The sequence below is a fragment of the Medicago truncatula genome, chromosome 5 (genome assembly GCF_003473485.1).
Source record: "Medicago truncatula cultivar Jemalong A17 chromosome 5, MtrunA17r5.0-ANR, whole genome shotgun sequence".
Classification (NCBI taxonomy): Eukaryota; Viridiplantae; Streptophyta; class Magnoliopsida; order Fabales; family Fabaceae; genus Medicago; species Medicago truncatula.
In genome coordinates, this window is record NC_053046.1 from 31953554 (window position 1) to 32018468 (window position 64915).

The 64915-nt window shown below is 33.0% G+C and overlaps 6 protein-coding genes across 15 annotated transcripts; 5 read left to right on the forward strand and 1 right to left on the reverse strand.

Moving 5' to 3' along the window:
• Nucleotides 1–1472: 1472 nt before the first annotated feature.
• LOC112422148 (uncharacterized) lies at nucleotides 1473–3956 on the reverse strand. The gene has a single exon (XM_039834725.1). It carries the CDS (start codon nucleotides 3954–3956, stop codon nucleotides 1473–1475), a length of 2484 nt encoding a protein of 827 aa, XP_039690659.1.
• A 10685-nt stretch (nucleotides 3957–14641) lies between these two features.
• LOC11409470 (putative disease resistance protein RGA3) lies at nucleotides 14642–20997 on the forward strand. 6 transcript variants are annotated; one of them, XM_024785106.2, is made up of 11 exons: nucleotides 14642–17789; nucleotides 17894–17989; nucleotides 18087–18217; nucleotides 18319–18407; nucleotides 18712–18802; nucleotides 18876–19013; nucleotides 19107–19237; nucleotides 19382–19448; nucleotides 19570–19652; nucleotides 19738–19936; nucleotides 20254–20997. In XM_024785106.2, the coding sequence occupies exon 1, from the start codon at nucleotides 14803–14805 to the stop codon at nucleotides 17623–17625; it is 2823 nt and encodes a 940-aa protein (XP_024640874.1). In that variant the 5' UTR covers nucleotides 14642–14802; the 3' UTR covers nucleotides 17626–17789; nucleotides 17894–17989; nucleotides 18087–18217; nucleotides 18319–18407; nucleotides 18712–18802; nucleotides 18876–19013; nucleotides 19107–19237; nucleotides 19382–19448; nucleotides 19570–19652; nucleotides 19738–19936; nucleotides 20254–20997. The 6 variants fall into 6 exon arrangements, with proteins under 6 accessions (XP_024640874.1, XP_003615774.1, XP_039690211.1 ...); XM_003615726.4 differs by having other exon boundaries at nucleotides 17921–17989; XM_039834277.1 differs by having other exon boundaries at nucleotides 17921–17989; nucleotides 19570–19641.
• Nucleotides 20998–30701: 9704 nt separating this feature from the next.
• Nucleotides 30702–32624, forward strand: LOC112422149 (protein FAR1-RELATED SEQUENCE 11-like). Its single transcript, XM_024784942.1, has 4 exons — nucleotides 30702–31643; nucleotides 31828–32028; nucleotides 32288–32530; nucleotides 32592–32624. Exons 1-4 carry the CDS (start codon nucleotides 30702–30704, stop codon nucleotides 32622–32624), a joined length of 1419 nt encoding a protein of 472 aa, XP_024640710.1.
• A 2145-nt stretch (nucleotides 32625–34769) lies between these two features.
• Nucleotides 34770–35774, forward strand: LOC112422150 (uncharacterized). Its single transcript, XM_024784943.1, has one exon. The coding sequence runs from the start codon at nucleotides 34770–34772 to the stop codon at nucleotides 35772–35774; it is 1005 nt and encodes a 334-aa protein (XP_024640711.1).
• Nucleotides 35775–44978: 9204 nt separating this feature from the next.
• On the forward strand, nucleotides 44979–46708 carry LOC112421726 (serine/threonine-protein phosphatase 7 long form homolog). Its single transcript, XM_039834726.1, has 3 exons — nucleotides 44979–45408; nucleotides 45757–46455; nucleotides 46598–46708. The coding sequence occupies exons 1-3, from the start codon at nucleotides 45004–45006 to the stop codon at nucleotides 46706–46708; spliced, it is 1215 nt and encodes a 404-aa protein (XP_039690660.1). The 5' UTR covers nucleotides 44979–45003.
• A 4123-nt stretch (nucleotides 46709–50831) lies between these two features.
• On the forward strand, nucleotides 50832–56983 carry LOC11407107 (putative disease resistance protein RGA3). 5 transcript variants are annotated; one of them, XM_039834456.1, is made up of 9 exons: nucleotides 50832–53639; nucleotides 53738–53798; nucleotides 53894–54077; nucleotides 54497–54579; nucleotides 55061–55198; nucleotides 55292–55422; nucleotides 55567–55633; nucleotides 55782–56083; nucleotides 56399–56983. In XM_039834456.1, the coding sequence occupies exon 1, from the start codon at nucleotides 50950–50952 to the stop codon at nucleotides 53578–53580; it is 2631 nt and encodes an 876-aa protein (XP_039690390.1). In that variant the 5' UTR covers nucleotides 50832–50949; the 3' UTR covers nucleotides 53581–53639; nucleotides 53738–53798; nucleotides 53894–54077; nucleotides 54497–54579; nucleotides 55061–55198; nucleotides 55292–55422; nucleotides 55567–55633; nucleotides 55782–56083; nucleotides 56399–56983. The 5 variants fall into 5 exon arrangements, with proteins under 5 accessions (XP_039690390.1, XP_024639910.1, XP_039690389.1 ...); XM_024784142.2 differs by having other exon boundaries at nucleotides 55914–56083; nucleotides 56399–56738; XM_039834455.1 differs by having other exon boundaries at nucleotides 55567–56083.
• The last annotated feature ends 7932 nt before the right edge of the window (nucleotides 56984–64915 follow it).

A 64915-nucleotide genomic window follows, 5' to 3' on the forward strand; every position in this document is an offset into this window, starting at 1 on the left:
ACTAAATGAGCTGAATTTAAGTTGAAAATTAAGTTTGTTAATTATATGAGTCGAACATGAACTATATATAGTTCGACTCGTTTGGTTCATGAACTGACTCGATTATATATATATATAGGACATATCTAATGAGAATAGCTTTGTTATGTGAGAATAATGAGAACGCATATGGATCCTTAGATTAAAAATAAATGGTTATGATTAAAAGTCCTCTTTTAAACAACACATGTTCTTTCTACAGTGTATCATGTTTCTATGTTCAACCCATCTTCAATCCAAACAACACCATTCCAGTATTGCTTTCATCTATGCCACCCGCCGGTGACACGACAACTCCGGCAATTTTTCGATTGATGGAGGAACAATTTCCGAAAGGTTTCTGTAACTTAAATTGATTGTTCTGAGATTGCAAAGCTGACTAATCCCTGTCGGAATCTCGTCGGAGATGAAATTCCAGCTGATGCCGAAAAACTTACTGACGTGAAACATTTAGATCGACGAGAGTTGAGAGCTTACCGACGACGGTGTCTATTTTTCCGGTGAGGCCAGGATAACCGGATCTAGATTCGCCGAGATTTAGATCAACGACTTAATGGACGGAAAATTAAACTCTGACAAGGTTGCAGGGATGGTCGGTGATGGCCACAAAGTCACATCACCCAAAGACGATGAAGGAACCAAAACGTTTTAGAAAATTGGGAATGAAGAGGAAAAAATTGAATTAATTTGGTTTTTCATCTCTCGTATTAATTTGGATCTAGATTCAATTTTATCATTTTTCATCCTGTATGTGTTTTTCATAAGATTGATTTTGAACCAATTATGAGAGAGAAGGGATACGACGGATTGGGCGTGAGGAAGAATGCAGGATGGAAGGTGTGTTGTTGAGAAATTTTTTTTTTTCTGCCCTTATTTTTGCCAAAAAACACAAAACTACCCTACTTTTTCGAAAAATTGCAAAAATACCCTACTTTTTCTGATACCCCTGGCACCACACAACCCCAAGTTGCGGGGTACCCTCAAAGTTGACGAAATTTTTGTCCTTATTATACCCCACAACTCCAAGTTGCGGGGTACTTTCCCTATTTTTTTTTTTTAATTTTAAACTACCAAGCAAGATGGACTTGCGAGGTAGTTTATAATTTTTTTTTTTTAAAAATTAAATACCCCACAACTTGGGGTTGCAAGGTATTTTTCTATTTTTTTTTTAATTTTATAATTAATTAAAATATATTATTTCATCTACTATAAATACTTTCTTTCATCTTTCAATTTATCACACCATTTCATTTTTTGATAATTAGTTGCATTATTTTGGTCAGGATATTAATAATGTTAATTTAGGCATTAATAATAAAGTAATTATAATAATAATCATTATCTACGAAAAATAATAATAATAATAATAATCATAATATATATAAAATAAAAAACTTACGAAATAAAATAAATATGCAATAAAGACTAGATTTCTACTGATGTCTAATATTAGTGCAATCTTTGCGGGAATGATCAGGCATCCTACAAACGCCGCATCTTCTCTCAGTTTCCACATCGTCCATCTCGGTCCTAATGCGAGTAATTGGTGGACGACCTTTCTTTGCCCTACGCATCGACTTGTTGGGAACCACCTTCAGTCCTTCATAATCAGGCCAATATGACTGGTGGTGAACCACGTCGAAGTGGATGTTGTATACGGCGTACACACACTCATTCGTGAATTTGTTATCGACAAAAGTCTTGTAGTCGTGAGAAAAGCTAGAACATGCGGCAATTACATGTGAGCATGGTAGGTGTAACGCTCTGAACCGTCCACAGTCACACCATTTATTTTGCAGGTCCACCTTGTATTCTCCCTTTGGTAATCCTTCTTTATGGTCGATGGTTTCACAGACAGAAAAGGTATATCGATCCCGGTCAAACTGAGTGACATGATGACTGTTGGATTTAATAACCTCATTCCTGAGATATTTCATGATGTTTTCTGAGAATGGCTCACCAGAATTTACCCTTGCCGCTGCTTCATGTCCTCTTTTAGCAAACAAGGCCGCCAACCTGTAATAGGATGCTTTCACAATTGCTGTGATCGGGAGTCCTCGAATTCCCTTATACACGTTGTTTTGTGACTCTACCAAGTTACTTGTCATGTGGCCCCATCGTCGACCATCATCATGTGATTGAGTCCACTTTTCTTTGGGAATGTTGTCGACCCATGCTAAAGCCTTCCGGTCCGCGACAGCGATTTCAGAGCGGTAGTATTCGAATGTTGGGATGTTCATGGCGTAACCTGCATTGTTTTGAAAAAATTTAGATGTGTCTTCTTTAAACAAATAATATGTCGAAATTACAAGGATAGAGATATAATTTTTACCCATGCCTTCAACTTTCTTCTTAAGTTCTCCATCCTTGAACGATCGCATAAAGTTTTGTGCAATGTGTCGGACACAAAACACATGGCTTGTCGGAGCATCATGCCATCCATTCTGTGGATCATCATATGCGCTCTTTATCGACACATGTCTATCAGAAATGAGACATATGTTCGCCTGTGGGGTGACATGCTGCCTTAGATTTTTCAAAAAGAAACTCCATGCCTCCTTGGTCTCCCCTTCCACGATTGCGAAAGCAATGGGAAATATCTTGTTGTTCCCATCTTGCGCAACAGCTAACAACAATGTTCCTTTGTATTTACCATACAACCAAGTTGCGTCAATCTGGACAATTGGTTTGCAGAATTCGAAGCCCAAGATGCACGGACGAAAGGCCCAAAAGAGACGCTTGAAGACGATCTCATTGACCACTTCTGTTGATGGGTCTGTTTGAAAATCAATAATTGTTCCTGGCAAATCTTTTTCCATGACCATCAACCACTGTGGTAGTTCTTTATAAGAATCCTCCCAGTTACCATAAATTGATTCAATCGCCTTATTTTTTGCTCTCCATGCCTTTCTATAAGAAATTGTATAATTAAACTTCTCTCGGATGTGTGCAATTATAACTTTCACCGTAATTGAAGCATCCATATGTAGTAGTGATTTAACACTTTCACATATGACATTGTAACTAAGTTTGCAATGATCTTGCGTCAATTCTGTTGAGACACATGTATGAGGATCCTTCATTTTTCCAATCTCCCATCTATCAGATTTTTTCCTCCACGAGGCCCGCAATTTGAAACCACAAGTAGTATCTTTACATTTGATGACATACCTTTCATGATCCGATTGCTTCACAAAATAATCCCATGAATTTTTTATGTGATAATATCTAATTGCGAGAATGCAATCATTCTTGTTATGAAATTGCATCCCCGGAGAAATACCTTCATCGACTGGAAGAGTCATTGACTGATAAAGCTCAGTTGAGTGGTCATCAATGACGTTGCGCATAGACCTTGGTGGGTTGTAAGAAGCTCTGATCGGTGAAATTGGTAGTTGTGGCACAATGTCTTCTTCGTCTTCTTCGTTCTCATCACCGCTTTGTGCAGCAAGGAGTTCTTCATCATCATCGTCATCATCATCTTGAACTTCATCATTTGAGTGGTCCTGGATTTGGGAGGTGAATATATTTATTTCATCGTTTAAAGTTTGAGATTGTGTTTGAGAGGGATCAACTTGAGTTAATCTTTGTGATGGTTCGTACTGATTTTGTGACCATTGTGAATGAAAAGATTTTGATGATGATGGATTGTAGTGCGGTTGTGATGATGATGGATTGTAGAATTGACTAGAACTTGATGGGTAATTTAACTCAAGATTAGATGTTGGATTCTTCATCTCAAACGTAACATAAAGCTCTATGTAGGACAAAGAACTGTGACTCTTATGTACGTCAAACATAAACTCGACATCGTCGTTATCGGTTAGTCTTAACGCCTGGTAGTGAATTGTGCTAGCTCCATGAAGAGGGTGCACCACTAAGCACTCGTACACGACAACACATACAACCAAGTCCATTTATTGAGGATTATCTACGTCAAGCTGGATTTTATGAGGTTACGCAAATAGGGCATTATAAAATTGACAGACATATCGTAACCGCTCTTGTAGAAAGATGGCGATCCGAGACACATACTTTTCATTTTCGAACAGGTGAATGTACAATCACGCTGGAAGATGTATATATGTTACTTGGCATACCTTTTGGAGGACAAATTGTTACGGGTCCTCCACATCTTTCATGGGATATTTGTTTTCAACTCTTGGGAATAGCTGCTCCAGAACGCAAAACTGATGGTTTTACTCTCTCATTGGCGTGGTTAAAGGAAAATATGGTCGATCCAAACTTCAATCAACAATCACCTCCAGAAGTCAAAATACAACACACTAGGAGGTACATACTATACCTCATTGGGGGTTTCTTGTTTCCAAATACAACTGGATTATATGTGCACAACTCTTGGTTGTATTTGTTAATGGATTTTAATGAAACAAGAAAATATAGTTGGGGATCGGCAGTTTTATCTTACCTTTATCGTGGCTTGTGTGAGGCATCCCACCCAAACATAAAAGTTATAGCTGGATGTCATTTTCTCTTACAAGTTTGGGGATATTGTCGATTGACTCATATCGCTCCGAGAAATTCAAAACCACTCCAGTGGCCGTTAGGATTAAAGTAAGCATGGTCAACACCCTTTTTTTTTATTTTTTATTAATTCCCGCACATATTCTCGCCTATTACTATTTTTATTTTTTTAGTAAATCTAATTTTTTTAATTTAATTTGTTAGATGGACAGGAGTAGGTTCAAGGTACTACGACAATCCAAGCCATGACACTATATCTTACAGAAAACAGTTTGATGACATACTACAGCATGATGTAATATATCCTTCATTTTTGAATTATTCCTTCATATATATATGTATAACAAAATTATTAACAATACACTATATATTCTCTTTTGTCCCAGTTTAAGTGGAGACCATACAAGAGAGTTCCACACGATTTGCCTGCTGACTATTGGGATTGTACTGCGACAACTTACCTTATATGTTTTGATAAGGTTGAATGGCATCCAACTGATAGGGTCAAGCTTCAATTTGGTTTGTCACAAGAAATACCAGGGGCCCCAATAAACATGCAGCAATTCCATAAGTTGGACAAACGGTACAAGGCGTGGTATGAATCAAGAGGTTTTCGCTTTCCACAAGAGAGCGAACATTGGGACAATCGACGCCTTTATACATTACCACAAATGCGGCCAAAATCTCTCACCCCAACTCATTCGTATATTGATTGGTTGACAACCACTTGCAATCCACGTCTGAGGATTTCAATTGACAGAATGCCAATAAATTCAGATCCAGAAGAGGAAGAAGAGCCGGAGATAGAACCAGAGCATGAAGCTGAAATTCACAACAACCAACCACCAATTCATGATGATTTTTGGGATGAAGACTTTCTTAACCGACTAGATGATCCTCAATCCCAACCACCTACAACACAAAACACTCAAGGTTCTATAATGTATGATTTTCTTGACACCCCACAACAAAATATCATCCAACCACCACCATATACCACCCCAAGAAATGCATATAACCGTAATTATCAGTCAACTTACCAACTGAATTCAATGTCAAATTTTGGTTACAATGACCCAAACCAAGCTGGACCATCCACCGGTAACTACTTCTCCTATAATGACCCAAGCCAAGCTGGACCGTCCAACACCAATTACCCCCCCCCCCCCTACAACGACCCCCAATACTCAATGTACACCAACCAAAACTACAACCAACCAACACCAACAAACCTACTATCTCACTTCTCTCCGGATGCGATGAACTCCAATGAACAATTTCTGGATATGGGTTGGCCAACAAGGGAACACGATGTGTCGTTGTCGTTGGGTTATGGCAGTCAGACACAATCAACTGCAGATAATAATGACGAAACCCAACATGACGCTCAAGTAAATCGTCAAAGAAATCGTCGTAGACGAGGGTGTGGGACAGGAGGGCATTTGTAATAATTGTATATTTGTTATTAGTTTATAAAAATTAAGTTTTTTCTATTTTTTTTGTTATTGGCGCGGAACCCCAAGTTGAGTACCTTGCAACCCCAAGTTGTGGGGTATTTAATTTTTTAAAAAAAAAATTATAAACTACCTCGCAAGTCCATCTTGCTTGGTAGTTTAAAATTAAAAAAAAAAAATAGGGAAAGTACCCCGCAACTTGGAGTTGTGGGGTATAATAAGGACAAAAATTTCGTCAACTTTGAGGGTACCCCGCAACTTGGGGTTGTGTGGTGCCAGGGGTATCAGAAAAAGTAGGGTATTTTTGCAATTTTTCGAAAAAGTATGGTAGTTTTGTGTTTTTTGAAAAAAAGAAGGGCAGAAAAAAAAAATTCGTGTTGTTGAATGGGTTCTTGAAAAATGATAGAATAAGGAGTGGAACAGGTGTTATTTTAAATGTCTTTTTTAATCTCAATCATCCATTTTTGATCTAATGGTTAATAAACATTCTCACCATTCTCATATAAAATATTCATTCTCATATGATATGTCCTATATATATATAGAGAGAGAGAGAGAGAGAGAGATTTGTTAGAACACACCCATTAGTTTTTATGTGGGAGTGTTTTAGCAAGTTATGACTAAAAAGTTAATAAATACACCATAAGATGTATGTTGCTATAACACACCTTCTAAAAAAAAAGTGAGTGTGTTCTAGCAAATTCTATAGGCATTTGCTAGAATACACACATATTTTTTAGAATGAGTATTTTAGCAAGTGAAAAATTAAAAAGTGATTAAATACACTTTAACGTGTAGCTTTGCTAAAACACTCCTACATAAAAACTAGTGGGTGTGTTCCAGCAAACCCTATATATATATATATATATATATATATATATATATATATATATATATATATGGGGTTTGCTACAATAGACCCACCTTTTTTCATGAAGGTATATTTTAGCAAGGTGCACCTTTTACTTTAGACATAATAACCCATATATTTTAGCAAGGTATATTTCATGAAGGTATATTTAATAAAATAAAAAATAATCTGAAAATTTTAATAAAAATGAAAAAGAATCCGGTAAAATGAAAAAAATTTGGAAAAATTAATAAAAAGTTCTAGAAAATTTTAAAAAATAATAAAAAATCTGGAAAAATTTAAAAATATGAGAAAAAATTTATATTTCTGGAAAATTCAGGAACTTCTTATATTTCGAAATTCATGAATATAATAAGAAAATACATTTTATTTTTTTAAAAAAAAAGTTCAGATTTTTCTTTCGAAATTAAAAAGTTTGTTTTTTTTTATTTTTTATACAAAAAATAAAAATATTGAAAAATATTTCAATAATTAAAAACACATAACATTAGATCATGAAGAATAGAATTAAGGGCTTCTTATTCAATAGTATAACATGACTTATATACTGATGTTAATCAAAATCCATTGTATCTTGTTATTCATCTAGATTATATTTTCGAATAAAATAAAATTCTAGCAATAAATTTTCATAATTAAAATAACTATATAATATTATATTGTCGATTTTTTTTATAATTTTAATTTAATTCAGAATGTTTTTATATTTTTTGAAAAATTTGATATATATAAATTTTTTCCATAATTTTTTATTTTTTTTAACTTTTTCCAGATTTTTTTTTATTTTCGTGATTTTTTTTCTTAAATTTTCTATATTTTTTCATAATTGTTTTTTCATTATTTTTTATTTTTAATAATTTTTCCAGAATTTATTTTTTATTTTTATTTTAAAAAAGAAATACAAATGCCACGTGTACCATTTAAAAAAAATAAAAAATAATAATAATGCAGTCATCACGCCACATAATCAGATATGCACAGTAAGCATGCCACATCATCTCGCCACGTCAGCAATTATGCACAGTCACATAGATCAGGGGCTAAAATCAAAGAATCTTATTTTACATGGTTGGAAACTTTTTTTTTACTGGAAGGTAAACCGGAACTCGCCTAAATTACAGGGATAAATACATATTAACCCTTAATGTTTTTTACTTTATTTTTTCTTCTCTCTCTCATTCTATCTCTTTCGGTTCCCTTTGTTCTTCCTCTTTTTTTTCTATTCCCTCATTGGTAATTCTTAGACAGTCACGAATCAAGCACATGAAATTGAAGAAGAACCTTAAGCTCTCAATGTTGCTCAATAGCTTCTTTGTTAAAGGCACAAACGTTTGTTTTGCTTCAAAGAATTTGGTAAAATGAAGTAGTTTCTTGATCTCTTCATTCATTCTTCAACAACAATCACCATTATAACACTTAGATCCCTGGATTCAAAATACTACGAGTTTGATTCAAAAAATTATGAATGGAAAGACCATCTTATTTTCCCTTGTTTTTATACATACCAGTTTGATTCAAAAAATTGAATCAAGGACCGGTAATGTTTTGAAATTATTGTTGTGGATTCAACTGAGTTTCAAGGATAAAATTATGTTGAAGGTGGCGATGGTGATTGGAATGTCCATGAAAGAAGAATGGTAGAAGAATAGAAAAAGGGAAACCCGACATAAGAGAATGAAAGAGAGAAATGAAGAAAACTAAGGAAATAAAAAACATTAACACTGTGTTTCGTAGAGGAGAAAAAGGAGAGAGAGAAGTTGAAGAGAGAGAAATAGGAGAGAAGTCCTTCACTTCTGTTGTTTGGTTGTGGTGAGAAACAGAGAAGGGAGAGTTAAAACCTGTGGGACCCACTGCTTTTTGAATCTTCTCATGGATGAGGAGAAACAGGCGAGAGAGTTGCAATTTTTGCAATTTTCCAATTATGCCCTTCCATTGCATGAAGAAAAGACAAAATCTTAAGTATATAATTGAATGGTTGTGTTCGTATGTGAAGTTTATTGCACTTTTAATTAATTTCATAGTAAAAAATCCTCAAAGTAAATTAACTTAGCAACTAAAATAATATGAACCACACTTCACTATAAAAAAATTAACTTATTAACCACACTTCCGTACTATAACTTAATGAAAATTATTCATTTTTTAATTAATTCAAATAAAGATTTTAGTTAACGTTGTTAAAAAAAATGTATTGCAGGTAATATAAATTATTTTTTTCACTTATTCAAAAAAAAAAAAAAATTCACAAAAATGAACATAAATTATGTTTTTCTACTCCAAATAATTCAAATAAAGATTTTAGTTAACGTTGATAAAAAAAAGTATTGCAGGTAATATAAATTTATTTTTTCACAAAAGGAAACATAAATTATGTTTTTCTACTCCAAACAATTATTTAGTTTCTTTTTATTTTGTTTAAGGGTATTATTGTCCTTTAAAAGCAATTACATTATTCTTTCTCTTCTATCTCTCTTATCTTTCTCTTCTACCAAACATTACATCAAATTTACTCAATCTCTCACCTTTTTCTCTCTTCTCAAACTCTCTCTTAGGGTGTGTTTGGTTGTCAGAAGAAAGTGTAAAGAGAGAAAGAGGTGAGAGAGAGTTAGAAAAGAGAGAAGTTGATGAGAAATAGAGTAGATTTGAGATATTGTTTGGTATAAGAGAGAAAGAAGAGAAATAGAAGAGAAAGAAGTGTGTTCATTTTTTAAAAGACTTAAATACCCCTATACTAAAAAAGTTAATATATGATATTGTTATATTTGAATTTAATTTCATATAAACATTAATGTACTTTTTTATATTAATTTAATTAAGAATAATTAAACCACATTTTTACAGAGAAATTGAGTAAATTATTTACTTAATTAATTATTCAAGATATTTGAATTTAATCGATTAAATTAATTCTTTTTTACGTAGTCATTTAGATTAAATTAATTCATTAGTTAACTAATCAGTAAATTCCAATAGTTTAATCCTGTTTTACAAGAGAGATCAAATAAGGAGAAGCATATAGTTGCTTAGTTTCCTTCGCAACTTTTGTTCTCGACCTGCTACAACAATAAAAGAAAAATACTAGAAAACAAAATGATAAATAATACTAGTAGCCACTAGGGGTTCAGAACCGAACCGATCCAAAAAAAAAACCGTCAACCGATCCAAAAAACCGAAAACCGCAAAAAACCGATTTTTTTTGGATGTGTTTGGGCCATAAAAATTAAAACCGACCGGTTCGGTTCGGTTTTCGGTTTATAACTTAAGAACCGGACCGAACCAAACCGAACCACACTTATTATACTGTTACTAGACTATTCTATTACTTAGGCCGGTTTTGTCAGCTGAAACCCTTCAGATCGCTCTCATCAGTTACCAAAGCAAACTAGCCAACTATCAAAGTACCAAGTACCAAGAGCGTGTTTAATTCTTTCTTACTCCCAATGATGACTTTTGCTATTAAACTGAAGGAATCAAATGGTTCATTCACTAATCTACCAACACTCCAAACACTAATCTCCTCTCTTCTCTCCCTTTGCAATGCGTCGCTCAGGTAACATTTTTGTGCATACTCACTACTACTCTGATAGTCTTTTCCTTCTCTTCAATAGCTGAATCAGATGGATTAGAAAGAATGGGTTTTTTTTGGTCCTATTTGTGAAATCCATGATCAAAGGGCGCTATTGATAATGTAATTTGGGTTTCTTATAATTTTGAATGCTACTGGTAGCTTATATTTTTTGCATTATAAGGAAGGGATGCGTCCCTGTAGAGTTTGGTAGCTAGCTTTTCTTAAATAAAATTAGCTTGTGAAAATCCATCCGGAAGAATATATTAGAAAGGATGGGTTCTAATTAAATAAAATTAGATTAGAAATTTATCTTAGAAAAATTAGCTTGGGTTTCTTTAAGTATTTTACTTAAATAAAATTTATCAATTTGTCAAAATCCATGATCAATAGTTGAATGAAATAGATTAGAAAGATCAAGTTCTTTGATTCACTTGCTTCTTTGTGTATAAAAAATGTTGATTGATTTTTTTTTTTATCACTTACTTCTTTAGTATAATTTCTTCTTGTATAAAAAATGTTTGGAACAACAATTGTTGATTTGTTTTTTTCCACGTAAGAATGTATGTTTGTTTAAGGAAAAAAATAAAATTCAAAACAATCAAAATTTATGTTTGAAATCTTCTTTGTTATAGAATTATTTGTTAATTCGTATGTGTATACTTTGCAGGCTGAAAACACTCAAACTAATAAGAGTAGAATAGCTGAAAATGTTGAATCTATTGCTGAACATGAACTACTTGCAACACTACCATGGATAGCATTTGTTTATATTGTTTCAGGCTACAAAAGTTTCTTTATAATTGCATGCTACAAAAGTTTGCGGCAACTTATATGTATCCGGTATACTTATCCTACAAATTATAGAATTAGGAAAGAATTTTCTACAACATAATATATTAAATATAAAAGAGATACTATAAGTCATAACTTTATAGGTGTAGAATAAGGAAAAAGCTTCTCTCAAAATAATTTTTAATAAGAATATTACTATCACTTTTTTACAATTTGGATAACCGAAAACCGATCCAAATTAAATCGCGATAATTTGGATCGGATCGGTTCGGATTTTTTTTCTACCACCAATTGAACCGAGCCGAACCGCATATGTTTTATTTTTTGGATCGGTTCACTTTTTGCCTCATAACCGAGCCGAACCGCACCGCAAACACCCCCAGTAGCCACTGTATATATCACTGAAACAAGGGAGAAATGTGGAAAATAGAAAAAAGTTTGTGTCCATTTCTCCGCACATATGGAGAGAAGTGAAATAGGCATGGGTCCCACAATATTTTGTCTCTCTTCTCAACCAAACACAAGAGATTGCCCATCTCTCTCCAACTTCTCTCTCCCTTCTTTCTCTCTTTTGTATTTCTCTCCTACCAAACACATCGTTACTTATTTCTCTAGATCTTCACAATTTCTCTTCGTAACCAAACACACCCTAATGATTTCAGTCAAACAAAATAAAATCATTTATGACTAAACTAAAATTACACGTATGTCGCTTTGTCAAAAAGCAAAAATATGGATATTAATGTCTAAAATAAAAGGTACACCTTGTTAAAATAGACCTTCATAAAAAAATATGAGTCTATTATAGCAAACCTCATTTATATATATTATAGTTACTCTCATTTTTATTTAGAAGATATAAAAATTATATTCAAATAATTCACTAATAACAACAACCGTCGACCCTATCAATTGTATCTTCGAACGACATTTTGCAGTAACTAGTCTGCACAAAATAATCTCATAACAATAATGTGGCATGCGGAAATAAAGTATAGTTTTTTATTTGACAAAAGAAATAAAATATTGTTGAGAAATAACAATTTATCAGTTTTTATAATGAATGAAAATGTGTAAAAGTTTTTATTTTTAAAAGAAAAGGATTTTTGTTTAGAAAAAAAAAAGGCTTAATTGATCCTCTCGTCTCTTAACTTAATTCTTTTTTTTGAATTGGTCCTGTAACTCTTAAAAGTCTCAAATTGGTCCTTTATATGTGTTTCCGTCGGTCAATTTAATCCTATTTCGTCAATTTTAATCTTCTAAAAAGGGAGACCGTTGGATAAAGGAGGTTTGTGAGATTTAACCATGTATCACCAACACCTAATTTATTTCACTTTTCATCATCTTCTTCCCTCATCTTCATCTTCATACAAGCTTCATCAATCTTCATAAAAAAAAACCTATTTTTTTCTTTAAAAAATTAAACCATTTAATTTCAACAAATACTACATAATCAAACCCTTAAATCTAGAATTAACATCACCACCATATTAATATAAACCTAGAAGATCAACAACAAATAACCCAGAAAACAAAACAAAACTCATCATTTTAACTCCTCACCTCATCATTAACAAAATAAAATCCATTTCTTAAAACCCATTTGAAATTTGAAACCCGTCATCACTTCAAAACTCATCAGCAACAGTAAATATCTCTATAACGACAGATTCAATGAAAGGAAAAGAGAATCTTAAAACCCAATGCTTGATTAAATAAATGTCCCAACCCATTTCTCACAAACCCATTAAGCATCAAAATTCTCATACTTGCAATTGATTGCTTTCCAAATATGATTCCAACGGAGATTTGATTTTGTGTATGTGGTTGTGATTCTGAAAAGGACCGTGAGATGGAGATTTGATTTTGGTGCAGGTTCAAGAACACATGCATGTTCTAGCGTTTCTGTTGAAATGGTGTTGGTGTTGAGATTCTGGTGATGGTGTTATTGTGGTAATTCTGATTTAGGAGAAGAGAAGAGAAGAATAGGAGGAGGAAGGAAGAATATTAATATTTATGGGTAATTTTGATTTTGTGGGTAGTTCAGATTTGCTGGGTTTATTTTTGGTTTAATTGCTCAATATTTATGAAGTTAATGAAGAGGAAGATGAAGAAAAAGTATGAAAACCTTTATCTTGATAAGATCCACAGTTTACTCAACCCTTTGCGGAGAACAAGTATGAAAATTTGACAAATTCTATTATTAGAAAATTTGATTAAATTGAATGTTATACTAACCCTTGAATTATTCAAACAAATCAGCACCTAATAACAATATGATACATTGAGCTGGAAATTAATGGAATTCAATGCGGCTATAACATATGGGGTGCACCATGTGCGAAGGTGATTATGATGATAATGTTGGATTTGGGTATGAGAACAGTGTGATCTTGGGAAGCAATGATAATGCTAGAATCGGGTATGATATTTGAAGTTGGTAGGATGGATTTTTGAAAGAAAAAAAGAAATGTATTTTTTTACGAAGATGATGAAGATTGTTGAATGTTGGATGAAGATGAAGATGAAGATGAGGGAAGAAGAGGAAGGAAAGTGAAATAAATTAGGTGTTGGTGATACATGGTTAGATCTTACAGACCTCCTTTATTCAACGGTCTCCTTTTTTAGGAGATTAAAATTGACAAAATAGGACTAAATTGATCGACAAAAATACATATAAAGGATCAACTTGAGACTTTTAAGAGTTATGAGACCAATTTAAAAAAAAAATTAATTTAAGGGCTGAAGGATCAATTAAGGCAAAAAAAAAAAAAACAGTTGTCAAAAACACAAGTACGTTACTATTATAAATTTCTTTCTATACACAAGAATGGTGTTCTTTCTGTTAAGCAGTGAATTTCTGCATATTATATTTTATCGAAAAATTGGTAAAATAGATAAACTTGTTCAAGATGTTCAATACATTGAATTAAAGTGGATGCATAAGACAAATATCAGTAAATGACACACACCGGAACTAATTACTCCAAAGATCATTATTCTGTCGGCCACGTTTTAAAGGTTAAAGTGGATCAATCATACTATTCCTAACAATTATACAATAATGGACTAGATTCATAAACATTGATGTACTTTTCATTTGTGTTCAACTCGGAAAACAAAGAGACAAATAATATACCAATAAAAGGAGTGATATTTGTACAATTCTTGTGACAATTACATTTCTCTTCTTTTTATTGAACAAAAATAAAGGAGAGAAAAAAAGAAAAGAGAGAATAAAAACACATGTAAATATGAGAAAAAATGATTATTTTAAAAGTTGTTTAAATGGAGATGTACACTTTCTCTATCAATTTGATCCCGATAACAAATTTGTGATTGAAAATGTGTGTCCTAGAAACACCCAATCAATAATGGAACCTTGCAAGCAAGTTGCATAAACTTGTGGTTGAAAATGTGCGTCCCACGTGAACGTTTGCTCACAATTATTGACCACCCTACTTTGCTGACTTTCTACTTTCATTGCATTTATTCTCAAAGGTCTCCTTCATAATAGTTCAGCATTCATTATATCTAAACAAATTTCTAATCTTCTTATCTTTTCAACTCTTTCTTTCTTTTCACAAAAAAAAATGGCTGACGCTTTGCTTGGAGTTGTGTTTGAAAATTTGACGTCTCTCCTTCAAAATGAATTTTCAACCATTTCTGGAATCAAGTCAAAGGTTCAAAAGCTATCAAACAACTTAGTTCACATCAAGGCTGTTCTTGAAGATGCTGAGAAGAAACAATTCAAAGAACTCTCTATTAAGCTATGGTTACAAGACCTCAAAGATGCTGTTTATGTGCTCGATGATATCCTTGATGAGTATTCAATCAAGTCTGGTCAACTTAGAGGATCATCCTCTCTCAAACCAAAGAACATCATGTTTCGCAGTGAGATCGGCAACAGGTTAAAAGAGATTACAAGGAGGTTAGATGATATTGCTGAAAGTAAGAACAAGTTTTCTCTACAGATGGGTGGAACTCTTAGGGAAATCCCAGATCAAGTAGCTGAAGGGCGCCAAACCGGCTCAATTATTGCTGAATCAAAAGTGTTTGGACGAGAAGTTGATCAAGAAAAGATTGTCGAGTTTCTTCTCACCCATGCGAAGGACTCTGACTTCATTTCTGTCTATCCCATTTTTGGTTTAGGTGGTATTGGAAAAACAACTCTTGTTCAATTGATCTTCAATGATGTTAGGGTGAGTGGCCATTTTGATAAAAAAGTTTGGGTTTGTGTTTCTGAGACTTTCTCGGTCAAGAGGATTTTGTGTTCTATTTTCGAATCTATCACATTAGAGAAGTGTCCTGACTTTGAGTATGCTGTAATGGAAGGAAAGGTGCAAGGATTGTTGCAAGGGAAAAGATATTTGCTGGTTTTGGATGATGTGTGGAATCAAAATGAACAATTGGAATCTGGGTTAACACAAGATAGATGGAATCGTTTGAAATCTGTTTTGTCGTGTGGATCTAAAGGTAGTTCCATTTTAGTGTCCACTCGTGATGAGGATGTTGCATCAATCATGGGGACATGGGAAAGTCACCGTTTGTCTAGTCTCTCTGATAGTGATTGTTGGTTGTTGTTCAAACAACATGCATTTAAACGTAACAAAGAAGAGGATACAAAGCTTGTGGAAATTGGAAAGGAGATAGTAAAGAAATGTAATGGATTGCCTCTTGCAGCAAAAGCATTGGGGGGTTTGATGAGCTCAAGGAATGAAGAGAAGGAATGGCTTGATATTAAAGACAGTGAGCTTTGGGCTTTACCACAAAAAAATTCTATTTTGCCTAATGGATTTATTTCATCTATGGGTAATTTGGACGTTGATGATGTTGGAAACACGGTTTGGAAGGAATTGTACCAAAAATCATTCTTTCAAGATAGAAAGATGGATGAATATTCTGGAGACATTTCTTTTAAGATGCATGATCTTGTCCATGATCTCGCTCAATTAGTAATGGGGCCAGAATGTATGTATTTGGAGAAAAAAAACATGACCAGTTTGTCAAAAAGCACACACCACATTGGTTTTGACCTCAAAGACTTGTTATCCTTTGATAAGAATGCTTTCAAAAAAGTTGAATCCTTGAGAACATTGTTTCAGTTGAGTTATTATTCCAAAAAAAAACATGATTTCTTCCCAACATACCTTTCTCTTCGGGTTTTATGCACATCCTTTATCCGGATGCCATCACTAGGGAGTTTAATTCATTTAAGGTATTTGGAACTTCGTTCTCTTGACATAAATATGTTGCCTGACTCAATTTACAACCTAAAAAAGCTGGAAATCTTGAAAATAAAACACTGTGATAAACTTAGCTGGCTTCCAAAACGCTTGGCTTGTTTACAAAATCTTAGACATATAGTCATTGAATATTGTGAATCTTTGTCTCGTATGTTTCCTAACATTAGAAAATTAACTTGTTTAAGAACATTAAGTGTGTACATTGTTAGTTTAGAGAAAGGGAATAGCTTGACAGAGTTACGTGATCTAAACCTCAGTGGAAAACTGAGTATCAAAGGATTAAACAATGTTGCTAGTTTATCTGAAGCTGAAGCGGCTAAATTGATGGATAAAAAAGACCTTCATGAATTATGCTTGTCATGGGGATACAAGGAGGAATCTACGGTTAGTGCTGAGCAAGTACTTGAAGTGCTTAAACCTCACTCAAATCTCAAATGCTTGACAATAAATTACTATGAAAGATTATCGTTACCAAGTTGGATAATTATTCTTAGTAATTTAATTTCTCTTGAACTTGAGGAATGCAACAAAATTGTGCGGCTTCCGTTACGTGGTAAACTACCATCTCTAAAAAGACTGAGATTATCTCGTATGAATAATCTGAAATACTTGGATGATGATGAATCTGAGGATGGTATGAAGGTGAGGGTTTTCCCATCTCTGGAGAAACTCTTATTAGATTCTCTACCAAACATAGAGGGGTTATTGAAAGTGGAAAGAGGGGAGATGTTTCCTTGTCTTTCTAGGTTGGATATCTGGAATTGCCCTAAACTGCTTGGACTGCCATGTCTTCCATCTCTTAAAGAACTCGAGATATGGGGATGTAACAATGAGTTACTGAGGTCAATCTCTACCTTCCGTGGTCTTACTCAGCTTTCCCTATATAACGGTTTCGGAATAACATCCTTCCCAGAGGGGATGTTCAAAAACCTTACTTCTCTTCAATCTCTGTCTGTAAATGGTTTCCCAAAACTGAAGGAGTTACCAAATGAACCCTTTAACCCAGCTTTGACGCATCTGTGTATCACTTATTGTAATGAGTTGGAGTCCTTACCAGAGCAAAATTGGGAAGGTCTTCAATCCCTTCGAACTCTAAAGATTCGTAATTGTGAAGGATTGCGATGCTTGCCGGAGGGTATTCGACACCTCACATCTCTTGAATATTTATAAATGTCCAACATTTGTGAGAAGGGTGCAAAGAGGGAATGGGGGAGGATTGGGACAAGATAGCTCATATTCCAAAAATACAGTTTAAGTTTGAATGGGAGGATTAAGAAGCAGAGACGTTTACCCTTTATCTGCCTTAATCACCATCGCAAAAATATATTTTACTGGTAGGATCTCAATTTCCCCTTCTTATGTTTGGATTTCAACTGCTCAAAAATCTTTATTTTTATTTTTATTTTTGATAAAAAAATCTTTATTTTTATTCTCGTAGTTAACTTCTTTGGAACCCATTCCACAGAAACAGTTCCTGAGTACGTACATGAAAGATATTTTACTGCTCAACCTACGGACAATTGTTCTAATTCTGGTAATTTTCTTCATCATACTTTTATTTTTTTAATTTTATTTTTTGATTTTTTTTTTATAATTTTGCTGATTTTGTGGAGATTGAATTGAATGGTTAGGATTTCCTTTGATACACAAGGGTGGGGTCGACAAATAAAGGGAGGGATTAACAGGAACAAACGTACCTAATGATGAAGATGACATGGTTCGGGTCGGAGCTCAGTGCACAGTAGAAAGTCTGATCATCAAGGTTTTCTCCATTTTTATTCTTAAGTTTTTGTTGGTCTTTTTTATTTATTTGTTTTAGACTGTTTATTTGAATGATATATTGTTTGGCTTCCTCTATGATAGCTTGTAAAATAGCAGCAATGGTTCCTGATAGAGTTCTCTCCTTGGCTTTGCTAAATGCAACAGGTGGAGATTTTCAATGTTTGCCAGAGGTATATGTCCCTTTTATAATTCTTTGAACAATTTGATTTATTTTTACGGCACTGTGATTAGAGCATTGACGACGCTATTTTTGTAAGACGTTAACTACATCAATGATTGCTAGCCACACTTTTTAATTACAAACTTAGTTCAGGACGACTGGACTTGCATACATAATAAGTATAATTTGTTGGTACTGATTTTAGGTGATCCTTTAGGACAAATTTAGTTGAGAATTTATCTTTCTATGGCTTTGAGTCAGAATTTTGTTAAGAATTTCGTAGTACTAAAATCGTCTTGGTACGTTATTTGCAGATTTTTAAAGAATATTGACGGTTGTCGATGCATGCACTAAACTCTGACCAACCTGTGAAGTATTTCTCAAGACAGTTATCTGGAAGAAGATGTATGCTAGTTTTATCTCTTCCCTGCATCTTCTTATCCCCAAATTACTTTCTAATTTAAATTTCTATATGCAGGAATCACTTGCTTTCTCTGTTTTTGTATGGAATATGTCTACGAGTAAAATTATTGTGAGAATTGGGCCATATCTTTAGAATTGACGCTGAGCTTGTTAATGCAACAAATCAAAATTCTTGGTTCAAGCTATTAGCCAGGTGTGTATACAGCTCTTCATTAGGAAGGTGTGTATTTAGCTATTTCATGATTCTAGTCGAGTCACTCATGTTATTTCATTATGTTTGTGTCAGATATGTTGTGGAATGCTGCTGAATCGCAGCCATGTTTGTGTCGGACAATGTTATTGATCAAGTTGTGTTGTGTCCACTGCTTTTGCTGAAAGCAAGAGGATACTTCAGCTGAACCACAGAAACTATAAGAGGTGATGATTTTGGATGATATCAATGAGAAATCAACCGTTTAATTTGATAACAAAGTGAATTTTACATCTTTTAACTCTTTATATTTTAGTATATTAGCATTAGTCATATCACTTACAGAGAGCATCTCCTGTGAAACTGAACAGGTGACACTTATTTCGCTTCGAACTATGGATATTGTTGAATGTGAGGAATTCAGATCCCTGCCATAAGGTATTTGGCACCTCACTTCACTTGAGTTTTTGAATATTCGTGGTTACCCAAAATTTGTTTAGTGGAATGAAGACATTTTTTAAGAGACTTTATTCATGTGAACCTTGTGATTTTGTCTCAGACGAAATCGATTAAAATTGTCAACCTTATGGGTCAGATTATCGTTATCGCATCTCCACTTCCGTTGATGCTGGTATTGATATGGTATAGATCTTCATTCCTATAGTATTAATTTTAACATATATTACTTGATTTCAATTTAAATACATGTATCCATGAAAATATGCAGGTGATGGTCCTTCATTTATGAAATAGCCCTTTCATGTATAATATATTTATGAAAGAGTCGGAGTTTCATGTTCGATCAGGGGAAACACCAATAGCCGGAATTGGCGACGTTGTTAAGAAATATTAGGAATGAAGTTTGCTGCTGAAGATTTCAATTTCCTTTAACTGATAGCTCTTTGCTGGTTATGGTTAATTTCAAGGTAAGGCATAGTTCATATCTTAGTGAATACTTTAACATGAATTTTCTGCCTCGTCAAACTAATTTATTTTAACATACATATTAAAACCTTAGTCGGCTTTCTTTTTATGGCATGCTTCAACAAAGTAATACTCTTTCCACCTCCTTGTGGTTGGAGTTGGTTTTCAGGACTTTATAATGCTAATTACCTTCACATATCATTTTTTCACCAAACATATTTAAAATTCCATCCTTATAGCAAAAGAAAAACAATAGTATATTTTAGATGTATGGTAAGATTTGATAAAGGAATTGAATGTATTTTTTTCATACATACAGGCAAGGGACTGAACGTATTTTGGCCTGAAAAATCAATCTCCAAAGAAGGCAGTGAACAATGGTGATCCAACACATGAGCCAAACTCAATTCCAACTAATAACAGATGTTGAAAAGAGTTATATATAGCTTCTCCTAAGCCTCAGGAGGTTGTCCTTGATTTTACAATATCTACTAAATGGAAGGGGGTAGAGAAGTATATACCATTGATGTAACCATCCACTAAGCAATACACACAACCACAAAGGATTTGAGGAGTTAATGAATAGTCCGGTGCAACAGTCGTGCGAAAAAAAGCAACAGATGAAGTCTCAACAAACTTGAGTTCATTATCATCAGCACACATGAATGATCCTTAAGAAGGGACTTCAGCTTGAGGATATATAATATTGATTAACTTCGCAAATTAGCTTCCACTGAATATATTTAAGAACTCATCCTTATTTTATTTCAAATTCTTGTTTCTTATCTGTTCAGTAAGTGAACTTGTTATAAATATCCCTGTGTCTGGGAAGTTTGTTTATAATAATTCGTGATAAGAACTAGGATTCGACATAAAACAAAGTCAATAGAATTCTCGATCTCTCAAACTCTGAAATGCTTATTATTTTAATGATTCTAGCTAGAGCAAAGTGGTTGATTTACTGCTTGCAGACGTTGCACAAATGAAGGGTGGTTGTGCCTGAGTCGAACACATCTGATGTGAAAATTGGAAATATTAGTGAATATACACTATCAGCGTAAAATTGTTTTGCATTAACGTTCAGATAGAGCTCATTGTTTCCATGTTTTGCCAAGCTATGTTTTCATCTCTACAATGCAATTGTATAATTCTTCTTTTCCGCCATGCCTCCCTCGGCCTCATCATCGAACTTAGTTGATTCTCCAAATTATTAAAATCAAACCACCAGAGAATGCCAATATATTTAGCAAGGTTCCCTAATTATCCTGGTTATGCACAATTTATCTGGCGCCAATATTTGTTTGTGCACTCTCCTTCTCTTTTTCTTTTTTAAACTGTGTGATTACTTGTAATATTAGATAGCTTGCGCAGCAAGTTACTCTGCCATTCCATAGATCTTTACTGTGTACTAGCATCATATGATTCTAATCCTAGATAATAGTTTGTTAGAGTTAGTTAGGATCATATAGAGCTTTATATTAGCTTTGTTGTAACCAATTTCAGATCAATTCAATGAAATCTAGAATTTTCTCTAATTTGTTAGAGTTACCTTTTCTCTTTTTCCTAAAAAAAAATAAAAATATACAGCTTTATATAGCTTTCTTGTAACCAATTTCAGATCAATTCAATGAATCTAGAATTTTCTCTAATTTTCTCTCTTTCTTCTTCATTGAACTTCTGCATTTTCTCTGATTCCACCATGGATATGGTGAAGTTTAAGAGAATTAATAGAATAAAACCTAAATAGGATTAGAAGAAAACCTTTGTGTAATCTAAAGACAATATACACAAATAATAATATTGTAGTTGTTGTGAATACGGACTCAAAACTCACACCAATACAAACTATGATGTGTGGAGCAAAGGAAAGTAGTAACCAATATCAAAGTGAACACAAGCAATAATCAACAATAACAACACCTAGATCTAATCTAGGAATCAAAGTGAAAAGCACAAATTCACAAGCAAAAGATAAAAGGAGAGAAGAGAGGAACAAACACACCAAAGATTGTTGACCAGTTCGGTCCAACTTGACCTAATCTGGGGGAGAGATTGATCTCTCCAATCCACTATCAATGAGTATTCTTACAAAGAAATACAAAAGGGTTACAAGAAATTAGCTTCAACAAGTTCACAAAGAACCCTAATTTCTACCCTTTTTCCCAATCTCACAAATGAACAAGACACTCAATGATTTTCACTCACCAAGGTGTTTACAATGTTTCGCAACCCAAGAGAACTCTAATCAAAGACCCTCAACCCTAAAATTACCTCCTCTGATTTCCCAAGTTTCTCTCTCTTCAAGCTCTCCTTCAAAATCTGCAAAGAACACTTATATAGCAGTTTTCAGCGTCAAAATCGTGTCACGTTTTCCCAAAATTGTGTCACGATTGATGCGTACGACCAACCTTATCCTGAAAACTTGCCTAGCAAGTCGAAAATCGTGTCACGTTTTCCCAAAATTGTGTCACGATTGGACACTCTGAAAACATCTCTCGACATTACCAAAATCGTGACACGCTTGTCAAATTGTGTCACGATTTCTCTGTTTTCTAACTTTGCAATTTGAAGACATACACACCAGGAGTTGTGAACCTAAAGGATACAAATAGAAAAGGAAAAAAAAAAGAGCTGAAATGGTTGATAACAACACTTTGAATAATTTTGGCAATGTTAATGACATGTCTTAGGGTAGTGGAACAACTAACTTGGAACATAGTATTGATGCTAACACTATTCATGATCACTAACTTAGTCAATTAAAACATCAACCAGATTCTCACCATGCTCCCTAGCAATGTTGAAATCTTTAATGCCGTCCATTCTCTTAACAAGGATAATACTCCTGGCCCTAATGGATTTGGAGCATTTTCCTTTCAAACTTATTGGAAATTATTAAACTGGAGGTTATAAATGTTGTTATGCAATTCCTCTCAAATGGACGGCTTCTTCCTAATTTTAATCCAAAAACTATTGTTTTGACCCCAAAGGTCCCTAATGCTGATAATGTGAATCAATTTAGGTCTAGAGCGTTAGCCAACTTCAAGTTCAAATTAATTACAAAAATCAATGCTAGAAGATTAACTTAGATCATGCCATTATAAAAAATATGTTTGAATTACAAAGCTATAGATTTGTCAATGTTTGAAAGGTCTTGGCCTAATCTCCCTTTCTGTTTGTTTTCTTTCCTTTCTTTGAAAACAACGTAACTATGTGATACACTTAGAGCATCACCATTTACAAAAAAAAAAAAAAACAATTGGCATTTGCCAAATATTTTGATACTTTAGACTGGCACTTTTCTAATAAGGGTTTTCAAAGCTTTTGATTTAAACTGTACTTTTTGCAATTGGATAAATTGTAGTCTCAAATCAACAATGCTTTTTATGTTGTGAATGGCAAACAAGAAGTCTACTTTTCTTTTAAGATACGAGATAGACAGAGAGACCCCATCTCCCATTTACTTTTATGTCGTAATAAAGAAGTCAATAGTGTAACATCTCATACTGTTTTTAGGATTGACGATTGACCCCACAAATCAATATGAGTCTTTTTAGTATATTTTGTCCTTACTCGCACGCTTTTCGAGAAACTTTTCAGAAGGTCACCCATCCCAAAATTGCTCCAAGTTGAGCACGCTTAACTGTGGAGTTCTTATGGTTTGACCTACCGAAAAGAAGATGCATCTTGTTTTTATAGATAGTACCAAACAATTCATATAAGCCTCCCTTCAACAATGATGTTCCATACTTGCACAACCTCAGGATCCCCCTCATTCCGATGTGATTTGGTTTTGCCTATAAGCATGCCAGGAGTCGGACCACTACCTGCCCTTGTCAGTCTCGGACGTTACATGACCACCAAGCAGAGGCATTACATTCTCAACTGCTTCCGCTTGGTTCGTCCCCGAACCACATCGTACTGGAGAGGTCTACTTTGATACCACGTGTAACATCTCAAACTGCTTTCAAGATTGCCGATTGACCCCACAAACCAACACGAGTCTTTTCAGCGTGTTTTGTCCTCGCTTGCACGCTTTTCGGAAAACTTTCAAGAAAGTCATCCATCTCAAAATTGTTCCAAGTCAAGCACACTTAACCGTAGAGTTCTTATTGTTTAGGCTAAAACAATTTATATCTTGTTTTTATAGGTAGTATAAAACAATTTATATAAAAACGACACACATAAAAAATATTAATTTTACTTCTTATTGTAGTACAATGGTATTATTTTATAGTTATATTCTAGTTTTTCTTATCTTCTAAAATCCAACAAGACATGGAGGCTATTAAAACTAATTAAAATGTAAGAGTAATATAAATTTTGAAGTGTTTCTCATATCTTCTAAAACCCAACAAGACATCTAAATTATTTATTATGATATCAAAATAAAAATAAAGACTATGAAGTAAGGTAAAATTTATTTATCAACCTAACTATTAAAGTTATTCTTATAAGGCTGATATGCCTAAATTGTATAACATGATGATACCTCCAAAATTAATGGAGAAGAGGACAATCAAAATAATAATCTTTATTAACTTAAAGTAAGTTTTTTTGGTACAATAAAGCAAGCTTATTACAGTAGAACACTATAACTGCAAGTTTCATCAAATTAAAAAAATAAAGGAAAATGTTAACTTGTGCTCTTAAGACATAAACTAATGAAACAAATATAGAAATAGTTTATTGAAATATGTGCATTACATTTAATTTTTAGTTTTTTAATGAATTGAATGCACAAAATTTTATAAAATATTTCTTCTTTTAAATTTCTTAACATGAAATCTAAGGACATAACTTAACACTACCCAAAAATAAAATACTAAAATTATTGAATGTCATCCATGGTCCGAAACTAATATAATCATAAGTGCGCTGCTACCAATTCACATTTGTGATTAATACATCTACTTACTAAGTCCTTAGTATTTTACCATTTTGCCCCTTTGAGGGGCATTTTAGTAATTTTATATTGATGGGGTGTGGTTAATGCACCCTCATCATTTTAGGTGCATTTCTCATTTTGCTCTTCACCATTTTTTTAATTATTTTATAATTTTTATATTTTTAATAACTTTTACAATTTTTATTTTTTTAACTATTATTCAATTTGTTCATCCAAATTCAGTTGCTTCTGAATTGTCGTTGTGGGAGAGTAAGGTATCGCTTGATCCGGCATTTTTCCAACTTCTCTACATTTTTAAGGAGAAGTTAGATCAAACACACTATCAATTATTTTAATTTCAATATTGTTTAATCATCACAACCTCACAAATAATTTTATTCACACTGTCATTTAATGATACCAAATACTATTATTTCCTTTCTTCAACCTCGCAAATATTTACACACACATTAATGTTTAGAGTAATATTTTATGTCCGTCTGTCTGTGTTTTTGTTAAGCTGATGCATATAATTTTTTTTAGTGTTGCTTGGTTGAGTGCTACTTCACCGATTTGTTTTAACTATTTTCCAATTTTTATATTTTTAAATACTTTTAACTATTTTCCAATTTTTCCTCCCAAATTAAGTTGTTTCTACATTGCCATTGCGGGAGATTAAGATACCGTTTGACCCGGTTTTTTTTTTACTTCTCAACATTTTTAAAAAGAAGTTAGGTCAAACACAATATCAATTAAGTACTTACTAGAAAGGAAACATTTTTTAATGCATAAAATTGAATGGAATGAGCTTTGGCCAAAAGTTGTTAAATGCTACTTTAAAAAACTACTTCTCGACAATATATTTCACAAACACCCCTTTTCAACTCACGCTGGAAACCTTTTCTTTTATTTTTTAATATTATATTTCAATATATTTTCTTTTCATTTAACTTTTTTTTTTTTTGAACAATTCCATTTAATTTTATTATCTTTTTTTCAAAAGATTTTTATTATCTTTTTATCACTTATATATTTAATTTCAATATTGTTTAATCATCACAACCTCACAAATATTTTTATTCACGCTGTCATTTAATGATACCAAATATTTTTATTTCCTTTCTTCAACCTCGCGAATATACACATACACACATTAACGTTTAAAGTAATATTATATGTCCGTCTGTCTGTTTTTTGTTACGCTAATGCATATAATTTTTTTTAGTATTGCTTGGTTGAGTGCTACCTCACCGATTTTTATTAACTATTTTCCAATTTTCATATTTTTAAAAACTTCTGATTATTTTCCAATTTTTTTATTTTTAACTATTTTCTAATTTTTTTTCTCACAAATTCAGTTGCTTCTACACTGCCGTTGTGGGAGATTAAGATATCGTTTGACCCGTTTTTTTTTTCTCTTCAACTTCTCTACATTTTTAAGAAGAAGTTAGGCCAAGTACAATATCAATTAAGTACTTACTAAAAAAATGTACTTTTTTTAATGCATAAAATTGAATGGAATGAGCTTTGGCCAAAAGTTGTTGAATGCTACTTCAAAAAACTATTTGTCGACAATTTATTTCACAATCATCTCTCTTCAATTCACGTTGGGAACCTTTTCTTTTATTTTCAAATATTATATTTCAATATGTTTTTTTCTTCCATTTAATTTTTTTTTAGCCGTTCCATTTAATTTTTTAAAGGAGGTTCCATTTAATTTTATTACCTTTTTTTCAAAGAAATTTTATTATCTTTTTATCACTTATATATTTAATTTAAATATCGTTTAATTATAACAACCTCACAAATATTTTTATTTACGCTATCATTTAATGATACAGAATATTTTTATTTTCTTTCTTCAACCTCGCAAATATACAGACACACACATTAGCGTTTAGAGTAATACTTTATGTGTGTCTGTTTTTTTGTTACGCTAATGCGTATAATTTTTATAAAATTTTGATTTTAATTAAAAGTAAAATTGTAGATGTCTTTTCTTCAAAAAAGGTATAGATGCCTAAAAAAATTATGCTTATGTTATATATATATATATATATGGGTTTGCTAGAACACACCCACTAATTTTTATGTGGGAGTGTTTTAGCAAGTTATAACTAAAAAGTTAATAAATACACCTTAAGGTGTATGTTGCTATAACACACCTTCTAGAAAAAGCAAGTGGGTGTGTTCTAGCAAATCCTATAGGCATTTGCTAGAATACACCCACTTATTTTTTAGAAGGAGTATTTTAGCAAGTGAATAACTAAAAAGTGGTTAAATACACCTTAAGGTGTAGCTTTGCTAAAACACTCCCACATAAAAACTAGTTGGTGTGTTCTAGCAAATGCCCAAATATATGTAACAATTGGTCAGGTTCGAGGTTGCTCATCAACCTACATCATCCGGTTGTTGAGAAGTTTAAGACTTAGTAAGTTTGCATTATGATTTCACAATACAGTGTTAGAGTAACTTATTATTTCACAATCCGATTTGATTGATTTTTGACCATGTTTCTTGAATTGTTGTCATGACTTTAACACTTCTCAAGCTCATAGTCAAACTTCAGTTAAAACTTAAGTCAGAGTTCGACTTCTTCTCAACGTACTTCATACAACGATTTTTCCAAACTGTCACATGTTAGGCCAATTGCTGAATTTATAAACTTAGTCAATGTCTGCTTTTTTTATGCACAAACATGCTTTAAGTTTTTTTACGCACAAATTAAAAATACATATTGCATTATTCTTTATTTCATGTGCATAATTTGTGTTAGGAAACATATTGCATCACTATTTAGAAAACAACTAAATTCAATCATAACCAGTTTGGATTGTATTATGAGAGCTGCACCAAATGTTCGAAGACATCAATGTCAGATGGTGCTGGCTATATATGCACATGTGGAAGTGATGCTTAATTTCCATTTGTTTCAACAATGTTAATTGGTCAACGGGGTGCATATAATGTACATGCATGCATTTATCTAGAATTTATAGGAAGATAATAGGATGATAAAGTAGAAGTCAAGTTACATTTTCTTTAGCTTAAAATCAGTTATGCTACCTTTATTTTATAAATTATATGTAACTATATTCGCATACATCTTATCCATATGCATTAGACTAATATTGCAGTTATTTTCCTGTTTAGCATTTCCCAAACGAGGTGTCAAGAACAATTCTGAAAGGAAAGCGCAAAACAATCACTCTTATTGATGACCAGACACAGAGACAGTACAACTGTCATCTCATTACCGCCGATAGAGCAAGCTATGAAAATTACTTGGGTGGTCAGTGGTTCAATTTCTGCAGATAACGAGTGATGGAAGAAGGTGGTAAACTCATCTTTGATCTCGAAAAGTCACAGAAGAAAGTGCAAATTCGAGTTGTTCCAAAGTAGATATTTGTTGTTGAACTATTTTAACTTCTACTATTTTGATGTATCGCTTTGGACTGAAGTCGTAAACTATCTTGATTTTGGGATGTCATTTGTTCTTTTCATTTTGTCTGATGTAAGTATTGGCAAAAATTCCTTTTTGGTTAGTCTATGAAACTTGCAATCTCTTTTATAAACCTAACTATTATGTAACGTTAATCTGTACATTGTTGGTTCCTTCATTGGTTCCAATTAGTATCATATTAATTGTAATGTTGTTTTTCTAATCTCTTGAGAAAAATAAAACATGTTATTTTCCTACAGTAAATCTTTACAATGCTTTGGTAAATGTTTTAGAAATGTGCATATATATATAACTTCTAATTAACACTGCAATTTGTTTTGTACCTAGCACTTGTCAAATGAGATATCAATGACATTTTTAAAAGGAACACAGAAAACAATCACACTCATCGACAAACAAGCTCAAAAAAGGTATAAGTGTCGCTTGATAACGGCAGAGAGAGCAAGTTACAAAAAATACTTAGGCGACCAATGGTTCAAATTTTGCCGAGAACGTATGTTAGAGGTAGGTGATAAGTTAATTTTTTTTATCTAGAGAAGCCACCTAAAAATATGCACGTTCAAGTCGTTTCCAAATAAAGATTTGGTGTTCATGATCCACACTTTCAACATATCACCTTAACTTTAATTCTAGACTAGATTATTTTCACTCACTGATGCTACTTCTTTGCTTGATTTCATTTGATGTAAATATGGGTATTACAACAAAACTCTTTTTTTTTTTTTTTTTTTTTTATAATTTTGGATAATATGTAAATTCACACATCATTGATTCCTTTATTGGTTCCAATAGTTTTCATCCTAAATATTATGTCAATTCCTAATCTCATAAACTGATTATATGCTCTCTTAATCAGTCCATACATATTTTATGATGAATCACGATGTTCCTTCGTTTTAACATCTCTTCTTTCAAAGAATTTTTTTATCAAATATGTTATTGAACCCGTGCTTCTAACTAGTTTATAAATATAAAACAAGTTCCCACTTTTTGGACAATCAGCATCAATTTGACATTTATCACGTGCTGTAATAAGAAAAGAAAAAAAGTCAAGAAAATAATGCTACTATTAAATGATTGTGTACGAGCTACAAAGTAAAGAAAGAAATTTGAAAAGAATAAAAGGAATGGCTTACCAACACCAAATTTCGTTGCGATGAGAAATAAGGAAATAAATAGAATCATGACACAAACAAACTTAAGAATTTGAACCATATTTTATCTTGTTTGAGTGTAAAAAATAGAAAATGATTTGGTCTATTTATAATTTTCCTGCTCTCTAAAATAATGAAATATTTTTAGCACTTACAAAGTTGAAACCGTCGTTCATAATATTATGATCATTATTAAATATTTATTAAGTATATCAATGTGTTGTGTTTGTTCTTTTAGCACACTTAAGGTGGGTCAAATAACAAAATTACTAATCATTAAAATTCATTCTTTATATCTAACTTTTATTTACTTTTTTTAAAGTTAAAAGTTTTCTTTTAGACCATCGTAATATTATTATTTTGGAATAATATACATAATTGGAGATGAGAAATAAGTAGAGTGTATTGTAGGATCAACTTTTATTGTTGATAAAATCGTTGAATTAAAAAAAACACCTTTCCTTGATTTAAAAAATTGATGTGTATTTTATAGAACTTTTTTTATTCAATAATATTTAAGGTTCAAAAACTCAACCTAAAAGTAGTGGTTTAGGGACAACCTAAATGCAGATGACATTTATCTATAAGAACAATTAAAAGTAATAAAATTTCAGCGTCTAAAAACATCATATATATATATATATATATATATATATATATATATATATATATATATATATATATATATATATATATATATGAGTTTTGCTAGAAGATAACTTTTATCAGTGGCGGAACTAGGAAAAAAGTATAGGGTGGGCTATAAATAGTGATGGAGCTTAATTTTCTTACAGGTACATTTTATCATTGGTTAGTTTCAATGACTACAAATTTGTTATTTGTTGAATATAATTCAAACCGGTATTTTAAAATCCGAACCGTTTATCAACCTTGATAAACTACAAGATAATTGATCGAACAACTAGGTCATTAAACCTAACGACTGAATTAAATGACTCAACTTCAATAAACAGATGTATAGGTATTAAATCGAATTGAATCAAACGACCGAGTAAAAAAAAAAACTCATGACATATATATATATATATATATATATATATATATATATATATATTAATGTAAAAAAGATCATTACATAAGAAAATATACTTATAATCAAGTACAATAATGAAATCATATTGTACTTGCCTCAATTATTTTTATGATTTCTAACAAATTCTATTTTATTTTATTTATGATTTCTAAAAATTATTTTTATTTTTTAGAAAATAGGAATGAATCATATTTAAACTAAGATCAATATGATATCTGAAGTAAGAAATGATGTTAGTGATTGGCCCTTGCCTCAAGTCACTAACGTTGATGAATGGGTTCCTTTTGAAGGGCAACTATTTGAAGATAATGAATATGTAAATTCTTTAACATTTCAAGAGCTACAACATGAACCCTTGCCTCAAGTCAACAACATTGATGAGGGGGTTCCTTTTGAAGGGCAAGTATTTGAAAGTGATAATGTTGCTTATGAATTTTATTGTTTATTTGCAAAACAAAATGGATTTTCTATTAGGCGTGATCACATTTATAAATCTAGTAAAAATGTGTCTGAAGAGAATCCATCTGGTGTTTATAAGAGGGAATTTATTTGTCATGGTGGTGGTATTGTTAAACCACGCAAAACTGTTGAAGTGGAAAATCAAAGGAAACGAAAATCTTCAAGATGTGATTATGGTGCAAAGATGGTAGTTAATAAGAGAACAATTGGCTTTGAGAAAAAATGGGTGGTTAAATATTTCAACAATTCTCACAACCACGAGTTATTGGATAACAAAGAGGTTCGATTTCTTCCTGCTTATCGTAACATTCCAATTGTTGATCAAGATCACATACTATTATTATCTAAAGTTGGTTGCTCTGTAAGTATTATAATGAGAGTGCTTGAGTTAGAGAAAAGAACGGGCACAGGAAATTTACCATTCTTAGAAAAAGATATTAGAAATTTTATTCAGTCATATAGTGGTATTGGTAAAGAAAGTGATGCTGCAGATGTTCTCAGATTGTGCAAAAGTTTGAAAGATCGAGAGGAGGCCTTCCAAGTTGAATTCACAATTGATGAAAGTAACAAATTGGAGCATATTGTTTGGGCATTTGGTGATTCAATTCGCGCATACGAAGCTTTTGGAGATGTTGTAGTTTTTGATACCACATATAGAATAAACCGTTATGGGATGCCTCTTGGAATATGGGTTGGTGTTGATAATCATGGAAATTCAATTTTTTTTTGGTTGCGTTCTATTGCAAAATGAGAAGATTTCTTCCTTCGAATGGGCTATAAAGGTAAATTTCTATTTACTCAAAGTTGTTATCACTGTTAAATTTTTAAATTTGAAACTTTATTAAATTAATTTAGATTTATGTTACAATTTTCAGAGTTTCCTAGCTTTTGTGAAAGGAAAATATCCAAAAATAATTCTTACCGATCAAGATCTTTCAATTAAAGAAGCCATTGCAACGGAATTGCCAAACACAAAACATGCATTTTGTATATGGCATATTGTCGCAAAGCTGTCAAGTTGGTTTTCTTTTCCACTAGGTTCGAGATATGATGACTTTAAACATGAGTTTCATAAGGTATATCATTTAGAATGTGCAGATGATTTTGAACGAGAATGGAAAATAATGGTCTCACAGTTTGGTTTGGGCGTGGATAAGCATATTGACTTGCTCTTTTCCCATCGTAAATTTTGGGCCTGAGCTTATTTGAAGGACTTTTTTTTTGCTGGAATGACAACAACAGGACGCTCAGAATCGATAAATTCATATATAAAAAGATTCTTAGATGCTAACAACAGGACGCTCAGAATCGATAAATTGTTATATTTTTGTGTAGGTTGGTGTTGCTGTCAAAATTAGAAATCAAGCTGGAGAAGAGGCACGAATGCGTCAAAAGTATCATAATCCTCATATTACAACACATTTTCCTATTGAAGAACATGCCTCGTCTATACTCACACCTTATGCCTTTAAGTTGCTTCAATATGAGATCGAATTATCCGCAAAGTATGAAGCAATTGAAGCTGACAATGGCTCTTATGTTGTGCAACATCATACCAAAGTTGATGGTGGTCGTATAGTAAGTTTGATAACAGAAGAAGAGTCAATTCATTGTTCTTGTAAAGAGTTTCAATTTTCAGGAATACTATGTAGACATGCAATTCGAGTGCTAATGTTTAAAAATTGTTTTGTTCTTCCATCAAAATATCTTCCTTTTCGATGGAGACGAGAAAGATCATTGATCCCAAAATCTAGTCATGTGATTAACTGCAATGATGTATCCTCTGCCAAATTTCAGTCTCTAATTCGATGTTTGGAAGTCGAATCATTAAAGACAAGTGAACGAGAACAGGTTGCTACAAGAGAGTTAGAAAATATCATCATAAAGATAAAAAGGCATGCCTGAAACTCAAGAACATGTGATTGATTTGGAAGCGGATGTTTCCAACAATGACGACTACGACGTTGAAAATCCTGTTGTTTCAAAAACAAAAGGTCGGCCAAAAGGATCAAGACCAAAAGGAGGGGTTGAAGCTGCCAAGAAGCCTCGTCGTTGTCATGTTCCAGATTGTGGTGGAACTAATCATGACTCACGAAACTGTCCAAACAAAAAGAGAAAAATGGAAGTATTGCCTTCTCAATCTCCTAATAAGTAAGTTTTAATTGGTGTGTCTTGTTCTACTCATGACTAATATATTAAATTAATGTTGACTGAATTTTTATGGTGCTTTGATAGGATCATGAAGGGTTGGAAGTAGTCATCTTGAAATAGTGAATTTGACAGATGAAGCAGCCAAATAGTTTAGATCAAACCGTGTAATTAGTGAATTTTGTGGCTGCAATCTGTAAGATCAAACTAGCAGTATATTTTGTAGGATTATTATGATCAAATTGTATAATTACTAGTATATTTTGTACCAGTATATAGCCTGTGTTTTGTTCCAGTTCGCCCAATCTTTCTCTTCTTGAGAGGTCCTGTTTGGCTTAATATATTATTGCACATTATTATGATTATGTGAAATGTTGATGTTAATTATTGAACATCAAATTGGTTATTAAAAGTCAAAGAGTCTAAAAAAAAAAAAAGTAAAAGATCAAACTAGCAATATATTTCTGTGAAATATATTATTGCATATTATTGCACCTCTTAAAAAAGAAGTAAAAGATCCAATGAAAAAATGTGTTCTCTTTTTGACAAACACATTGGTTGTAGGAAGAGAGAGAAAATGATGATTTCTAGGTGAATGGGAAATGACTTTAAAGGACATGTATTATATCATTATTGAAGAACAATCTAAATTTCCTTTGAATTAATTTGATTTACATGATTGTGAATTAATTTGTATTAGGAGAAGTGAATCAATCTAAATTTAATCATTTGTATTATATCATTACGGGGGAGTAACTAGTGGTTTAATGACAATCTAAATTTCCTTTGAACAACCCCACAAACAACTTGAACCTTTTTTTTTTTTTTTTTTTGTCAATTAACAACTTGAAAATTTTATTTCTTAAAATACTCACATTGAAATAATTATTTTATCCACGTTGGGTTTTGATAAGGTATATAATACAATGATAAGGTAATTATTTTATTCATATTAAATAAAATATTACCTCAAGAAAGAAAAAAAAGTTCATGATTGGTAAATATGTATGTTTGGATTGATGAAAATGCAAGTAGTAAAATCTAAAGATTCTCTACCCTATGGTATAAGTTACTCTATAAGGCAAACTATACTTCTCTCAAAAAAATAAAAAAGGCAAACTATACTAGCGATAAATTTACGTTAAAATGACCCTCTTTTAATTCATCATATATAGGAAAATGAATTGAATTTTTTTTTCGCGGACAACGGTGGTATTTTTGTTAGTTTGTTTTAATTCAAGTTTAGTTTAGTGATAATCACAATCAGTGGTTAATCACATTTTGTTTTAGTTTGTTATGAAGTTTGTTACAAGTTTGTTAGAGGTTAGTATATAAGATCTAGAGTTTGTTACATTGCTTGTGCTTCAAGCAACTTAGCTAGATATTGTATATAAGCTACCTCCTTTGTACATTTTCGTATGTAGAATCAATAAAGATCAATTACAATTTCATCATAATTTTTCTTCTCTCTCAATTCTCTCTCTAATTCACAAAACCTTAGAATAAGAAACTACTTCTGAAACTGCTTCTGAACTAGCTTCTGAACAAGCTTCCGCTTCTGGTTTTTCTGCGCTATCAAATTGGCATCAAGAGCCTTTGGTTTCATTCTAAGGGGTAATCAAGATCTTCAATCACGCAATTTGTAGGAAGAAACGCTGAAGGAAACACCATGAATGGTAGCAGCAGTTTCAACACACATCTTCCAATTCTTGAAGCACGCAATTGGGAAAGATGGAGTGCAGTGATGAAGAATCTGTTTGGAGCACAAGATTTGCTTGAAATTGTGCAGAATAGTGTAGGTGAATTAGCTGCGAATGCCACTGAAGTGCAAAGGAACGCACACAAGGAATTGAAGAAGAAAGATTGCAAGGCTCTGTTCTTGATTCAACAAAGTCTTGATGAAGGAAACTTTGAAAGAATCTCAAAATCACTAAGTTCAAAGGAAGCATGGGACATTCTTTCAAAGTACCATGAAGGTGATGATAAAGTGAAGTTGATTAAGCTTCAATCACTGAGAAGGAAATTTGAGCTGATGCAAATGGAAGATGATCAGAAGATTTCTGAGTACATCTCTAAACTCATCAATCTTGTGAATCAGATGAAGGCTTGTAGTGAAGCAATCACTGATCAACAGATAGTTGAAAAGATTATGAGGACCCTATCTTCAAGGTTTGATTTCATTGTGGTGGCAATTCAGGAATCAAAAGATGTTAAGACATTGAAGATTGAGGAGCCGCAGAGTTCATTAGAAGCTCATGAATTGATGGTTTCAGAAAGAAGCAATGAAAGATCAATTCGACAAGCCCTGCAAGTTCAAACTATCAAGAAGGATGATTATGATAGGAAGAACTTCAAGAAAGGGAAGAAAAACTCTAAGGGAAGAAACTGGTCTAAAGGCAAGAACAATGGATCTGATAAAGGTGAATCTTCAAAGGAAGGAAATTCTAATCAAAAGAAGAAAGTTGATAAGAAGAAGATTCAGTGTTTCAAATGTGAGAAATTTGGACACTATGCCTCTGAATGTTGGTCTGGTAAAGGAAAGCAATCAAATAATGATGAAGAGGAAGCCAAAATTGCACAAGATGATTCAGATTCTGAGTCATTATTCATGATGGTTACAACAATTAGTAATGAGAGCTGCAATTCAGAAAGTTGGTTCTTAGATACTGGTTAATCTAATCATATGACTGGAACCAAGACATGGTTAAGAGAAGTGGATTTTGGAAGAAACACAAAGGTGAAACTTGCAGATCATAGAGTATTAGTTGCAGAAGGAATGGGGAATATTGCTATTGAAGGAAAGAATGGGAAAGTGGCAATAATTGAATAAGTTCTCTATGTTCCTGGAATGCAGTGCAATTTGCTGAGTGTAGGTCAATTCATTCAGAAAGGATACTCAGTTACTATGAAGGACAACACCTTTAAGTTGTTTGATAATCATCAAAGGTTAGTTTTGAAAACTCCTCTTGCAAAGAATATAACCTTTCAGACCAATATGAAAGCTGTAGAATTGAACTGTTTATCTGCTATGGTAAAAGATGAAGATAGCTGGTTATGGCACTATAGATTTGGTCATCTCAATTTTAGAGGTCTTAATCAATTGGTTGATAAAGAAATGATTCTGGGAGTGCCTAAAATTGAGATACCTAACACAGTTTGTGATACTTGCTTGTTGGGAAAGCAACCTAGAAGTGCATTCAGTTCAAGTTCAGCAAGTAGATCAAAGGAGCTGCTTAATGTTGTATATTCAGATGTGTGTGGTCCTTTAGAGGTTCCTTCATTAGGAGGAAACAAATATTTCATCAGTTTTGTTGATGAGTTTAGCAGAAAACTCTGGTTATATTTGATTAAGGCCAAAAGTGAAGCATTTGATATGTTCTAGAAGTTTAAAATCTTAGTTGAAAAACAAAGTGGTAAATCCATTAAGATTTTAAGAACTGATGGTGGTGGTGAGTATACCTCAAAGGTGTTTGAGAAGTTTTGTGAAGACAATGGCATTGTGCATGAAGTCACTGCTCCTTATACTCCACAACACAATGGTTTGGCTGAAAGAAGGAATAGTAGCCTGCTTGACATGACCAGAAGTATGCTAAAGATGAAGAAGATGCCTAATACATTTTGGGGAGAAGCAGTAAGAACTGCAGCATACATCTTAAACAGATGCCCCACTAAGAAACTTAATCAAATTCCTGAAGAAATTTGGTTAGGATGCAAGCAGTCAGCAAAACACTTGAGAATTTTTGGTTCATTGTGCTATATGCATATCCCTGATGCAAAGAGAAGGAAGTTGGGGGACAAGAGTGAGCCTATGATACTGGTTGGCTATCATGAAACAGGTGCATACAGATTGTATCATCCTCTAAATCACTCTATAGTGATTAGGCTACCTGACCCAAAAAAAAATTCTACAAGCCACTTTTCTCACGTTGTTTTCGCTATTTTCTTATATCTTGACCCTTACTTATTGATGTTGTTGAAACCAAGTTGGTCCACTAATAACAATATCATTTTATGTTTTGATGATTAAAAAAAATATCTAAATGGTTTTTCAATTCGCATTTAACTTAATTTCTTATTACTTTGAAATCTTTCAACAAACTATATTCATTTTAAATTTTGCAAATTTATTTATGTTAGTTCTAACATTTATCCCGCCATTGCACGGGTCATGAGCTAGTAAGTGTTATTGGTACATGGAGCCTTAATCTTCTTGCACAAATACCCACTTAAAAGTTTCAATTGAATGGGGTGGGGTAGCTCAACTGGTTTGAGTTAAGGGAATTTTTTCTAGAGGTACTGAGTTTGACACGGACAAAGGAGAAAAGAGAAAAACTAATTTCTAACATACATTAAAAAAAAAAAAAATATCTTCTTAAAGCACCAACCCAATTCATATTTTTTATTTATGTACTAAAATGATAGATCAGTATATTTTTTATTCAGTACAAATTTGAATATCTGTTTAAACTGTACATTTTTTATTGGGTTAAATATGTTTTTGGTCCCTATAAAATTGGAAACTTCTAAGTTTAGTCCTTACTTAATTTTAATAACATTTTTAGTCCCTACAAAAATAAAATTACATGTAATTTTAGTCCTTCTAAAAACTAAATTTGTTTAATTATTCTTGAATTCTTAAATTTTTGAACGATTTTTTGGAGACATGTTTAGAACATTATAAAATGTTCATTTACTAAAAAATATAATTTTTTAACAGGAGAAGAATTAAATATGAATTTTTTAAACGACAAAAATTCAAGAAAAGAGTAGTAAAAATCTGAACGTAGAAATCAAATTTTGAGTTAATATTTTGTAGAGGGACTTTCCGTAATGTTCTTAATAGGTGTACAAAAGATTGTTTAAAAATTCAAGAATTTAAGCATAATTAAACAAATTTGGATTAAGAATGGACTAAAACTAAATGCAAAATGATTTTTTAGGGATTAAAAAAGCTATTAAAATTAAGTAAGGATTAAATTTAAAAGGCTCCAATTTTATAAGGATATAAAACATATTTAACCCTTTTTATTTGATGTCAAAAGGAAAAGTTCAATCAATAAATTTGTTTTTGTTGTAAAATTTTGGATAGTCGGGCATGAGTGATATGCAAAACTAAAACAAAAAAAAATACAACAAATGTTACATGAAGGATTTTGATTGATGAAACAAAACTACCTTGACAAAAAAAAAAGAATTAAAAGAAAGAAATTGAATAAGTTATTAAGATTAATAAAATTTTCTTGAAACATCACCGAAGGGTTGTCTTTGAATAAAGATTTTAGGAAATTGTATATTTTTGTATATAGAAGTTATAGTTTTTAAATGATTGTATATTTACTAGATAAATGCTTCCTTATCTCCAATCCCCATTACAACTCTGACTAAGTCTTAGGCTTTGTTTGGATTGATGGCATGTGGTGGAATGGAATGGGATGGAGTGGTATATAATAGAGTTCCATTGTTTGGATATTTAAAAAATGAGTGGAATGGAGTGGTATATGATGGAATCCATTCCATCCCATTCCATCATCTTCCTTTATTTTCATTCCTCCCAATTTGGGGTGTATAGAATGGAATGAGGTCTATTAATTTGACAATTACCTTTTTAACCTAGTTTTTTTTTTTATTTCCAATTGGTAGCCACGAATTTCCGATTGAACCCAGTTTTTTATTTAATTACACACGTTACCTCTATACCCAACAACATCAAACTCTACAACACTGTTCTACATAGCACTAGACAGTCCAATACATCAAAATCCTTTCTACAAAGCCAAACTACTCATGAAAATCAATGAAAGTTCATTATAATTAAATAAAAAAAATGTAAAAAATGCAACGAATGGAGATGGTGGGGGTAACGTGATGGACAAATTTTTCAAACAAAATTAAAACTTTTTTGCTACTATTATTTTTGTTACTATTTTATTATAACTATACAATTCTATATATGATAGTATTTTTAAATAAGGGTAAAAATGAAATAAACAAGTTTGTTCCGTTCCGTCGTAAAATGAGTTCTATAAAATACCCAAACAATGGAATGGAAACTCTATCCCGCTCCGTTCCATTCCATCCCGCTCCATTCCATTCGTTTTAAAATATCCAAACATAGCCTAGTGTTCCATGCCTGATAGTAGCTGGTTATATGTAAATTCTATTTTCTTATATTGATATTTCAATTCCGTTCTTAATTTTTTTTTTTTTTTTTTTTTTTTTTTTTTTTTTTATGCGAAATACAAAAATGATATTTGACTTAGAAAGTTGTAGACATAGGCTTTCTCCGTAAGAGAGAGATATGGGTAGGAGCATTTGTAGATGTTAGTTACCAGGTATTAGTCTCTGTTTGCAATCATACACATTGTATGATCTTAATGTCGTTACTAAAAATAATGAATCTCATATCGTTTGTCAGATATGGAAACATGCGATCAATGAAGTAAATTAAACGATTAATTAATGAATCCCAACAATATTATCTCTTTGTTCTTGTTTCATTTTTTTTTAAGAAGTTAAACTAACCCCTTTCAATTGACACCAGAGATAATTGAACCTGAGACCTTAAGAAGGAGCACTCTCAGGTTACAAGTCAATACGACTAGGCCAACCTAAGTGGGTTTTTCTTATTTCATTATTTAATTGCAAAGACAAATATATGTACAAATAATCCATCGTTATGTACTAAAAACAATATTCGTATTTCAAAAATATTGCACGAATTCCTATGGATACGGTAACCATAAATATTTATTTTGGGAAATGATAGGTGCAGTGACAAAATTTATCAAAAAAATTTTAAGACAGTGTATTTGCTAACACCTTTTCTTAATTACACAACATTACCTCCCTTAATTTTCGTCAAATAACAAATTTAATTGATTGAGACATTTTCTTAATATATTTTTGATAAAAACTCTAGATAAATAGAAATGCTCATTTATTTTTTTATACAGCTATAAAAGCAGCTGATCACTAAGTAACTATTTTTTTTATCTCAATCTGTTTGCAATATTTCAAAAATTATTAGATAATTTTATAAATTATTACCCCAAAAATAAAATTACCATGTGTGTCACATGGGATAAAGATCTAGTTTACCCTAAATTTAAAGTAGTTGGATTAAACCTTCAAAAAATTGTATTAAAGTGTTTGCAACTACTTTTATATCGACTAAAATCCTACAAATATAAATTAAAGTGTTTGCAAATTGAATTGTTTTTCATATCTTTTAAAGCTCAACAAGACATCTAATGTATTTATTTTGACATGCATAAATTAAAAAGGCTTTGAAGTAAGGTAAAATTTATTGATATACCTAACTATTCTATTAAAGTTATTTTTAAAAGGTGTGATACCTCCAAAATTATGAGAGAAGAGGACAATGAAAAAAAAAAATCTTTACTACCTTAAAACTATCTTAGAGTAACACACCATAACTACAAGGTTCATGAGATTAGAGAAATTAAATTAAATTATATCATAGAGTGCCAACATAATAACCAAACGACAACTCATGAAATATTCTATCATATTTTAAGTTGTTTTCTTTGACATTATAACCCATTCTCCTTTGTAGTATGTTTTTGCACTCTCCATGGTTTGAAACTCATAGAATCATGCATGTGCTTCTACCAATTCACATCTTTTATCAATGCACTTAAAAACATATAACAAGTCCCTATACTTTGGACAATAATCATCGGTTTCACATTCTTCATAAACTATAATGAAAAAACGATAATAAAATAATGTTACTAAATATGTTAAAAGATTGTGCACAAACTATAAAGTAAAGAAGGAAATTTTGAAAAGAATGAAAAAAATGACTTACTGTCACTCAGTTGTGTTCTGATGAGAAATACTATGGAAATGAATAGAATCATAGCATAAACAAACTTTAGAAGTTGAATCATATTTTTTCTTGTTTGCATGTAAAAAATTCGAATATGATTTGTTCTATTTATAATGTTCATGCTCTCTTAAAAATGATTTTTATAGTTTTGGCACTTATGAAGTTGTAAAAACCCTTCATAAAATTATAATCATCATTAATTATCTCTTAAATATATCAAAGTGTTGTAAACATAAAGAGGTCAAATGAAAAACTTACTAATAATAAAGATTTATTCCTTTTGACTATAATATTCATATGTAATTGAGCTTAAGTGGTTAATGAACTTCACCAAAGAACGAATCGTTCCGGAGAACCCGAGTTTGTTTCTGATTTTATCCAAATGCATTTTGGTATTATGCCTACCCAACTTGAAATAGATTGACGGAAACCATTGATGATGAGGCATTCTCTAGATGGATTTCATAGTTCTCACCTTGAGAACAAATTGTATAGTCAGAGGTCTTTTTGACTTTGGAATAAGTTCAAATAGAACTCCTTCACAACTCCCTACATTTTAAGCTATAACTATAATAAGTCATTACGAATCATGTGTCTTCATTGTGTTATGATAATGTGAGGATGGGAGAATATTTGTAGAGTTTTAATTATGATAAATAATACTGGAATGAGGATATTATTTCAGTTTTTCATCAACTTTTTGTGATGGAATATAGGATATGCATTAATTGCACTATGACTGCTACACTCAAGCTATTCGTATTTCTACCTATTTAACATTTGGCTTGAAGTTGATTATTTAAATGAAAAATGAGTGAATTTAATATCGAATATACTGTCACAATATATTCTATTTTTACTTTCATTGATTAGAACTCAACTATTATCAAATGAAATCAGTGCAGATAATTAGACATTCAAGATTTTGAGCTGGGAGATTAGAATGCATTGAAGGAATTGTTTGCCAAACACATTGGGAAACTTTGATGAAGGAGCTTGCTTTCACATAACTCAGGAGAAAAAGACCTGTTCAAACACAGATTATCCTTGCAAGTACAAAAAAAAAAAATGAAAACAATTGTGTAGAACTAATGTTAATGAACCATTTTTTTTGGACAAACAGAAAATGTTGATTCTTATGTTAATGATAGGATTAGAACCATGTAAAGAGGATGCAAGTATTGGTGGCTCTTCATTGCTGCTGGTTCCTCTAGTCCCTCATTTGGCTTTGGGGACCTATAGAATAGAGACAAAGATGATGCAAGAAATTGTATGTATATAAATTTTGAACTTATCAAAAGGAGAAGGAACAACAACTCATGAAGGAAAAACAATCAAAATTTCTCTTACCAAGCAGAATATGATGTATTTAGCACCTGAAGATAGTGTGAAGGATTCAGCAATGTGGCAAATGAAACTGTCGTTCAGCTTTTTTGTCTCTCTTTTTTACTTTATTTTCTCTTTTTTTACTTTCTCCAACCTTTCTCTCATGCTGACAGTGGCTTTTGTGGGATCTTTTACTTTATTTTCTCTGTTTTTTTTTTTTAAAAACTTTTTTTTAACATTTCTACCATTTTCAACTTTACATGTAAATATTACTCCAGCTGCAACTATTGTTGTTGTCTTTTAGTGCAATATAAGAAATAAGAAATATGCCAGTGTCGGCATGAAAAAAGGAAAAGATTCCACAAAGTGCAGAGCATTCAATTTGCCCCTCTTTCATTTTCTGAATAATCAATAACCAATGAAACTTTTTTATACATCTTCCTATAAAATTTATTTCAAAGATAACACAAAAAATTATGTTGTAAACTACTATGTTTTAGTTTTGTTAATAAGTATGATTTTTTTTTTGCTTATAATATGGGACGGAGGGAGTACATACCTACACCGCTTTGTTATTCTCACTATATGCTTCTCAATTCATTCGTCGCCATCTTCGATCCATTATTGAAAGGAGAATTAATACAACTAATATTTTTAATCTATTATTGATGATCCCAAATCATTCGAATCACATTGAGTATTATTTTAATTTTTTAACATGTGTAGTTTAATTTTTTTATGATTAATTTTGTGCTTAATGTTTATTAGTACAATATAATTTTTTTGACCCATCCGAGATTTTCTTTCTGATTCCGCCACTATTTATACCCAAGTAAGTGTATGGTAGAATCAATTTATGTTGTTGATAAAATCATTGGAAAAAAAATGTGACTGTGTATTTAATTTTGTAATTGCATGATTTATTTTACATTATCATTCAAATCAATTATATAATTCATATCGATTTAAAAAATAATTTGGTATTGAATGTAAACTGCTTTTAAAAATTATTCGTATATCTAATAATTAATTGAAATATGTTCTTAGGGCAGCTTTGTATGTACACCTTTTTGTACCACTCTGTAAAATTTCAGTTAATCAAATATATGGTCTCCGTGACTACGTTTATTTAGTTGCGTGATCACTATTTATTTGGTTAACTAAGTGGAAAAATAGTGGTCACGCGCATTTTAGTTGTGCGACCACATTTTTTCAGCTTTTAAATGCTGGAAAAATAATGGTCATTGGTCACGCTGAAATTTTTCAAAGTGATATAAAGAAGTGTACACATTAAGGGTGTCTACCTACCTATCTTTATTCTTCCTCCTGTTTTATTTTTCGACGTGCCTCTCCTTTGTCCATTTTATCGTGTTCCATCGTGGTATGCCTTTTTCTTGCGTGAAGAGCACATCTTAATATCTATATACTTGAAGGATCCGATTGATTTTTCATGGCTCCTTTACCACCAGCTCATGTTGTTGATATCATTGTCAGCAGAGAAGAGGTAGTGCTATTTCATGTAGTTAGTTCTTCAATTCAGCGACAACTTACTGTTGATGTTAATGACAGGTGGCGGTGGAATTTGCACTCTTCAAATAATTACATTGTTTGTATTGCTTATAATTTCATTCAACAATCACCAAATCAACATATCCTTGCAGATGACAACCATGTATTTTGGCATAAAGTTGTTTCTCTGAAAGTCAATCTTTTTGTGTGCGTCTTCTTCTCAACCGCCTTCCAACAAATGACAATTTATTTATGAGAGGAGTGATTCCGGCTACTTATGGGAGGGTGTGGTAATTTAGAGGATAAACAAGAGAATTGTTGTTTACACATTTCATAAGGCTGTGCCACACGAGTCATTTACGTAAATGCCCTTCAGCAGTTAACTGCCGAAGTTTTTAGTAAACCGGCGGCAGTTAACTACCGAGGATTTCCTCGGCAGTTAACTACCGATGCGAACTGAACATAACAGAAGCAGAAACTCAATTTTCTGAGTATTGATTCATTGTTCAAAAATTCTCCAAACCATCCAACTTCTCCAATTTCGATTTGTCAGCAAAATCAAATGCATCATCTCCATTTAATCACAAGTAAGTATCTTGACTCATTTTTAATCATAATGTTAATTTGGGTAGGTTTTTTTTATAAAAAAAATGGTAGTTTTTATGTGGTTAGGGTTGATGTAGGAATTGAATTTTTTATGAGTGCATGTAGTTTATAATTGAATGTAGTTGCTTTAATTGATGATTGAATGATGTTAGGGTATAATGTGGTTTTCAATGGTGGCAAAAGAACACATTTTTAGTATGTTTGATATTTTGCACACAAAGTGTTTGATAAAATGTGTCAATGACAATTTTATTGATTATTTAGTTAGTTTAGGTATTGGATATGATTTTGATTGTAATTCGAAAAAGTGTATATTGAATTAGGTTGAATGTGTATATTGAATTATGTTTAGTTTAGGTTGAATGTGTATGACAATGCATTTGATTATTTACGTTTGAATGTTAATGATAATGTGTATGATAATGTTTAGGTTCAATCAATGTCTTTATTTTGGTAAAGTGGTTTAATGTGAAAGTGGTTATGTTTAGGTTGAATGTGAAAGTTTAGGTTTTGTTTAGGTTTAGTGTTTTTGATAAAGTGGTTGAATGATATTAATTTTATTATTTTTTTTGTAGATATGGCCGATCAGGACCCCATTGATCCATCGAAGATGATTGGTGGTAGGCGTGCGATGACTCAGAGCCACCGCAGGAAGAGGCAGAGCAGCCACTTCCCAAAGAGGGGTAGAGGTCGGAGGGGAGATGGCTCAGGAAGCTCTCAGGCTACACAGCCTGAGGAGTCACAGGTTGTTGACCCGTCACAGCCTGTTGACCAGACTGGGGTGGAGTACCTGAACTATCAGGATCAGGTACAGCATGATGTGACGGATGGTGGATATGACCAGGATCATATACCACAGCAGCAGGATGCAGGAGACGAGGATGACATTGCAGCAGCTGCTGCACCGGAGGTGTTACCTATGGAGCCTCCATTTCCTGGTGGACCGGCTGACTTGTCATTGCTCCACTCTTATGCCGATCATGTGGCGTTGCCACTCTGGTATAATTCAAATAATGTAACTGTATTTTTTTTAAATATTTTTTCTTTATGTTAAAATATTTTCTTTAATTTAAATGTGTATTTGTTTAATTATTATATCCAGTTTTATATGTGTTTTTTTTAATTATATTTTGTATGTTTAATTGTTTTCTTTAAATGTGTGTTTGTTTAATTATTATATCCACTTTTATATGTGTATTTTTTAATTCTATTTTGTATGTTTAATTCTTTTCTTTAAATGTGTGTTTGTTTAATTATTATATACATTGTTTTATGTTTATTTTTTTAATTCTATTTTTTATGTTTAATTGTTCTCTTTATATGTGTTTTTGTTTAAACCATATTTATTTTTCTATTATTTCAGGTTCGTAAGCTCCACGTGCTTAAACCGATTAATCATGGGGCCAAGATTCTCACTCTCGGACGCCCTAACGGGAATGAGAATTGGTTTTGGGATCCGCTTAAGCAGAGCGGGCTACATGATTTGGTTTACTTGGGGTACTCCACCGTGCCTCATCCGGAGACCAGCACCTTTCACATGCCCATGGGGGAGATGACTGTGACATTGGATGATGTCGCATGTCTCACGCATCTTCCTATTGAGGGGCGGATGTTGGATCATGGGAAGAAGATGCCCAAGCATGAGGGAGCGGCACTGCTGATGAGGTATCTGGGTGTGTCCCAGCATGAGGCTGAAAAGATCTGCAACCAGGAGTACGGTGGGTACATTAGCTACCCGAGGCTGAGGGACTTCTATACCACGTACCTTGGTAAGGCCAACTTATTGGCGGGTACGGAGGATCCTGAGGAGCTTGAGGAGCTGGCGAGGGTTAGGACATACTGCGTCCGGTGTTACCTTCTGTACTTGGTCGGATGCTTGTTGTTTGGCGATAGAAGCAACAAGCGCATCGAGCTGATATATTTGACGACCATGGAGGACGGCTACGCAGGGATGCATAATTATTCCTGGGGAGGTATGACCCTCGCCTACCTATACGGCGAGTTGGCTGATGCATGTAGGCCTGGACACAGAGCTCTTGGGGGGAGCGTGACACTGCTCACTGTAAGAAAACTTAAATTTTATATTTATGTTAACTTTATTTTTTTGTTAACTTTTATTTTTTTGTTATATTTTTCCGTGCGTAATGATTTATAAATGTTATTTGTTTGGTTTGTGCAAGCATGGTTTTTGGTGCATTTTCCAGGGTTTTACAGTGTTGATCCCAACACTGACTACGTGGAAAACTATCCAGTTGCAGCGAGGTGGAAGCTCCAGAAGGGTCATGGGGGGAGATCACGTATCGGTCACTGCTTGATCGTATACAATTAGATGATGTATGTTGGAGGCCGTACGAGGAGCACAGAGAGATCCAGGACTTCGAGGAGGTTTTCTGGTATTATGGGTGGATTATGTGTGGTGTCCGTAGGGTGTACCGTCACTTGCCCGAGAGGGTTTTGAGGCAGTACGGATACGTGCAGACCATCCCCAGACATCCGACTGCTGTTAGGGACCTCCCACCGTCTTCCATTATGCAGGTGTTCGTTGACTTCCGCACTCACACGATTAAGGCGGACGATCGGGGTGAGCAGGCAGGAGAGGATACATGGCGGGTGGCGGATGGCTATGTCATATGGTACACTAGGGTGTCTCACCCTCAGATCTTGCCACCTATTCCAGGAGATCTTCCGAGGCCTGCAAATAAAGAGCAGATCATTGCAGACCAGTGGGAGCGGTATGAGGCGAGAAGCTCGCCTGACACCTATGACATGGTTAGTGGCGCTGTTGCCTATGCTGATGCGCAGTTAGGCCAGGAGGAGGTCATGAGCATGACCCCTCAGCAGTGGTTTGAGGCCATGACCCATATGAGGGAGCAGATCGCGCCGATTTTGACCAGGAGGAGAGCCCAGAGGCCGAGGAGGAGGCACTATCTGCAGGATCAGGACCAGTAGTACTATTTTCCTTTTTTAGGACTTAGTTTTTAGTTTTAGTCTTTTGATGACATTGAGTTATGTATATTTGTATATTTGTATATTTATATTTTTATGACATTATTTTTAATTTCATGGGCTCGTTTTACTTTGTTTAATGTACAAAAATGTTGGTTTAATTAAATTGTGCATTTGCACCAATATTTTTTTGTTATTTGAACCGTTATGATGAATTTTAACCGTTTGTGTAAAAATCCGGCTTTCAAAATAATTTAGAATGATATTGAAATGCTTTTTAGAATTATGAAGATTTCCTCGGCATGAAAATTAAAGTTTGTTCTTGTAACTTCATGTATTGATAATAAGCAATTTTCAATGAGACGTGATCGTTACCTTTTTTCTAGAGTGTAGTAGTAGTATTTTATTACTAATGACAAAGTTTTAGTTGTCTAGTCAAACCTGAACACTACTATATAATATAAGTGTGCCGTTGATTTGCCTCCAATTCGTGAAAGAAGATTTGGCGAAGATTGGAGAGAAATTGAGAATTTTGTAAAGTTTTGGATGTTCAGTTTTCCTCGGCAGTTAACTATCGAGGTTTTCTTCGGCAGTTAACTGCCGAAATTTTGAAAAATCCGGCTGCAGTTAACTGCCGAGGGAAACCTCGGGAGTTAACTGCCGAGGATCTTATGCGCTACAAAATCTGGCAGAATCTCCTCTCATCCATTATTGATCTTATCTTCCAAATAATTTCTTCAAATTTCTCTCAAAATCTCTCTAAAAAACACAACCAAATCCAACCAACTTTATTCAACAAAATCACAAGTAAGTAATTATAATGCTATTAACTTACATTTTAGTTGTTATAAATGTTATTATTTTTTAGTTTTTGAGTACATTTATTATTTTTTAGTAGATTTACATGTTATAATTAATTTTTAGGGTATATGTTAGTTGATTAATGTTGTTAAAATATTTGCATGATGTTTATGTTATATGATTAATTTTTTTATTTTAGTAAGAGTATATGATTTATAATTTTAGGATTATTTTTATGAATTTTAGAGTCTATGTATAATGTGCACATCAAGTGTTCGATGAAATGTTTGAATGAGTTTTTGATTGATTGTTTTTAGTTTCTTATTGTGTAGATTTAAAACAATGGCCAGGTGGATCGACGTTCATGCGCAATTCAACGGCGGAGAACCTCAGAGGTTGAAGGTTCGGTGCCTTGGTGTAACGTTAAGAGGTCTCAAGGATAAACTGACTGAATTCAACCAAGGAGTCAACCCCAAAGATACAAGGATGGTGGAACACGTTTGGTATAAACGTCCAACGCTCGACGAGGGGAGAGTATCATTCACTTGGGTGGAATTAACGAATGACGAAAACGTGACGACCATGTTTTGGGAGCACAGCATGTTCCAGTGGATCGATATGCGGGTGAAGTTGGTTAGATCAACTGAAGATATCATCAAAAGTTTGATTCCGCCGGAAGATCGTCATTAGTTAGGGTAAGGTGCATTCCAACTACAACAATTGTCTTCCTTTGAATGAGATCAATTCAAACCTGCCAAACAACAGGACTCGAGCATTTCGCTCGGCATTCATTTTTTTCCTTTGAAAAGATTAAATTCTTGTTAGGCTGATTTAGATGAAGGTATTAAGTGTCAAGGAATGAACCTCATTTCGTTGGCACTTGAATACCATCATCTAAAGCACGCCTAACAAAAATTTATTCTTTTCAAAGGAAAACATGAATGCCGGGTGAAATGCTTGAGTCCTGTTGTTTTGCAGGTTTGAATTTATCCCATTCAAAGGTAACATAATTGTTGGAGTTGGAATGCACATTCCAACTGCAACAATTGTCTTACCCTGGATGGGGCAATTCAAACTTGCTAATCGGCAGGACTCCAGTATTCGATGAGCATCTTGAACAATGGTATTCAAGTGTCAAGGAATGCACCTCATTCTGTTGACACTTGAATACCAGCGTTCAAGATGCTAATCGAATACTGGTGTCATGCTGCTTGGCAAGTTTGAATTTGCCCCATTCAGTGGTAAGATGATTGTTGCAGTTGGAAGGTAAATTTCGGAATGTAATGTAATATGTAATACAATGTAATGTGATAACATATATTTTGTTTTGAATGGAACAATAATTATCTTATTTTGTTTTCAAATTTATTTATTCCAAATGCAATTTTATTATAAGCACCATAATGTCAAACAAAATGTGCGCGACACAAAAATTAAACATAAAAAAATCCAAAACAATTAGGCATTAAAAGTCATTACATTTATTCTTCCTCGTCACACAAATCAATTGGCTTGTCCGCTACAGTCCCTGCAGTACCTTGTTTTGGTCGAGGACCGAAATAACATGTCCTCTCGCTCCTCCTCAACCTCGAGTGATTGTACACTGGCACCTTCGAACCCTTCTTTTTTTCAGAACCATTGCAAACAATTCCATGCCACGTCATAGGTGATTTTTCTTTTTTCTTCTCATCATCGTGAACGTTACCCTGATTCTGATTCTGAGATATATCTACATTAAAAAAAAAAATGGCGATCAATTCAACCTATACTAACCTAAACTATCCTAACAATTCTAACCATTCTAACCTAAACTATCCTAACATATCATAAAATCAACAAATCAATATAATCGAAATTTAACAAAAAATAACATACAATTCGACCACAAAGCAACAATACAATAGAATTCAAAAAACTTACTTGTTTTTGTTATTAAAATTGGCTTGTAATGGCTTCAAATGACTCAAAATCGCACCTTGGATAATTAAAACGCAAACTTGGAGTTTTGGAAACTCCTATGCAGTTCTGTTCTTATAACATTTTCCTCGGTAGTTAAATGTCGAGGTTTTCCTCGGCAGTTAACTGCCGCCGACTTCCTAAAAACTTCGGCAGTTAACTGCCGAGGAGCATTTGCGTAATTTACTTGTGTGGCATAGCCAAACTAAATGTGAGAAAAGCAATTCTCGATAAACAATGCCTATGTTGTCAAAAATATCGGATTAAAGCAATGAGAGAATACCAAATCAGCTCAACCATGCAAAATCAACTCATTTTGGACTTGAAATACACAACATGACATTACAATTCAAGAATAAAAAAAAAGAAGTCTTTGCTTTGGTAGAGTAACAACAACAAACTATTAAAACTTCAAACAAAGAAAATAAATATTGTAAAAGAAATAAATGAGGATAATCAGATAGTTTTTTTTTTTTTGGTTACGGATAATCATATAGTTAACTCATCCATAAAACAAAATACTAGTATTCATACAATTTAAAAATTAGTTAATTTCTATAGTTCAAGAAATAGAATCTTAAAAAATGACAATGTTTTATTAAAAGACAGAGACACATGGTCATATGACCTGCCCCATGAAGAAAAACATGGACCTATGCCTTACTTTGACAATGTTTTATTCTGTCGGCCACGTGAACGTTTGCTCACAATTATTGACCACCTACTTTTCTGACTTTCTACTTTCATTGCATTTATTTTCAAAGGTCTCCAGCTTGGTTCAGCACTCATTCTATCTAAACTAATTTCTCATCTTCTTATCTTTTCAACTCTTTAATTTGTTTTCACAAAAACAATGGCTGACGCTTTGCTTGGATTTGTTTTTGAAAACTTGACGTCTCTCCTTCAAAATGAATTTTCTACCATTTCTGGAATCAAATCAAAGGTTCAAAAGCTATCAGACAACTTAGTTCACATCAAGGCTGTTCTTGAAGATGCTGAGAAGAAACAATTCAAAGAACTCTCTATTAAGCTATGGTTACAAGACCTCAAAGATGCTGTTTATGTGCTCGATGATATCCTTGATGAGTACTCGATCGAGTCTTTTCGACTGAGAGGATTTACCTCTTTCAAACTAAAGAACATCATGTTTCGCCATGAGATTGGTAACAGGTTCAAAGAGATTACAAGGAGGTTAGATGATATTGCTGAAAGTAAGAACAAGTTTTCTCTACAGATGGGTGGAACTCTTAGGGAAATCCCAGATCAAGTAGCTGAAGGGCGCCAAACCAGCTCCACCCCTCTTGAATCAAAAGCGCTGGGAAGAGACAATGATAAAGAAAAGATTGTCGAGTTTCTTCTCACCCATGCGAAGGACTCTGACTTCATTTCTGTCTATCCCATTGTTGGTTTAGGTGGTATTGGAAAAACAACTCTTGTTCAATTGATCTACAATGATGTTAGGGTGAGTCGCAATTTTGATAAAAAATTTTGGGTTTGTGTTTCTGAGACTTTCTCGGTCAAGAGGATTTTGTGTTGTATTATAGAATCTATTACATTAGAGAAGTGTCCTGACTTTGAGTTAGATGTCTTGGAAAGAAAGCTGCAAGGATTGTTGCAAGGGAAAATATATTTGCTGATTTTGGATGATGTGTGGAATCAAAATGAACAATTGGAATCTGGGTTAACACAAGATAGATGGGATCGTTTAAAATCTGTTTTGTCGTGTGGATCAAAAGGTAGTTCCATTTTATTGTCCACCCGTGATGAGGTTGTTGCAACTATCATGGGAACATGGGAAACTCACCGTTTGTCTGGTCTCTCTGATAGTGACTGTTGGTTGTTGTTCAAACAACATGCATTTAGACGTTACAAAGAGCATACAAAGTTTGTGGAAATAGGAAAGGAGATAGCAAAGAAATGTAATGGATTGCCACTTGCAGCAAAAGCATTGGGGGGTTTGATGAGCTCAAGGAATGAAGAAAATGAATGGCTTGATATTAAAGACAGTGAGCTTTGGGCTTTACCACAAGAAAATTCTATTTTGCCTGCTTTGAGGCTGAGTTACTTTTATTTATCACCAACCCTAAAGCAATGTTTCTCTTTTTGTGCTATATTTCCCAAGGATAGAGAAATCCTAAAAGAAGAATTGATTCGACTTTGGATGGCTAATGGATTTATTTCATCTATGGGTAATTTGGACGTTGAAGATGTTGGAAACATGGTTTGGAAGGAATTGTACCAAAAATCATTCTTCCAAGATTGCAAGATGGATGAATATTCTGGAAACATTTCTTTTAAAATGCATGATCTTGTCCATGATCTCGCTCAATCAGTAACGGGGAAAGAATGTGTGTATTTGGAGAATGCAAACATGACTAATTTGACAAAAAACACACACCACATAAGTTTTCACTCTGAAAAATTGTTATCATTCGATGAGGGTGCCTTCAAAAAAGTTGAATCCTTACGAACATTGTTTGACTTGGAGAATTATATTGCAAAAAAACATGATCACTTCCCATTAAACAGCTCTCTTCGAGTTTTAAGCACATCCTTTCTACAGGTCCCAGTATGGAGTTTAATTCATTTAAGGTATTTGGAAATTCATTCTCTTGGCATAAAAAAGTTGCCTGACTCAATTTACAACTTACAAAAACTGGAAATCTTGAAAATAAAACACTGTAATAAACTTAGTTGCCTTCCGAAACGCTTGGCTTGTTTACAAAATCTTAGACATATAGTCATTGAAGAATGTCGATCTTTGTCTCGAATGTTTCCTAACATTGGAAAATTAACTTGTCTAAGAACATTAAGTGTGTACATTGTTAGTTTAGAGAAAGGGAATAGCTTGACAGAGTTACGTGATCTAAACCTCGGTGGAAAACTGAGTATCAAAGGATTAAACAATGTTGGCAGTTTATTTGAAGCTGAAGCGGCTAATTTGATGGGTAAAAAAGACCTTCATGAATTATACTTGTCATGGAAAGACAAACAAGGAATTCCAAAGACCCCTGTTGTTAGTGCTGAGCAAGTACTCGAAGAGCTTCAACCTCACTCAAATCTCAAATGCTTGACAATAAATTACTATGAAGGATTATCATTACCAAGTTGGATAATTATTCTTAGTAATTTAGTTTCTCTTGTACTTCTCCATTGCAAGAAAATTGTGCGGCTTCCGTTACTTGGTAAACTACCATCTCTAAAAAAACTGAGATTATATGGTATCAATAATCTGAAATACTTGGATGATGATGAATCTGAGGATGGTATGGAGGTGAGGGTTTTCCCCTCTCTGGAGATACTCGAATTATCTTGTCTACGAAACATAGTGGGGTTATTGAAAGTGGAAAGAGGGGAGATGTTTCCTTCTCTTTCTAAATTGGTAATCGATTGTTGCCCTAAACTTGGACTGCCATGTCTTCCATCTCTTAAAGACCTCTATGTTTACCCTTATTTGCCTCATATTCCAAAAATAGAGTTATAAGAAGCAGAGACGTTTACCCTTATCTGCCTCATTAGCCATCACAAAAATCAATTTTACTGGTAGGATCTCTATTTACCCTTCTTATGTTTGCATTTCAACTGCTCAAAAATCTTTATTTTTATTCTCGTTGTTGACTTCTTTGGAACGCATCCCGCAGAAAGAGTACATGAAAGATATTTTACTACTCAACCAACCTAAGGACAATTGTTCTAATTCAGGTAATTTTCTTCATCATAATTTTATTTTTTTAATTTTATTTTTTGAACTTTTTTTAAATTTTGCTGATTTTGTGGAGATTGAACTGAATGGTTAGGATTTCCTTTGACACACAAGGGTGGGGTCGACAAATAAAGGGATTAATAGGTTCCTAATGATGAAGATGACATCGTTCGGAGTGGAGGATGTGACAATGAGTCCGGTGGTGGTAGAGGTTTTCGCTTTTGATCATTGGGGCGTGGGTCGGAGCTCTGTGCACAATAGAAAGTCTGATCATCAAGGTTTTTATTGGTCTTTACTCTTTTGTATTTATTTGCTTTAGATTGTTTATTTGAATGATATATTGTTTGATAATAATTTGAAGAAATGAAAGTTTTTGAATGTAATTATATGGGTTGGTGTCATATCAGTATCTAAACATCAGACATGTCATCAATATGAAGTGTTGGTGCTACATTAATTTGAATAATTTACAAACAGTGAAATGGAAATTTGAATATTGGTGAATGATTATTGGGTGCAGAACAGTGATCATGGCAAAGGATGCAATTACTTTGTTGGGTCATTTAGGTTGGAAAAAGGCTCATGTTTTTGGGCAATTAGCGGGTTATTATTTTGTGTGTGTGTTTCTCTGTCTTTGATTTGATTAGGTTGAGTTTATTTGTGTGTTTATTTTTAAATAGTTTGCCTATTGAAACAGGATCTATGATAGCTTGTAAAATAGCAGCAATGGTTCCTGATAGAGTTCTCTCCCTGACAGGAGATTTTCAATGTTTTCCAGAGGTATATCTCCCTTTTATAATTCTTTGAACATTTTGATTTATTTTTACGGCACTGTGATTAGAGCATTGACGACGCAATATTTGTAAGACGTTAACTACATCAATGATTGCTAGCCACACTTTTTAATTACAAACTTAGCTCATGACGAGTGGACCTGCATACGTAATAAGTATAATTTGTTGGTACAGATTTTAGGTGATCCTTTAGGACAATTTTAGTTGAGAATTTATCTTTCTATGGTTTTGAGTCAGAATTTTGTTGAGAATTTCATAGTACTAAAATTGTCTTGGTATGTTATTTGCTAATTTTTAAAGAATATTGACGGCTGTTGATTCAGACACTAAACTCTGTTGATTCATGCATATTTGATTTCTAAGTATTTCTCAAGACAGTTATCTGGAAGAAGATGTATGCTAGTTTTATCTCTTCCCTGCATCTTCTTATCCCCAAACTACTTTCTAATTTAAATTTCTATATGCAGGAATCACTTACTTTCTCTGTTTTTGTATGGAATATGTCTACGAGTAAAATTATTGTGAGAATTGGGCCATATCTTTAGAATTGACGCTGAGCTTGTTAATGCAACAAATCAAAATTCTTGGTTCAAGCTATTAGCCAGGTGTGTATACAGCTCTTCATTAGGAAGGTGTGTATTTAGCTATTTCATGATTCTAGTCGAGTCACTCATGTTATTTCATTATGTTTGTGTCAGATATGTTGTGGAATGCTGCTGACTTGCAGCCATGTTTGTGTCGGACAATTTTATTTATCAAGTTGTGTTGTGTCCACTGCTTTTCCTGAAAGCAAGAGGATGCTTCAGCTGAACCACAGAATCTATAAGAGGTGATGATTTTGGATGATATGAATGAGAAATCAACCGTTTAATTTGATAACAAAGTGAATTTTACATCTTTTAACTCTTTATATTTTAGTATATTAGCATTAGTCATATCACTTACAGAGAGCATCTCCTGTGAAACTGAACAGGTGACACTTATTTCGCTTTGAACTATGGATATTGTTGAATGTGAGGAATTGAGATCCCTGCCATAAGGTATTTGACACCTCACTTCACTTGAGTTTTTGAATATTCGTGGTTACCCATAAGGAATTGAAGACATTTTTTAAGAGACTTGATTTATGTGAACCTTGTGATTTTGTCTGAGACGAAATCGATTAAAATTGTCAACCTTATGGGTCAGATTATCGTTATCGCGTTTCCACTTCCATTGATGCTGGTATTGATAAGATATAGATCTTCATTCCTATAGTATTAATTTTAACATATACTACTAGATTTCAATTTGATTTCATGTATTCATGAAAATATGCAGGTGATGGTCCTTCATTTATGAAATAGCCCTTTCATGTATAATATATTTATGAAAGAGTCGGAGTTTCATGTTCGATCACGGGAAACACCAATATTAGGAATGAAGTTTGCTGCTGAAGATTTCAATTTCCTTTAACTGATAGCTCTTTGCTGGTTATGGTTAATTTCAAGGTAAGGCATAGTTCATATCTTAGTGAATACTTTAACATGAATTTTCTGCCTCGTCAAACTAATTTATTTTAACATACATGTCGAAACTTTAGTTGGCTTTCTTTTTATTGCATGCTTCAACAAAGTAATACTCTTTCCACCTCCTTGTGGTTAGAGTTGGTTTTCAGGACTTTATAATGCTAATTACCTTCACATATCATTTTTTAACCAAACATATTTAAAATTCCATCCTTATAGCAAAGAAAAAAATAGTATATTGTATATGTATGGTAAGATTTTATAAAGGAATTGAGTGTATTTTGGTCATACATACAGGCAAGGGACTGAATGTATTTTGGCCTGAAAAATCAATCTCCAAAGAAGGCAGTGAACAATGGTGATCCAACACAATAGCCGAACTTAATTCCAACTAATAACAGATGTTGAAAGAGTTATATATAGCTTCGCCTAAGCCTCAGGAGGCTGTCCTTGATTTTACGATATCTACTAGTAGTAATGTTGCTGAAATAAGGGATTCTTTGTATTAATCTCTTTCCCATTCCTCTAGTGTAGTTTTTTGTTGGTGAGCTTATAATCAGACATTTTGTGCCTTGGTTGTACCAAACAATGTACATACATTTTTTATTTAAAAGGGACAAATACTTTTTTGAATTCATACTTAATCAAGTAACTACGAGATATTTTTGTCATTTATAAAATTCACTTGTCAACAGAAATGTAACCAGACAAAGAATTCAATAAACATGGCACAAGTTATCATCAGCACACATGAATGATCCTTAAGAAGGGACTTCAGCTTGAGGATATGTAATATAATAATATTGATTTCCTTCACAAATTAGCTTCCACTGAATATATTTAAGAACTCATCCTTGTTTTATTTCAAATTCTTGTTTCTTATCTGTTCAGTAAGTGAACTTGTTATAAATATCCGTGTCTGGGGAGTTTGTTTATAATATTTCATGATAAGAACTAGGATTCGACATAAAACAAAGTCAATAGAATTCTCGATCTCTCAAACTCTGAAATGCTTATTATTTTAATGATTCTAGCTAGAGCAAAGTGATTGTGCCTGAGTCAAACACATCTGATGTGAAGGGTGGTTGTGCATGAGTCGAACGCATCTGATGTGAAAATGGGAAATATTAGTGAATATACACTATCGGCGTAAAATTGGTTTGCATTAACGTTCAGATAGAGCTCACTGTTTTCATGTTTTGCCAAGCTATGTTTTCATCTCTACAATGCAATTGTATAATTCTTCTTTTCCGCCATGCCCCCCTCGGCCTCATCATCGAACTTAGTTGATTCTCCAAATTATTAAAATCAAACCACCATAGAATACCAATATATTAAGCAAGGTTCCCTAATTATCCTGGTTTATGCACAATTTATCTGGCGCCGATATTTGTTGGTGCACTCTCCCTCTCTTTTTCTTCTTTGTTAAACTGTGTGATTACTTGTAATATTAGATAGCTTGCGCAGCAGGTTACTCTGCCATTCCATAGATCTTTACTGTGTACTAGCATCATATGATTCTAATCCTAGATAATAGTTTGTTAGAGTTAGTTAGGATCATATACAGCTTTATATTAGCTTTGTTGTAACCAATTTCAGATCAATTCATAGAATAAAACCTAAATAGGATTAGAAGAAAACCTTTGTATAATCTAAAGACAATATACACAAATAATAATATTGGAGTTGTGAACCTAAAGGATACAAATAGAAAAGGAAAAAAAAAGAGCTGAAATGGTTGATAACAACACTTAGAATAATTCTGGCAATGTTAATGACATGTCTTAGGCTAGTGGAACAACTAACTTGGAACATAGTATCGATGCTAACACTATTCATGATCACTAACTTAGTCAATTAAAACATCAACCAGATTCTCACCATGCTCCCTAGCAATGTTGAAATCTTTAATGCCGTCCATTCTCTTAACAAGGGCTCTGATGGATTTGGAGCATTTTCCTTTCAAACTTATTGGAAATTATTAAACTGGAGGTTATAAATGTTGTTATGCAATTCCTCTCAAATGGACGGCTTCTTCCTAATTTTAATCCAAAAACTATTGTTTTGACCCCAAAGGTCCCTAATGCTGATAATGTGAATCAATTTAGGTCTAGAGCATTAGCCAACTTCAAGTTCAAATTCATTACAAAAATCAATGCTAGAAGATTAACTTAGATCATGCCATTATAAAAAATATGTTTGAATTACAAAGCTATATATAGATTTGTCAATGTTTGAAAGGTCTTGGCCTAGTCTCCCTTTCTGTTTGTTTTCTTTCCTTTCTTTGAATATAACGTAACTATGTGATACACTTAGAGCATCACCATTTATAAAAACAAAAAAAATATATTGGCATTTGCCAAATATTTTGATACTTTAGACTGGCACTTTCTAATAAGGATTCTCAAAGCTTTTGATTTAAACTGTACTTTTTGCAATTGGATAAATTGTAGTCTCAAATCAACAATGCTTTCTATGTTGTGAATGGCAAACAAGAAGTCTACTTTTCTTTTAAGATACGGGATAGACAGAGAGACCCCATCTCCCATTTACTTTCATGTCGTAATAAAGAAGTCATCAGTGTAACATCTAAGACTGTTTTTAGGATTGGCGATTGACCCCACAAATTAATACGAGTCTTTTTAGTATGTTTTGTTCTCTCTCGCACGCTTTTCAAGAAACTTTTTAGAATGTCACCCGTCCCAAAATTGCTCCAAGTTGAGCACGCTTAATTGTGGAGTTCTTATGGTTTGACCTACCGAAAAGAAGATGCATCTTGTTTTTATAGGTAGTACCAAACAATTCATATAAGCCTTCCTTCAACAATGATGTCCCATACTTGCACAACCTCAGGATCCCTCTCATTCTGATGTGATTCGGTTTTGCCAATAAGCGTGTCAGGAGTCGGACCACTACATGCCCTTGTCAGTCTCGGACGTTACATGCCCACCAAGTGGAGGCGTTACATTCTCAACTGCTTCCGCTTGGTTCATCCCCGAACCACATCAAACTGGAGAGGTCTACTTTGATACCACGTGTAACATCCCAGACTGCTTTCAAGATTGTCGATTGACTCCACAAACCAACAGGAGTCTTTTCAGCGTGTTTTGTCCTCGCTCGCACGCTTTTCGGAAAGCTTTCAAGAAAGTCATCCATCCCAAAATTGTTCCAAGTCAAGCACGATTAACTGTAGAGTTCTTATTGTTTAGGCTAAAACAATTTATATCTTGTATTTATAGGTAGTATAAAACAATTTATAGAAAAACGACACACATAAAAAATATTAATTTACTTCTTATTGTAGTGCATTAGTATTATTTTATAGTGATATTCTAGTTTTTCTTATCTTCTAAAATCCAACAAGACGTGGAGGCTATTAAAACTAATTTTTTTATTTTTTAAGCCAAATAGGGAATATACTCCCTCCGTTTCATAATACTTGTCCATTTTAGAGAATAATTTTGTTTCACAATACTTGTCACTTTCAAGTTTCAATGCAACATTAGTTATTGTCTTGTCAATAATACCCTTGCATATTTATTGTAGAGAGAGAAAAAAATAAAATGAAATAATAGATGATTAAGGGTATTATAAAAAACACACACATATTTTCATCAAAAATAACAAAATTTATTTGGTTTCTTGGTTAGTGCAATTTCTCCAAAATGGACATGTATTTTGAAACGGAGGGAGTAATAAATAAAAAGGAAGACATACAAAGACTGGGGCATAGGACCTGACCCAGGGACAACCCAAACGGGGATACAACATGATAAATTAGTCTAGGAGGATCAACTCTAAATTATCCTAACATAAATTCACTAAATACGAGCGCTACCCAACGAATCCGCGTACAGGTGCAAAACTAGGTTAAAAAAAGAATGAAAAGTGAAAATCCGCACAGGACATCTAGAGAATGAAAAATAGGCTATTAAAACTAATTAAAATGTAAGAGTAATATAAAATTTGAAGTGTTTCTCATATCTTCTAAAACCCAACAAGACATCTAAATTATTATTTATTATGACATCAAAATAAAAATAAAGACTATGAAGTAAGGTAAAATTTATTTATCAACCTAACTCTTAAAGTTATTCTTATAAGGCTGATATGCCTAAATTGTATAACATGATGATACCTTCAAAATTAATGGAGAAGAGGACAATCAAAATAATAATCTTTATTGACTTAAAGTAAGTTTTTTTTTTTTTTTTTTTTTTTTTTTACAATAAAGTAAGCTTATTACAGTAGAACACTATAACTACAAGTTTCATCAAATTAAAAAAATAAAGGAAAATGTTAACTTGTGTCTTTAAGGCACAAACTAATGAAACAAATATAGAAATAGTTTATTGAAATGTGTGCATTACATTTAATTTTTAATTTTTTAATGAGTTGAATGCACAAAATTTTATACTCCCTCCGTCCCTTAATAAGTGACACAGTTGACCCAATTACGCATACCAATGCGTAAATTTGAGTTTAAATATCTTGAATAATATATTGGAAAAAATTATGAAAATTTGATATTTTGAAAATACTCATCGAGACGAATCTAACGACATCTTATATGATATTATTTATCTTTGTATATTAATAGAAAAATATGGTCAAAATAAGTTAGGTCAAAATTGCACATTTTCAAATATGTCATTTATTGCGGGATGGAGGGAGTAAAATATTTCTTTTTTAAAGTTTTAATGGTCCGAAACTAATAGAATCGTAAGTGCGCTGCTACCAATTCACATTTGTGATTAATGCATTTATAAATATAAAACAAGTTCCCACTTTTTGGACAATCAGCATCAATTTGACATTCATCACTTGCTGTAATAAGAAGAAAAAAAGTCAAGAAAATAATGTTACTACATGATTGTGTACGAGCCACAAAGTAAAAAAAGAAATTTGAAAAGAATAAAAGGAATGGCTTACCAACACCAAATTTCGTTGCGATGAGAAATAAGGAAATAAATAGAATCCTGACACAAACAAACTTAAGAATTTGAACCATATTTTATCTTGTTTGAGTGTAAAAAATAGAAAATGATTTGGTCTATTTATAATTTTCCTGCTCTCTAAAATAATGAAATATTTTTAGCACTTACAAAGTTGAAACCGTCGTTCATAATATTATGATCATTATTAAATATTTATTAAGTATATCAATGTGTTGTGTTTGTTCTTTTAGCACACTTAAGGTGAGTCAAATAACAAAATTACTAATCATTAAAATTCATTCTTTATATTTAACTTTTATTTACTTTTTTTAAAGTTAAAAGTTTTTTTTTTTTAAGAAGCTAAAATGAATTATATTACCACCTCAAAAGAGTCTTTCCTAGCACAAGACGTACTAAGGAAAAAACAACAATGTCCTATTACAATCTCCAGTACAAAGCTAAAGATAAAAGAGAAGAAACATTAGCCTATGCCCATAATAGTAAACGGGCTAATCCACCACCCGTGGTAATTGAGGGGAAGAGAGGAATACTTCGCCTTCAACCACGTAAAGGCAAGCGACTTAATATTGTCTACCACCTGATTAACCGAGCATTCTTTGACATTAAACAGCATATTGTTTCTTTCCTTCCAAATTTCCCAAACAACTGCATACCAAATAACCTGAAGAATAGAGCGATGTGCCTTTGTGAAACCACCACCCAAACTAAACTGGTTAAAATGATCGGACACCTGAAAAGGGGAAGCCACGGACAAGCCTAACCACCTATGAATAAAGTGCCATACAGAACCAAAAAAATTACAATGTAAGAACAAATGATTTGAAGTTTCCAGAGAGCCACAACCAGCGACACAAAGCCTGGAAGTTTGGTTAATAACACCACGACGGAACAAATTATCTTTTGTGGGCAATCTATCTCGAAACAACCGCCACGCAAAGAGCACCACCTTCAACGGAATGTCTCTATGCCACAAAAAACAAGCATCCACTGAAAGCACTAAAGGAGGTTGAAGAGTAAGATAGTTATAGGCACTTCGGACAGTGAAGACACCTGAAGATTCTAACGTCCAAAGCCATTTATCAACCTTCGCAACCTGTAAATTCACATTCTGAAGCAATAATATTAGATCCCCGAATAACCCTTCCTCCCATACAAACAACCTCCGCCTCCATGTCCACGCCTCACCGCCTACCCCCCAACCTAAATGACACATATCAAACACCGAGTTCCCCTTAAACACCGATAATTCATATAGTCTATTAAACCTGACCCTAAACTCCTCTCCACCACACCAAACGTCCGACCAAAAAAGAGTATTCTCCCCATTACCTACCGCCCTCCTGACGTGGTTAGTGAACCACTCCTCCCTATATATTGCGTAAACATCATGCCACCACAACGAAGCCTCGCGGCCTCCTCCCAACAGCCTCCCTCCCTCCAACCCATACCTCGCTACCAACACCCTAAACCACAAATTGACATTATCCTCCAACAACCTCCAACACCATTTCCCTAACAACGCTAAATTAAACTCCCTAATTCTCCTTACCCCCAAACCACCAACCTCCTTACCACGACAAATAGTGTTCCAATCCACCCAAGATATTTTCCTGTGGTCATCACCCCCCCCCCCCCCCCCCCCCCCCAAAAAAAAAAAAAAACAATTTAAAATAGATTCGAAAGAGGATACGATACCTGACAAACAAAGTTTTCTTTTAGACCATCGTAATATTATTATTTTGGAATAATATACATAATTGGAGATGAGAAATAAGTAGAGTGTATTGTAGGATCAACTTTTATTGTTGATAAAATCGTTGAATTAAAAAAAACACCTTTCCTTGATTTAAAAAATTGATGTGTATTTTATAGAACTTTTTTTATTCAATAATATTTAAGGTTCAAAAACTCAACCTAAAAGTAGTGGTTTAGGGACAACCTAAATGCAGATGACATTTATTTGTAAGAACAATTAAAAGTAATAAAATTTCAGCGTCTAACAACATCATATATATATATATATATATATATATATATATATATATATGGGTTTTGCTAGAAGACAACTTTTATCATCGGCGGAGCTAGGAAAAAAGTATAGGATGGGCTATAAATAGTGATGGGGCTTAATTTTCTTACAGGTACATTTTATCATTGGTTAGTTTCAATGACTACAAATTTGTTATTTGTTGAATATAATTCAAACCGGTATTTTAAAATCTGAACCGTTTATCAACCTTGATAAAGTACAAGATAATTGATCGAACAACTAGGTCATTAAACCTAACGACTGAATTAAATGACTCAACTTCAATAAACAGATGTATAGGTATTAAATCGAATTGAATCAAACGACTGAGTAAAAAGAAAAACTCATGACATATGTATATTAATGTAAAAAAGATCATTACATAAGAAAATATACTTATAATCAAGTACAATAATGAAATCATATTGTCCTTGCCTCAATTATTTTTATGATTTCTAACAAATTCTATTTTATTTTATTTATGATTTCTAAAAATTATTTTTATTTTTTAGAAAATAGGAATGAATCATATTTAAACTAAGATCAATATGATATCTGAAGTAAGAAATGATGTTAGTGATTGGCCCTTGCCTCAAGTCACTAACGTTGATGAATGGGTTCCTTTTGAAGGGCAACTATTTGAAGATAATGAATATGTAAATTCTTTAACATTTCAAGAGCTACAACATGAACCCTTGCCTCAAGTCAACAACATTGATGAGGGGGTTCCTTTTGAAGGGCAAGTATTTGAAAGTGATAATGTTGCTTATGAATTTTATTGTTTATTTGCAAAACAAAATGGATTTTCTATTAGGCGTGATCACATTTATAAATCTAGTAAAAATGTGTCTGAAGAGAATCCATCGGGTGTTTATAAGAGGGAATTTGTTTGTCATCGTGGTGGTATTGTTAAACCACGCAAAACTGTTGAAGTGGAAAATCAAAGGAAACGAAAATCTTCAAGATGTGATTATGGTGCAAAGATGGTAGTTAATAAGAGAACAATTGTCTTTGAGAAAAAATGGGTGGTTAAATATTTCAACAATTCTCACAACCACGAGTTATTGGATAACAAAGAGGTTCGATTTCTTCCTGCTTATCGTAACATTCCAATTGTTGATCAAGATCACATACTATTATTATCTAAAGTTGGTTGCTCTGTAAGTATTATAATGAGAGTGCTTGAGTTAGAGAAAAGAACGGGCACAGGAAATTTACCATTCTTAGAAAAAGATATTAGAAATTTTATTCAGTCATATAGTGGTATTGGTAAAGAAAGTGATGCTGCAGATGTTCTCAGATTGTGCAAAAGTTTGAAAGATCGAGAGGAGGCCTTCCAAGTTGAATTCACAATTGATGAAAGTAACAAATTGGAGCATATTGTTTGGGCATTTGGTGATTCAATTCGCGCATACGAAGCTTTTGGAGATGTTGTAGTTTTTGATACCACATATAGAATAAACCGTTATGGGATGCCTCTTGGAATATGGGTTGGTGTTGATAATCATGGAAATTCAATTTTTTTTGGTTGCGTTCTATTGCGAAATGAGAAGATTTCTTCCTTCGAATGGGCTATAAAGGTAAATTTCTATTTACTCAAAGTTGTTATCACTGTTAAATTTTTAAATTTGAAACTTTATTAAATTAATTTAGATTTATGTTACAATTTTCAGAGTTTCCTAGCTTTTGTGAAAGGAAAATATCCAAAAACAATTCTTACCGATCAAGATCTTTCAATTAAAGAAGCCATTGCAACGAAATTGCCAAACACAAAACATGCATTTTGTATATGGCATATTGTCGCAAAGCTGTCAAGTTGGTTTTCTT

What these genes read in the sequence shown, in the direction of transcription:
- LOC112422148 (XM_039834725.1), bottom strand. Translation starts at nt 3,956, where the DNA reads ATGGACTTGGTTGTATGTGTTGTCGTGTACGAGTGCTTAGTGGTGCAC.
- LOC11409470 (XM_024785106.2), top strand. Translation starts at nt 14,803, where the DNA reads ATGGCTGACGCTTTGCTTGGAGTTGTGTTTGAAAATTTGACGTCTCTC.
- LOC112422149 (XM_024784942.1), top strand. Translation starts at nt 30,702, where the DNA reads ATGATATCTGAAGTAAGAAATGATGTTAGTGATTGGCCCTTGCCTCAA. An exon ending in GGATGCCTCTTGGAATATGG is followed by an intron (nt 31,644 to 31,827) that starts GTTGGTGTTGAT and finishes TACAATTTTCAG; the next exon opens with AGTTTCCTAGCTTTTGTGAA. An exon ending in TTAAACATGAGTTTCATAAG is followed by an intron (nt 32,029 to 32,287) that starts GTATATCATTTA and finishes ATTTTTGTGTAG; the next exon opens with GTTGGTGTTGCTGTCAAAAT.
- LOC112422150 (XM_024784943.1), top strand. Translation starts at nt 34,770, where the DNA reads ATGAATGGTAGCAGCAGTTTCAACACACATCTTCCAATTCTTGAAGCA.
- LOC112421726 (XM_039834726.1), top strand. Translation starts at nt 45,004, where the DNA reads ATGATTGGTGGTAGGCGTGCGATGACTCAGAGCCACCGCAGGAAGAGG. An exon ending in TCTGGTATAATTCAAATAAT is followed by an intron (nt 45,409 to 45,756) that starts GTAACTGTATTT and finishes CTATTATTTCAG; the next exon opens with GTTCGTAAGCTCCACGTGCT. An exon ending in GGAGCGTGACACTGCTCACT is followed by an intron (nt 46,456 to 46,597) that starts GTAAGAAAACTT and finishes TGCATTTTCCAG; the next exon opens with GGTTTTACAGTGTTGATCCC.
- LOC11407107 (XM_039834455.1), top strand. Translation starts at nt 50,950, where the DNA reads ATGGCTGACGCTTTGCTTGGATTTGTTTTTGAAAACTTGACGTCTCTC.